This window comes from Helianthus annuus, chromosome 17 (genome assembly GCF_002127325.2).
Source record: "Helianthus annuus cultivar XRQ/B chromosome 17, HanXRQr2.0-SUNRISE, whole genome shotgun sequence".
Lineage (NCBI taxonomy): Eukaryota > Viridiplantae > Streptophyta > Magnoliopsida > Asterales > Asteraceae > Helianthus > Helianthus annuus.
Genome location: NC_035449.2, coordinates 26301977 through 26374065, shown reverse-complemented (window position 1 = coordinate 26374065; position 72089 = coordinate 26301977). Strand labels below are relative to the sequence as shown.

Here is a 72089-nt window from a genome sequence, read left to right as displayed (position 1 = left end):
TTGTTGTGGGTCGCGCCTAACTGCAGGCACTGAATAAATGAAATGAGTGGAGATCTTCCTTCCCCCTTGCTAATTACCAAGAACTTCGTTGCCACTAGTGGCGAAGAATAATGAAAAACAAAAACAAAAAAAAAAGAAAAAAAAAATAAAGAACTCGGAGCCTAAAGAGAAGTAAGTCTACAAGAGGCTGGCAGAGCTTTAGCCATTGGACCACATCGATCTATCCTACCTAAACAGTAAGCCTTTTCTTATTCGTTCTTCGAATGAGGCTAGTGGAGACTAATTCCTTCCGGCTAATGAAGAGACTACTCCAGTCTTCCCATTCATTCCCATCCTTCTTCTCCCTAAAAATTAAACGAACCAAGTTCACCTATTCGAGAGTGAGGAAGAAAAACAAACAAGAAACTTCCCACTTTTGATGTCATGCGATTCTGCTAGTTTAGAAACTAAGGAGAAGGACAGGGGGCGCTAGGTCAGAAAAGCGAGAACTCTAAATTCTCCCCAAGTAGGATTTGAACCTACGACTAGCCAGTTAACAACCGACCGCTCTACCACTGAGCTACTGAGGAACAACGGACTTAAGGAAGCCGACTCTCGTTCTTTGGTCCAACCTATGACCGGAGTTTGTCATCCTCATATACACTGGGAAAAAGGTTACGATAGTAAACCTCTCCCCGGCCGGAGAGCCTCCAGGACAAGGAGGCTGCGATCAACCATCCACTCTCGAGATTCGTATTGATCGTTTGATCTTCGTGTCCTGCTAGTTCACTAAGTAGACTCACTCTACCCAGGGGCAACAAAGGCTGAAACTCTTCCTGCCAAAAACAAGGGACCAACTTCTCATCCTAGGAGTTAGTAGGTATGAAATAGTTGCATCTCCGTCTCTCCGAGTTTCTGCTACTAAGTAGCACTTCTTCTATTCAATCAAAGAAAAAAAGTTTTTCAATACAGTTTTCTTCACATGTTTCTTAATCTTGCATCCAATTTGACCCAATGAAACTATCTAAACTTGAGCCTTCACCAACCACAAATATAACCGGGCAATCGGCTATCGTTCTTTCATCATATTTTAGCTTATGTTAATTATTTTATTTTTACAAAAATATACTTGAAGGACTATACACTGTACTCGCTATTATAAACGTTTGTATGTGTGCATATGCATGATGCATGATGCATGCGGGGGCGGCAATCCCTGGCATGACCTGAACACAACATTGAATAAAGAAGTTTTGGGTTGGCTGACATAAATCGTTTTCTTAAACAGGTAAATGACACGTATAAGAAATAGGTCAACCCAAACACGACCCATTAAAAAGTGAGTTGACCCAGTAATTCGCCTAAAAGTTTTTAAAGAAGTTAATATTTTGATTTTAGTGATGAAAGTTATTAAAATTTAAAGTTAGATATTTTGATTTTTAATTTTTCATATAATATTAACTTTTTAAAGTGAAAATAAAAATCATTTCGAACCTTTCACTCCAAACAATTTCACCGTTTTAGTTCCAACTGTCCATTCTCCGATTATTCCAATTCGTAGGAAATGCCTACAAAACAAAGTTTTACACAAAGTAACGTTACTGATAAACACATGGAATAATAAAAATAAAAGAAAATTATTTTAAAATGTCATCGTACAACACCCCACCATAATCATCATCATCATCATTATCATCCTTTTCTCTGGTTCTTGATTTATGATTTGAGGCTCCTTCATATATATTGTTATAAGATATGAAGCTATACCCATTGCAGTCAAATTCCATACATAACTTAAGAACCCTCTCCAGTTCGGCCAATAACTTAGTTATGCTCATGTGGTGTATACTGTGTATAGCAATGAACAGGTTTTAAAAAATCCAAAAAAACACCTTTCCATAAGAAAACAATTAGCATTAACTAAATACAGAAAAAAATGCATATTGGAATAAGCATTTGTTAACAGGTGTAGTTATGCTTCAGACACAACATGACTCTTTCAAAAGCATACCGGGTGAGAGTTTGACCAAGCACATAGCCGACTAAAACAAACGGTTGTAGCTATGTCAAATAGAGATCAAATTAAGAAACCACTTGACTTCTTACGTCAATAATGGAGTTTACAATGCATGATGATCAAGAAGCAGTACATGAATGAAGTTGCCACATTGTCATATTTGATCAACACTGTTTGAAATGGACTTGAAGAAACTTCTAGACGTTTGAAATGGAGCAAAAGAAGAATTTGAGAATGAAGTTAAGCTTACAAGGAAGGGTTAATTTATTCTACAAAGGCTCCTAAAAATAAGAAGTGTAAGAAGACATTATAGAGTGACAAGTGTCCAAGAATCTAAAACCTAACCATGGGGCGCCCCGTATTCCCTAACAAATATGTTGGTAATGAAGGTACAAAAAGAGGGGCTCTCAACTGGGACCAACACTAATAAAAAGCATTTGAGATACCTAGGGGTCTTGCTCATCTCCACAATGAATACCATATCAAAATCGTCCACGAAGATGTTAAATCTGCTAATATCCTCCTTAGTGATGATTTTAAACCCAAAATAGCAGATTTTGGGTTGGCAAGGTTTCAACCGCAGGACCAATCTAATGTTAGCACCAAGTTTGCTGGCACATTGTAAGATGCTAACCACAAAACCACGCTCATTAAATCCTCTTTTTTTGGTCACAAGTTCTTTTATGCTTACAATATATAATACTAGCTAGACCTGACAAACGGGTCGGGTCGAGTCGGGTTAGGTCATGGGTCAAAATGGGTTCGGGTCATGTAACGCCCCAAAAACTGAATTTGGATATAATAGAATGTTTTCTTGTTTTATGGCATGAAATAAAAATAACCAAGTTATTTAACTTATTTAAAACTACAAGTCTAATAGTAGAGAATGAGATTTGTGGTAAAATGGGATAAAATGGCAAACTAGAGGGACTAAAGGTGGAGATTTGGATTGAAGTTTACAACTAGCTAGAAGTTTAGGGATTTATATGTGTGTTGACACACATATGTGAGAAAGAGGGGGGGGGGGGTCTCAAACAAGGTTAAATCCAAGAAATTGACGGTGAAAATTTAAGACAAATCACGCAAGAATTAACATCATCCAACCTTAACAAACTCATGGTAAGTTGTAGAATTTTATTTGGTGATTTTGTATGAAATATGTTTATTATCAATTCATGAAATTGTATGAAATTAAGCACAAATATGTGTTAGAATAACCATATAGGACATGGATTATGCAAGACTTTAAGTAATTTGATGTTTTGTAATAAATCCCATTTGTAGTGGTAAGGATGGTGATATGAATGAATTTTCCATGTTCAATTCTTGTGTAATTTTGATGTATTATGTGTATGTGATGGATACTTGTTAGATATATTGAGTATGTTATGGAATTAAATCGATTTTAGTTGTATATGATGAATAAAAGTAAGGAGTAGGAAGATGAGCATAAGATACTTGTACAATGTGCTTAGAAAGTAGTACGCACACCAAGTGTTTGATGAAATGTCTAGGTGAAGTTAGAAGACGAATTTGTATGCAAGAGCTTGGTAAACAAGTACAGAATGTGATGATAATGTAATTGTTAGTAAATTTGCGTGAGAAAGGTGTGATTGATTGAACCCATATGGGTAACCTTGTTGATTTCATGATTATGTAGAATTGTGCATTAGTAGATTGTAGTATATGCTTTATAGGTGTGATGCACGCCATATGTGGGATTAGTTGCTTAATTATGATTATGATTATGAAATGACTATGTACTAAATATGAAGTGTATGGACCTACTAGTAATTAAGGATTGTAGAGTTATGTTTAATTGGCTAATTTTGAATGTGGTTGTCAAGTGTAAGATCATGAAAGCATTAGTATGTGTATAATTGACTATGTGTATATATGTGTATGTAACTAGGTGAGTTCTTAGTTGTATGTGTCTTACAACAAGGGTACGAATTGTATATGGTGTCATTAGCATGGTCTACTACATTAATATGGACATATGTTCTTAAGTTGGAAGCTTGTATGCTTGACCATTGACTTATGAAAAGTCAACGAATATGTGAATGGCATGGTTTGACTTACAAATGAGATTTGTAAGATTTAGGAATTGCCGCATGACAAGCATTAGACCATTGATGTGTTATGTATGATGAGGAATTGAATGCGCGGATGTGGAACAATGTGATTGTTAATTCGAGTCTTATGCATGATAATGAATGATTGACTAATGAAAGTCAATGTAACATAGAGTTGGAAATGAATGTTGATATGGATGAACATACATACTAACAATTTTATGGACATGATGGCATGAAAGGATAGGAATCACATTGGCATGGACTTAAGCATGAAAGGCTAACGGGTCAAAAAGATGCAAGGAAGCAAACACGAATAAGGACGTTTAAGGTAAGTGATTCCCGCACTTACTTCGTATTTAGTTACACGAAGATATATATATGTTTGAATAATCGAAGTCAAGGTGGAACGTACAAATAAATGAGAAATGATAAGGTAGGAGTTGTTTTAAAATGGACCTTCAAGTGTGCAAAGATGTTTAAAGTAATGGTAGGACTAAGGTGAGCAAGGTCGCTTTGGACTATAGGTAGTTGGGTCATAGTTGAATGTGTTTGGTAAAAACCAAACGGGTCAAAGGTTAGAAAGTAATGTGTCGAGGTGTGGAAATTGGATGTCGGACCATGGGTATTAGTGTTAAAATGATTTGGGGGTGTGGAAAAACGTTAATTTATGTTTTGGGATGTTCGGGGTGTGCTGGCGGGGGTCGAAACAGTAAAAATAAGCAAAAACAGGGTGCATACCTGCAGAGGGGCGTCGCCGATTCCGCTACCGTGTAGGTCCCTTTTCTCGGAGGATCGAGAACAAACCTAAACCTTGTTATACTAACCCACTAGCAAGTGCGGAATCCAAGCTAGTAGGCAAACCGGGATGAAGCAAGAACAAACACAAGAACACACAAAGTTCACCGATTAACACCACTGTATTAATACGTATGAAGGTTTACGGTTACAAGCACAATGTTTACAATCTGTTTGCAAACTCTCAAAAGTGTGTGTGTGTGTGTTTTTCAGCAGAGTTTCTCTAACTCTCTATGTGTGCATCTATCTAACACTAACACACTGCATGAGTATATATACCCATACACAGCAGGTCCTTTCCGAAGGATCCGATAGATGGTCCGAAGGATCATCTATCGATGACAACAAGCTCGAATGATCAACATGTACCTCGAAGGATCATCCTTCGAGGACTAATGGTCGAACCATATCTTTCGAGCACCTCGAAGGATCAACAGTATCCTTCGAGGCTATCCTTTGAGACAGACACTTATCTTTCTAACTGTTTGACCAAGTCAATCCGGAGGATGGTTGACTTAGTCAACTTACAGACTTAGGACATCGTTTACATACAGACCGAATACAGACAAAGTACAGACACAAGTGCACCAACAAACTCCCCCTTGGCTGTAGCTTTGTCTTTATCTTGTCTTGATCTTCTATAGATGTAGACCCGTCTTGAACATTGACGGTCTTTGGTCTTCGAGTTCCCAAAACTCTGATGTCCTTTCAAGTCTTCATGGTCGGAGGATCTTCAAAGTCTTCACGTCTTGCAAGCAGAGAGTGTATCAACAAACTACCCGTATCATGTAGGAAGTGTGTTGACAAACTCCCCCTTAACATAAGCTCCCCCTTGAGTTATGCTCGTGAATAACTTGATCTTTATGAAGTGAGATCCTTGTGGTGTTGATGATGGCCAACGGCAACTCGATCATTTTCATCACTTGAGCGCCTTCTCGTCGTGTCTTCATTCCAGAGCTTGTCATCGACTATGTTCTCCCAGCCTTTAGAATCTGCACATGCAAGAAATCTAAACGCGTAATGAGAACAACTGCTTGGAATATAGTATAAACAAATGACACACGAATGACCATGTCATAATCAGACACCGTCCGACAGTTTGAAAGTTTAATAAATTTATCAATTTTAAATTCTAACTTTCAAAACATGCAAATTTCGACCGTTTATGAAGATTTAGTCAGTTCGGTTTTCAGTCAGGTTTCAGGTAACGAAGACTCTAGCTCCAACATCGTACGATCGAAAATAAAGCAGAAATAAAATCTTTTTGGCTTTTATAAAGTTTATATTAAAACACAGATTTCAGGTGTGTTTTTGAAATTAAAAGACAACAATTTAAAATCCTTTGAGTGTTATCAAACGACATCACCGCTAATGTCGTGCTGATATGCACCAAACGACGAAACTGTTTAAAAGAAAAACAATAAAAGTTAAGCAGTAAATAAATATATACAGACATTCTTTTTGCGAGTTTCGAGGGTAAGAGAATCATATCAGTGTACGGTCATGTCAAAACACTCTTGTTGTTCAGTTAGTTAACATTAAGATAAGCATCCTATAACAATTATCGGTATTGTTGTCCACTTAAGCTCAACTTATCAGATGTAATCATGGCGAGGGGATACGTTAAGGTATGATTTATACTTACCGACCGGTGTTCATCCACATCACGACACATTCCCGTATCAAGGTATGCACGAGAGTTCATCTTACCTGTGAGTATACCGATTATCATCTGTTTGACCGTATAAAATGTGAGATACTCACTTATTTTGAATTGAAAACAAGCCCTATGTGATATAATCACTTATTGATGAGGAACTTGATTTTTGTATGCATGAGGGCACAGGTGCAAGTCCGTGAACAGGTCAGTACTTCCGTACAGCAGAGAGACGAACTTGGCACCCGGATAAATGTGATATTTTTATCACTTATTTGTTTTGGACATGTGATTGTTTATCACTTATTGAGGTCGAATGCAGTATGTAATATGTACACGTATGTATAGTATCATGGAAGATCTAGACTTGCGTCCCCGTTATTTTTCGGTAAAAGATATAACCATGATACCCAGATGATAAGCAGCATAAAGACCGAATATCTCAGAACCTCGGCAATCTATCAAACGAAATTTCGGTACTAAGACCATATGCCAATGAATGGTTCCCACCTGGTCTTCAGTCGATTAAGATTTATATCACCCTGCACACTTTAAAATGATTGTGAGCCTACCGATACATCTTATATAGAGCTGCTTATCGTTTTTCATTTAAGATTTAAAGAGGTTTGGATAGACCACTGATGTACTATCATTTTCTCTTTTGCTCGCCAGGAAACTCATTTTTGTTTGGATTTTCAGATTTTTGGATTTACTCCCCCTAAAATCAATAAACTAAGACAAATATAAAAACACACAAGGATATTTACAAAAATGATTTTCCGATGTTGGTTTACTCTTGCTTGACCTTAATGCCGTTTACCAAAATTAAGTTTTATCAGAAAAGATTTAACAAATTTTGGAAAAGTGAGTTGGCATGTCGGTAAGCGGTGCGGACCATGACAACATTGATGAGTTTCATATTGAAACAATCACGTGTGAGGTGATATCCGAGATCAACGTGTCAGGTCAAAGAGTGCTGTTCGAGATAATAATAATTCACAAAGTAGCTTAAATATCGACAAGTATAGGAGAGATTAGAAATTTAAAGACGTATCCTGCAACTGTTCCGTGCATTGCAAAGAATCTAAGCACTCTCCCAACTGGATATCCACCCGGTGTGGACTTCAAAGTCGATTTTGTAACTATTGAATAATCTCTTGACAGCAACAAGATCATAAACCTCCGGGTCCGGCTGGTCTTCCACATTGCACCAGCGAAGGTCTTTGTCTTTCTCTTTCAGAAATGGTGCGCGGATGTTCAATCCAAGCCAAACCATCTGCACACATTTCACTTCATCCTTTCCTGAGGACCCGATCAAAAACCATAATGACCAAATTTTGGCATGTTCTTCATTTGGTCGAATTATGCACCATCATTCAACCACATTTTCTTTTTCTATTCTTTCTCTCCATCAAAGGCAACAATTTCTTCTGTCGCCTATCTTGTGCAAGGACATTCCACTATCAATAATCCTATGACTATCGATAGTTCCTCCTGGAACTTCCTGCACACTCACTCAGAGATTAGTTGGAGAGGGGGACCCAAGCCTTCATAGACTTGGGTTGCCCCTGAGAATCAAGAAATGTAATTTCAACCTCTTGATAATTTTCAAGAACAACTGCTCCCCCTGAATTGTCACCCGACTTAGGTAACCAAGTTTGTCTGTGCCTACCGGTTTTTGAAGATTCTGGTTTTACAGGTTGTGACACACTTGGTTCCTTTTGCACTGTTTTAACTTCAGATTTTAAAGCTTTTTCCACAGTTTTTATGTTCTTACGTCGTTGTTTAGTTTCTTGTTCTTTTACAGTTCGTTTATCTTGTTTAGGTGAAACTGACCGACGTTGAGGGTGAACTATTTCAGGTGGAGCCTTTTCAACCAATTTCTTCTTTGGAGCATTTGGGCAGTTTCTAATAATGTGCCCAATTTCTCCACATTTGAAACAAGTTCTCCTTTCAACAGACTTAGGAGAACTTGATCGACTACCAGATGTTGAACTTGTAGAATCTGAGGTACTTGCTCTTTCATCACACCCGTTTGTGTGTTGGGTGTAATTGTTATCACTGTTTCGTTTTAAGATTGTGACTTGTTTTACAAAATCTGTATTAGATTTGTTTTCAAAAGTTTCAATCTTATCAGTACCCTTGGATGACACAAACTTGACATCCTTTTCTTTCTTTTGAACTCGAGCTCTTGTTGTTTCAGGCTTTTGAGCTCGATTGATTGGTTGTTTACCTTTAGAAGCACTAGGTTGTAGAGTGGTTGGAGATTTCTGATTCCTAAACTGTTTTCTAATTTCAGATTTAGGAATTGGATCACATTGTGTTACCACAATTCCTGGTAGAGTTTTTCCCAAAAATTTGTTTGTATTGTCTTCAAAGACTTTATCAATCAAAGATTTATTTACATTTTTAATTGGAAAAACGTGATCTGAATAGATTTTACTATCTCCAACCAAGGTATACAACACATTACTGCTTTTAACAGTAGACACACCTGTCTCATCAACCTTGACAGGATCAATCACTTCCTTCTTAACAGATGGAACCTCAGGAGTATCAGGATCACAAAGGATGTGATTCTCTCGTGGAATATCTACTCCTTTCATCTTGCTAAGTGATTTATCCTGATCACTTACAGCCACTTCTGATTCATCATCCGATGTCTCATAGTCCTCGATAATTGGAGGACTTTGTTTCATGGATGGTGAAGTTTCTTGTTCCTTAGGGGCTGTGTTTGAAGAACTGTCCGGTTTGAACCCTAGGCCAGTAGAAAATTCCTCAAAGTTCAAAGGCACACTGGGTTCATACCGAGGCATTTCTTCTTCATCAGGCATCTTGGTATAGTTGCTCATCAAAGGAGGTGGACATGCCTTATACCCAACTCCTTTCACGTTCCCTTTCAGTTGTTGAACGTCAATTATGTGATCAAGCACAAATTGGGAGTTAGAATAACTATCCAATTTCTGTTTGATCCCATCATGCTTGCATTGGGCAATGGCTAATTGCTTCTTAGTTTCTTCCACAAGGTTAATGTATTCGTTTATACTTACTTGTTTGTGGTAAACTACTTTGTTAACCTCGGACACATTTTTCTTTAATGTTTCTATTACAGATTTAAATTCTTTTTCATTCCGGGTTAAAGCCATGTTTGCCTCTTGGCATTTTGACAGTTCAATAACCAAATTCTGATTATGACTATGAAGCTTTTCTGATTCAAGCTTCATATCTGCACATGAGTTACAAATACTAGGGACAGGAGGTTCAGAATTTACCTGACTAGTAGAGGCTGAACCATTTGCCATAAAGGCAGTTTGAAAAGAAAAAGCTCCATCTTCAGAAAAAAACTTTTCCATTTCCGTTGATGTAGCAGCAGCCTTCCTAATCAGAATTGATTTCTGACATTTAAGCTCATCAGCTTCATTCAGAAGAACCTGAATATCTTCACCTTCTTCCTCCTCATCAGGCTCTGAGTGATTATCCCCAGAAACAGAGCCTTCTTCATCCGAACTTCCAGAATAACCAGAACTGTCATCGCTCCCAGAAGATTCTTCTTTATGAACCTGCTCGATGACCTTAGCATACAATGCAGTTCCACTTCCTTGATCACCTTCACCAAACTGCACTGACCAGTCACATCCTTCATCAGCTTGAACAGCCAAAGCCCGATTGTGATTGGTAGCTCCAGGCTGTCCCTGATTGTTATTCACTGCCACCATCCTCCGTTCACGGTTTTCTTGTTGGGCATTCACATTAGTCTGGTTTCTGAACGGGTTGTGATTGCCGTGTTTTGTTGGTCGAGTGCACTCACGTTTAAAGTGCCCTTTCTCGCCACAATTAAAGCACGTGACGGCATTAATATCAAACCCATACTTCGTGTTTTTCTTTCCTTCCAACGAAGTTCTTCCAGTTCGTGCCATGAAATCTTTTGCCCTTCTAACCGCACTAGCAAAAGCCCATTTAATATCCATCAACTCCATTTCTTCCTTGTCGATCTGATCATAATCTTCATTGGTCATGTTGATGTTTCCAAGCTGACCAGCTACCAAACCACAGTATGCACTGACCATGGTGTTGATAATCTCCATATGTTCTTTAGCAACTTCAATGCTAAGGTGTGAAAGATTTGAGTTGTCGACTCGGATTGTGTGATCACTTTGGGATTGGGATTGAGGTTGAGGATTGCTTGTATAGTGAGCTTGCTGTTGTTGTTGTTGAGGTTGTGGTTGTGGCTGTGTTGGAACAGGAATGTAAGACCTCGGATCGAATTGAGGTTGTGGTGGAGCAGCTGTTGATTGAGGAAATGGAAATGAACTTGAACTTGTATTGGACACAAATGCAGTCTGCAGCTTAGGTTGCTGTTGCTGAGCTGCAGCGGATCTTGCCAAAGCATCGAATCCTGGAAGATACATTTCTGTATTCTGAGGAGCTGGAGCACGCCTTGCTTTCCTAATTTCTTCATCATTTTTATGTTCCAGCTTCTGAATGAACTCGTAGATGTTGATTTCATCTAGAGCTTTAGTATGCTTCAACAACTCAATAAACGAACTCCATTTTGGGGGTAGGGCGTCAGCAAACCTATTCACCATGTCTTGTTGAGTAGCTGCCACCCCATAAGCACACATTTCACTAATCAAATGATAGAAACGTGTGGTCATATCATTCAGAGTCTCGTTTTCCAAAAACTGAAAGGATTCAAACTCTTTCTTCAACAAATCATGCCGAGATTTTCGAGCAGCTGCATTGCCTTCTCCCCTAGCAACTAAGGCATCCCACAATGCTTTCGTGGTCTTGCAATATGAAAACTGATGGTAGGTGTCTTTGTTGAGTGCTTGAGTAAGTGTGGCATAGGCCTTTTTCTCCAATTCATAAGCCTTCTTGTCATTTTCAAGCATGTTGGCGTAACCTTCTGAAGTGGATGCTCTACTTTCAAGGCTTTCATTGAATGCATTGACAAAACACATCCAAAGGTCGGTGCTTTGTCCTTGAACATATGTGTGAAAGCGGCCTTTCCATGACGGAAAGTCGTTCATGTGGTTCAGCTTTGGTGGACGATTGTTACTGCCTGTTTCACTCTCACTAATCAGAAGATTCTGAAGACTTTGACTTTGATTGGATACCAAAGCCCATTGACATGAACTTATTGACTGTTGTTGTTTAGGTATGGCACTCGTCATATATTCAGCCATCGACATCTGTTTCAGATCTGGTTGTGGATCCGTACTCCAATCCCAAGGACTTGTGCAACTCATTTTGATCAAAAATTAACAAATAACCTACACACCACAAACTGTTAACAACAAACAGACAACAATCTGAAAGATACAATCTGATCGAAAGATCAAGACTTGTTCGAAGGATCAACAGTGATCGAAAGATTACTGTTGAGTTTCGAGCAAAGTCTTCGAAAGATTCTTAATGAAAGATCCTTATCTTTCGACTGATTATCACGAAAGATTCACAGTTCGAAAGATCTATATCTTTCGAATACTGATCTCGAAAGATTCACAATGAAAGATCCTTATCTTTCGAGATGAATCCTTATCTTTCGGACAACCAACTTTCGAAAAGATTCCAACTACGAAGGATACTTCTCAGACTTCGAAAGACTACTCGAAGGATGCTAATCTTTCGAGCCGTCTCCAATCGAAAGATGATCTTTCGAAATCGAAAGATATCCTTCGAAAGCTTACTGACACACTGACACGAAAGGACAGGTTGGTGAGAAAGGTGATAGGTTGGTGAGGTACTTTCGGCTGAAAGGATGGTCTGCCAACTACATTTCACCAAACAATTTGACTTTCAAAAATTTTACCAAAATAGGCAACCTTATCCTCAAGTTCAGTCACCGGAGACAAACCGGAAGTATGGCCGGAAAGTTCAAAGTTTTACAAAAATGATTTTTATGTTACCCAAACCGACCCCGAACACTCCCGATAGGTTTAGTAGCCGTTTTTCAGTTTCAAAATGCAAGGAAACTACCAAAAACGAGTGCTAAACCAAGTGTCCAAACACACCAAAGAACTCGAACAAACCGGTTTTAAACAAGGTAAAGAGCGAGGCTCTGATACCACTTGTTGGTCCCTTTTCTCGGAGGATCGAGAACAAACCTAAACCTTGTTATACTAACCCACTATCAAGTGCGGAATCCAAGCTAGTAGGCAAACCGGGATGAAGCAAGAACAAACACAAGAACACACAAAGTTCACCGATTAACACCACTGTATTAATACGTATGAAGGTTTACGGTTACAAGCACAATGTTTACAATCTGTTTGCAAACTCTCAAAAGTGTGTGTGTGTGTGTTTTTCAGCAGAGTTTCTCTAACTCTCTATGTGTGCATCTATCTAACACTAACACACTGCATGAGTATATATACCCATACACAGCAGGTCCTTTCCGAAGGATCCGATAGATGGTCCGAAGGATCATCTATCGATGACAACAAGCTCGAATGATCAACATGTACCTCGAAGGATCATCCTTCGAGGACTAATGGTCGAACCATATCTTTCGAGCACCTCGAAGGATCAACAGTATCCTTCGAGGCTATCCTTCGAGACAGACACTTATCTTTCTAACTGTTTGACCAAGTCAATCCGGAGGATGGTTGACTTAGTCAACTTACAGACTTAGGACATCGTTTACATACAGACCGAATACAGACAAAGTACAGACACAAGTGCACCAACATACCGGCGTCGCCAACGCTGGTGGGTTTTGGCCGACGCCCTATGTTGCTGTCTACGCACCCGTCGACGCAGTTATGTCTGTTTCTTCGTTTTCTTCGATTCCCGAGCCCCGTAAACCCATTCCTAAGCCCCGTTAGACCCCCGATATGCACCCCAACCTTACCAAATAGTTGTGTGAGGTATGGGTGAGCATGGAACCTGTTTTTATGTTTCCGAAATGCAACCCAAACTTAACAAAGAGTTTCTATGAAATATGGGTAAGAAGCGAACTTGCTTGTGAGTATGCATAGGGATGAAATAAGTATTTATACATGTAGGTATGGATTTGATTATATGTAAGTGAATGGAACTCGTGGGTGAGCATGACAATGAATGCATAAGTATGGAGGTTTGTGTGTATGTGATGTACATGTATAGACGTGTGTGTTTAGGACTTGCATGTAATATTGTGTAAGATGTAAATTGTGAATAGGTGTGCGAATAAAAAAGTATGTATGCATGAACTGGAATTTAATTATATGTACGAATGAATGAAACTTGTACATACGTATACGTGGATTTAATTATACAAATGAATTCTAACGATGGTAACCATTTTGCTATTGAGAATGAAATGGAAGTGCAGGTATACTAATAATGGAATTTGAAGGTTTGACATTGAAAGCCAACAATGGGGTTCGAATGGAAAGATGGATGGATTAACATAGTGAAAGAAGGAGATGTTGACGCCTAATTATGCGTGTTTTAAACTTATGTATGATGTCACCGATTACTAATGATGTGATTGTATGTGGTATCTGTAGGTTGTATAGAATTACAGATCTTCATCATGGACTGCAAGCAGTTGAAGATTGAGTCAAAACATGGATTGTACGAGTGTGTATGTGGTCACGTAATTTAATATATGTATGTCAGGTTTTTTTAACTTATGGAAATGATGAATGTATTTATTGTAAAAGAGTGATTTAACGTATTTCCAAGCATGTTAGAATGATTATAATGAAAAGAAAAATTTTAAGGTACATTTTTCCGCTGCGTCATTTGGTTAAAACGTGTTAGGGTCTTACAGGTCAAAATGGGTGAGTTAAAAAATGGGTTTTTTTGGTTCGGGTCGGAACAGGTTCAGGTTAGAACGGGTCCGGGTCGGAACGGGTTCGGGTCGGGTCGGTTAAAAATGCTTTTAAAAAATAAAAATAGATTGTACATCAAGGGGCAATTTTGTCGGGTTGAAACGGTTCCGGGTCGGTTCGGGTTGAGTACCGGTCAATGCTTATTGTACATCAGACAGGAAGTAACACCCTCCGTAGTCAAAAGTTCAGAAGGTGCAGCCTGCGCAGACGAGTCTATGTGACTCTAGGGTTGCGCACATGCAAAAATGCTTGGATGTGTAAAGATCACTAAATCTAAACAAAGATTAGGATACAAAACCTTAACTGTAATCAAGATTGTTAAAAATAGATTGGGATACAAAACCTTAAAAAACATGATACAGAACTGAAAATTGTCATAGTAATGGATAAAAAGACGACCAAATCTAACTCTCGGTCTGCTCCCTCGGCCTACGGATCGTACTCCTGACGGTCACGGCACTAGCAGTACTGCAAAAAAAAAAAAAAAAAAAAAAAAAAAAAAACACATGGCAAGTGTTTTAGGGATCTATGAAATGCCAATATCATCCTTTGGTTTGAGATACATACGTTTTTGTTTTGGCAGTTTAACGTTGTGTAAGCCAAACCATCTATTTAACTTTTATTATTTATATAGTTCATGGAACATGTTTCGTTTTGGCAATTTAAATGGCTAGTTTAAAAACTAACAGGTTTGAAAACAAAGGTTGGTATAAACTGCCAAATGGGTTAAACTGACCGTTGCATCCGACCCACCAAACCCAACCAGTTTGGTTTATTGTTTCTAAAAACTATAGACAACAGTTCGGCCAAAAATTTTAACCAAAACTGGCCAAACATTTATCAAATTTTAATGGCCAAATTTCTCAACACTAGACTCACTTGAGAGTTCTCGATTGCTGAACTGGACCAAAGTGTCAAACATATGCGAAAACTGAAATGCATCGATCGTTAGCCGAATGATATCACACGTTGAAGAGTTCTACAAAATGTATCAATCTTTTATATATTTTTTTATTTATCAAGATACTAAACTTTTTTAATACAACAAAATTACAAAAAGAAGAACGACTCAGTTTATGACAAGGGATAAACTTATTAGTACGTAAAAAATCTAGAACATGTAAACCAGGATGTCCTAGACGATTGTGCCAAAATTCTGGATCGGTGGTGGAAACAAAAGCGGATGCATCAGGAGATGTGGAGGCTGTGAGCAGGTACAGGTTGCTGGAGCTATTGTTCCGACTCAAAATTGTCCAACTCGGAAAATCCTTCACAGAAAAACCAAATGGATCAAAATCGACAGACACCCAATTATTACTACGAGTAAATTTTCGAACGGGAATAAGATTTTTGATGATATTGGGTGTGTGTAAAAGACCCTTCCACTCATGGCCGGTTCTGAGAATTCAAGTATCCTACACCAGCTCGAAAAAAGACCCTTCCTTCTTACCTAACGAATTATATAAACTATTTTTTAAAAGAGAATTAAGGTTATAGCAATACAATTTCTATACTCAAAATTTTATTACCCAACAATTAATACAACTTCTATATAATTGGTTGGGGATTGGGCCATTTAAGGACAGATTCAAAGAACTTTTTAAGCTGGTTGATAACAAATTTGCAACAATCAGTGATTATTAAGAGATGGGTAATCAAGTTATTGGGTTAAGACTTATGACCATTAGGTCATGGGTTCGATTCCCACAAAGGGGGTTTTTCCCAGATTTATTGGGTTTCCTCCTGAATTGGTGTATAGGCATTATTGCCTAGTGGAGATGGATATGATCGGGTGGTTCTGCTGGTGGCACGATGATACTCCAGTGGTCCGTCAGTGATCCAAACCTTGGCCACCGCCATTATCTTCTCCCAACTTTTTGGAAGGCCCTCTGTTCCAGATAAGACCTTAACCATGTCGTCACATCTAACCGCGTACTTGAATTGCGCGCGGATTAGTTGCTCATGAACTCCGCCAATCTCCAACACCTCTTTATTGTATCTGGTGATAAAATCCTCCAAATTCTCGTCATCACGGCGCCAAATGTTCATGACGTCAGATGTATCGCGAATGGAACGCCGTTGCTGGCTAAAGTATGTCAAAAACTTTTCACGCAGGTCCTTCCAAGATTCGATCTGTCCGATTGGTAAGTTATCAAACCAAATTCGCACTGGATCGGTCAGGGTCTGAACGAACAGATGACACCATAGCGGGAGGGTCCAACCCCCAACCAGACCTGCGCTGGTAAATACTCTTAGGTGGTCATCGGGGTCTGTCAGCCCATTAAATTTACCCACGTTGGATGGTAATTTAGCTTTCTCTAGTGGAGCTAAAGCTATTTCCATGACGAACTTTGAATTTTCCGCTGCTTCCACAGGGCGGTAAATCAAATCATAGTTGTGTTCTGCCTCAGGGTTATAAACCGCACGAGGTCTGCATTTATTATAATTTGGCTGCAATCGACTGAACACACTAGTATTTGCACTTAAACGGTATGTTGTATCAGACTCGTCGGTGTGGGTGTCTCGTTGGGAACCCAACCTATCATGAACCGATTGTCTTCGGTGAGGATGTGGTCTACCATGATTTTCTCTCTGATGACTTCCTGTCTGAGTGTATTCACGTTGTGATGTGGATCTGGCATAAACTTCTGTATTCCCGTAAGTTGAATCCTCCCGTTGGGAAGCGTTTGCCTGAGATCCTGGTCTCCATGACTGAGTTAAGGGAGCAGTCTGAGCACACAGCTGTGTGTATACTGCGTTTAGTGCCCCTTGAGACCTGACGTACCAGGATATCGGAGTTTCTCCTGGTGGCAAAATTGATTGAGCAGGGTTTGTTGGTAACATTCCTGGAGGGTCGTTTGCTCGGTTGGATTGAACCTCGTTGTCATCCGAGGCATCCTCTGGGATTCCTTCTACTTGAACATTGTTTTCGACGTTCGGTCGAAGACCGGTTTGCCGATGAGATGATGAATTTTCTGCTATAACAGAGGATGAAAAGAACTGAATCAAAACGAGATGAAAACTGAAAAAACAGAGGAATCAGTGGGCGCCAATGAAGAAACACTAGATAAATGGTCGGAACCGAGATATCTAGGGGGTTTGAATCCGCATAAAAGGTTGGTTTCCACTCGATTGATTCAGGTCCGACTGGTCTTCTTCTCCGATAACTCTGCAAAAAAGAGCACCGTTAGCCTCGCCAAGGGGAGAAAAGGGTTCTCCCCTTGACCCGACTCCGGTGTGAGAATAAGTATTGGTAATGAAGAAGAAGATGTATTTTGTAAGTGTGTGTAACTTGAAATCATACCTGGGTTGCTTCTCATATTTATAGCCGGGAGTCGTTTTAGGCGGGAAAACCCGTTAGTGAAAAGTTGACGGAAGATGCTAACCCCGTAAGCGGTTACATTCCCTTCCGTCAAGCTTCTTGATCCGACGTGAGAGCACACGGATCGTGGCTTAGATCGAAGGCTGGGAATTTGCCACGTGTAAAGTGATCAAGTGGAGATTACCTTCCAATTGCATGCTTCCGTTGTGAATTCAGGGATGCTTGAGATGGTGACACGTGTCCAGACGGTTGTAACCGTCTTGGTGGTGCACGATTGTATTTCTTCTAGAAGATTACTGCTGTAATCTGGTGTGGCACCTTATCGTGTGGAGACAGGTGAATAAATAAATCCCAAGTCTGGGTAAATAATATCCAGGTATGGATATTTAGGCGGTAGTGTTTATTTCAGGATTTTCATCCTTTGTCTATGGAAGAAAGCGCAAAGGTTTATGATTTCCTTTGGGCGCGCAAGTGTTGACAGTTGTCTGTTCTTTAAGTCTTTATTTGTGAAATCATTGCGCGGCCGCGCAAGGTACAAGGCTGAAAGGTAAGGTTGTGGTGTGGTCCCAAGCACTTTTTATGGGGTTTTTGGGACCTTACCCCTTCACTATATTTTTAGAATGTAACCAAAGTATATGTTAAAAAAAATTTAAATTTATATATTATTAGTGTAAAATATATATAATTTTACATACAGACAATGGGGTGTTTGGATGTGCTAATCCACGTCTTCGCTAAGGCCTCCTTGATCCTTGTCCACGGTTTTGCATTCGCTTTCAAATGTTGATCTTTGTCAACACCACTTGCTTTCCTTTTTTACGTTTCGATGATTGCGGTTGAGTCTCCGGAACAATTTCAATGTCGTCTTCAATGGGTTGTGGTTGTTGAGAAGATTCAATGGGTTGTGGTTGTTGAGATTGAAGTTGCGTGTTGAACGGGTTTTGCATTATCATTTGTTGTAACGATTGCATTTGTTGCATTTGCAAGAAAGCGTTGAGAGAAAATTGTGAGGATGACCAACTTGGTTCCATTGAAGGATAGTAGCTGGACACCGTAAAAACGTTTTGGTTCGGGTTTAGGTTTGGGTTCGGATGGGGTTGCTCGGGTTGTATGGATCCATGGCGAAAGTAGAAGATTGTTTATAAAAAGTAGAAGAGTTTTATAAAAGGTTGAAGAAAAGTTGAGAGAGAGAGAGAGAGAGATTTGGTTGAAGTGGGTAAAAAATGGGGTGTTTGGGTTGTATTTATAAATAAAGTTAATAAATTTTTGGCTTTTTAAAATTTTTGCCCATTGGATGTTTTAAAAAAGGAATTTGAATTATTATTATTTTTTTACAACGGTCACATGCCCCCAAAAGATAACAATTTTTGTCCTTTTCTGTGCGTCTTCAGCGGCTAGCTAGGGACGTTTGAGACGACGACGGGCATGCGGAAATGGTGTGGAGGCTCGTCGCCACCCCAGGACAACCCGAGACGAGCCTCACATCGAGTGGTCTAATTACCCATTGATTTTATTGTCAGTACATGTTTGTCGGGGAAAGTGTTCCTTTTTAATGGTTTAGTCCATGTGTTGGTGGTAACCACCGACGACTTACCATTGCCTCCAACCCAACCCATCCACTCATGGCCGGTTCTGAGAATTCAAGTACCCTGCACCAGCTCGAAAAAAGACCCTTCCTTCTTACCTAACGAATTATATAAACTATTTTTTAAAAGAGAATTAAGGTTATAGCAATACAATTTCTATACTCAAAATTTTATTACCCAACAATTAATACAACTTCTATATAATTGGCTGGGGATTGGGCCATTTAAGGACAGATTCAAAGAACTTTTTAAGCTGGTTGATAACAAATTTGCAACAATCAGTGATTATTAAGAGATGGGTAATCAAGTTATTGGGTTAAGACTTATGACCATTAGGTCATGGGTTCGATTCCCACAAAGGGGGTTTTTCCCAGATTTATTGGGTTTCCTCCTGAATTGGTGTATAGGCATTATTGCCTAGTGGAGATGGATATGATCGGGTGGTTCTGCTGGTGGCACGGTGATACTCCAGTGGTCCGTCAGTGATCCAAATTTGCCGTTAAAAAAAAAATAAGTTATCTGGGATCGGAATTGGACCCGGGAACCGTCTGTTGGGCCTGAAATGCAGGAGTTGGAAGCCTTGATGCAAGTTTTATCTTCTGTTTTTTTTTTCGCAAAAAAAGGATGTGTGGGTTTGGAAAGGGTCGGAGTCGGATCCTCTTTCTGTTGCGGGGTTACAGGCAGTGGCCTTATGGAATTCTTGGGTTCCCCCAAAGATCAACATATTTTTCTGGAGGGCATCCATGAATCAGATACCATCTAAGACAGGTCTTTCGCGTAGAGGAGTTGTGGTGGACAATTTGCTATGTTCAAGATGCGACATTAGAGAAGAGACAACTAATCACATTATGTGGGATTGCATATTTGCAAAATCTGTTTGGTGGTCAATTTTCAATTGGATAAACCTTTTGCAGATTCAAGAGATTTTGGCGAATGCGGTCGAGGCGAATGGATTGAAAACGTGGAAAAAATTAATTGGGGTCGTCATTCAAGTTACTGTTACTGCTTGAGATACATGGAAAGCACGAAATGTAAAAACTTTTAATGATCGGCAAATGCACTTAATCGAACGGCGGGTTCTATCAAAAAAAAATGTTTTACTTTTTGTTACAAGTAGATCCAAATTTTGTTAAGCGGGAAAAGTGGATTGATTTTAACATTCGTGATGTAATTTTGTCATCATGGTCTCAGTTTCTTGCTGGCCCGTTTTCTATATTTTATATAGATTTTTTTGCAGTTCAATATATATATATATATAGGGTGAGGTTCTAGAGTGAACACTAATGTATTTGCGAACTGAGTGAACAAATCCTGGCCATTGATCTACATACGTGTATGGCCAGGATTTCATCATCAAATCGTAAAATACACTAGTGTATTTCAACATCAAATCCTGGCCATTAACCTACACACGTGTATGACCAGGATTAGTTCACTCAGTTCGCAAGCTACACTAGTGTTCACTCTTGAACCTAATCCTATATATATATAGGTAGAGGATCCTGTAAAAAGTGCTCAAAGTGTGAGAAGTGTATTATAACACTATATATAATACTATATAATACCATATAAACACCGTATAACAATATGTAACACCATATAATATTATATATAGTGTTATAATACACTTCTCACACTTTACGCCGTTTTTTACACTATCCTTACCCTCTATATATATATATATATCTTGTGTCTCTTTATTTTATTTTTTTAACATCAAATTATATTGATTCATTACCACTTTGGAACACATACTATCTAGCAACCTGCTGGTTACTGAATATCTCACCTAGCTTACAACCCAAAACCAGAAAACATACATAAACTATCTCCAAAACTAAACCTCACTCAATCACACCACTCCAAATCATTACATTTTGCCCTACGTTTGATCCAAAGAAAAGACATCGCCTGCAGCTCTCCAAAAATCATGTTAATGTTTGACTGAAGGCCAGAAAAAATAAGCTCATTCCGAGCCTTCCGTCTCGCCCAACACGCCACTAGAACAACTAATTGTATCACCTTCTTTTTGTGGTTCAACACGACCAAGCCCTTGTATAACTCGAGTAAATCTTTCAATGAGCATGGGTAAATCGGGGCAATATCGCACCAATTTTTTCTTGTGTCTCTGACTATTTCTTTCATTTTATTTTTTCTTTTTTTAAACTTTGATTTGTTCTAAAGTTTAATTTAACTTTTCTTCTTTCTAAATTGAGGACAAAAGTTTTTTTATTTAAACTAATAGCATTCTCTCTTTTTATACTTTGAAATTTATCCGCTATGTTTTTACTTTTAATTTTGATGAATCGAATAAGTCGATCAAATACAACCAACTATTTTGTTATTTATCATAATGATGGGTCCATGTATTCGTTTTTTAGTTTTTCTCGACATTCCGACAAATACTTCATTGGAAAAGGAGTTGTGTTTGCATAAGTATTAGTTTTTTTATCTTTCGTTTAATACATCGAGTGTTGGTATCGTACACTGAGTCGAACTGATACCAACCAAAATCCCGCCGCGAAGCACGGGAAACGCCACTAGTTATAATACAATAGTCCTGACAAGTTGATCTAGTGGTTAGTCATTTGGTTTCTCTCCTTGAGGTCCCAAGTTCAATTCCCACTAGCATCACTTTGAAGGACATTAGTGGTGGTAATGAAGTTTAGAACTAGGCCTCCTTGGAGGTCGCCAGTTCGAAACAGAGCCGAACCGGGTTTTACCGCAGTGAGCCTTTGAGCGGGCGGGTTTTCCCCGGAACTGTGGCTTGGTGGCTCGGGTATGCATCCAACTCTGACTGTTATAAAGGAGGGGATGCATTTGCTCTATTGAGGGCATCCCAGAATGCTTATCCGGTAATTTAATTGGCTGTTTAAAAAAAGTTATAATACAATACATTTGGAAATCACATTTTAAAATACCATTCTTTTAAGTTTAGTGCATAATCTTAGAATCCTAAAATAACGGTAAATTACTATTCAAACACTAAGGCTATAGGATGTGTTCATGACTCTTCTGATCACCATGACCCTCCACGTCAGTATCATGTAACCCACTTCTAATCCACCATTCAGAGGCAGCTTTGATGGTGTGCAGGGAGGACCTCCACACAAGGCCCGTGATTTCGAGGGGTAGATGATTTAAAAAAAATCCGATATGTATATGTTATTTTTTAAATAGTAAACACATACCAATTCCAATATAGGTCCATTTACAAATAACTTTTTATGGTTTAGAATTTAGCCTACTTAGCATTGGGTTTATTGAGCTTTATACTAATTTGATTATTATTTTTTAAATAATAAAAAAATATTACGGAAGGGCATATTTTTCAATCTCGAATACGGTACGAAAATTCTCAGAGACGCCTCTACACTAATTATACTTTAATCTGATTAACTTAATTACACTTTTAATCACTAATCTTTAACTAAATTCTAGTTAATTAATTAGTAGTTCACTTTATCTCCATTATAAAAAAACTAAATACCTCTTGATTTTAAATCATAACATTTTCGTACGTTAATATGTATATTTTAAATTACACGATCAGATCAAAATGAGCACATTATTTTATTTAGAGTAAACTACCAAAATGGTCCCTGAAGTTTGGTCACTTTTCCCACCTTAGTTCAAAACTTAAACCTTTCGAATCTGGGTCTCTGTGGTTTCAATTTTGTTATCATTTTCATCCAAAAGCAAAATCTTGTTAGATTTTTTAGTTAACATCCAGTGTTTTTTTTGTCTTTTTCTCCCTTTTAATGAATGACAAAATGGTCAGATTTTTTTAATTTGTTATAATAAAACGTTAAAAGACTATTTTGCTCTTAATTAAAAGGGAGGCAAAAGACAAAAATAGCTGGATGTTAACTGAAAAATCTGACCAGATTTTGCTTTTGGATGAAAATGACAACAAAATTGAAACCATAGGGACCCAAATTCAAAAGGTTTGGGTTTTAGACTAAAGTGGAAAAAGTGACCAAACCTCAGAGACCAATTTGACAGTTTACTCTTTTATTTAATTTGGGTATTGCATTGCTATAGTTTTTTAGTTAAAAAATATATGATTAACAGTATCTAGGGGCGAGCAATAACTAAATTGTTAGCTGAAATCGATTCGAAAACATACGAGAAACTGAACCAAAATCAACTAAAAACTAAATTAACCGAAAAGCCAATTAACCAATAACCGGGTATCGTTTTTTTTATACCCTCGTGGAACCAAAATTTAACCGAATCGAACCTTTCCTTTCATATTTTCATATATTTGTAGCTTTTATATCTCTAGTTCATGTATTTCATATTTTAAAGTTTTATGCCTTCATTTCATTTATATTTTATAGTTTTATGCCTTCATTTCATTTATTTATACATCCATGTCATATATTTATACCTCAAATTTATGTATTTTTAAACAAAAATTTAGTTTTAGCTATTAAACAAAACTAAACGAACCGAACTAAAAACATGTCAATCTAATTGAATAAACCAAACTAATACTAAAAACTGATTGGTTAATAAAATAGACTAATCGATGACTTCGGTTTCGACTTCGGTTGAGGATAATGACTGAACCGATCGAACCATGCACGCCTTGGTAGTGTCTGTGTTCCCCTTCCTTGGTTGAGGCCCCCTTTCGTAGCTTCTGGTGAAGCTGTGAGTTCATGAGCAAGTGAATGAATGAGCCATGTTCCTAAAAGGAGTGACCATCTTTCTTTTCTTCCCTTTCCCTATCCCTTCAAAGCCCGGTTGGGTGCTAGCGCTTGACTAATAGAATGTCAGGCTCTTTTGCTGAGCGAAGCTGCGAGCCTACCGTTCTCGAGCCTACAACAATAGCTTATGCTTACCAAACCTAAAAATAGGGCTACGGTAAGCCAAGCAAAGCAAGCTTTCCCCCTTCGCTTGTTGTGGGTCGCGCCTAACTGCAGGCACTGAATAAATGAAATGAGTGGAGATCTTCCTTCCCCCTTGCTAATTACCAAGAACTTCGTTGCCACTAGTGGCGAAGAATAATGAAAAACAAAAACAAAAAAAAAAGAAAAAAAAAAAATAAAGAACTCGGAGCCTAAAGAGAAGTAAGTCTACAAGAGGCTGGCAGAGCTTTAGCCATTGGACCACATCGATCTATCCTACCTAAACAGTAAGCCTTTTCTTATTCGTTCTTCGAATGAGGCTAGTGGAGACTAATTCCTTCCGGCTAATGAAGAGACTACTCCAGTCTTCCCATTCATTCCCATCCTTCTTCTCCCTAAAAATTAAACGAACCAAGTTCACCTATTCGAGAGTGAGGAAGAAAAACAAACAAGAAACTTCCCACTTTTGATGTCATGCGATTCTGCTAGTTTAGAAACTAAGGAGAAGGACAGGGGGCGCTAGGTCAGAAAAGCGAGAACTCTAAATTCTCCCCAAGTAGGATTTGAACCTACGACTAGCCAGTTAACAACCGACCGCTCTACCACTGAGCTACTGAGGAACAACGGACTTAAGGAAGCCGACTCTCGTTCTTTGGTCCAACCTATGACCGGAGTTTGTCATCCTCATATACACTGGGAAAAAGGTTACGATAGTAAACCTCTCCCCGGCCGGAGAGCCTCCAGGACAAGGAGGCTGCGATCAACCATCCACTCTCGAGATTCGTATTGATCGTTTGATCTTCGTGTCCTGCTAGTTCACTAAGTAGACTCACTCTACCCAGGGGCAACAAAGGCTGAAACTCTTCCTGCCAAAAACAAGGGACCAACTTCTCATCCTAGGAGTTAGTAGGTATGAAATAGTTGCATCTCCGTCTCTCCGAGTTTCTGCTACTAAGTAGCACTTCTTCTATTCAATCAAAGAAAAAAAGTTTTTCAATACAGTTTTCTTCACATGTTTCTTAATCTTGCATCCAATTTGACCCAATGAAACTATCTAAACTTGAGCCTTCACCAACCACAAATATAACCGGGCAATCGGCTATCGTTCTTTCATCATATTTTAGCTTATGTTAATTATTTTATTTTTACAAAAATATACTTGAAGGACTATACACTGTACTCGCTATTATAAACGTTTGTATGTGTGCATATGCATGATGCATGATGCATGCGGGGGCGGCAATCCCTGGCATGACCTGAACACAACATTGAATAAAGAAGTTTTGGGTTGGCTGACATAAATCGTTTTCTTAAACAGGTAAATGACACGTATAAGAAATAGGTCAACCCAAACACGACCCATTAAAAAGTGAGTTGACCCAGTAATTCGCCTAAAAGTTTTTAAAGAAGTTAATATTTTGATTTTAGTGATGAAAGTTATTAAAATTTAAAGTTAGATATTTTGATTTTTAATTTTTCATATAATATTAACTTTTTAAAGTGAAAATAAAAATCATTTCGAACCTTTCACTCCAAACAATTTCACCGTTTTAGTTCCAACTGTCCATTCTCCGATTATTCCAATTCGTAGGAAATGCCTACAAAACAAAGTTTTACACAAAGTAACGTTACTGATAAACACATGGAATAATAAAAATAAAAGAAAATTATTTTAAAATGTCATCGTACAACACCCCACCATAATCATCATCATCATCATTATCATCCTTTTCTCTGGTTCTTGATTTATGATTTGAGGCTCCTTCATATATATTGTTATAAGATATGAAGCTATACCCATTGCAGTCAAATTCCATACATAACTTAAGAACCCTCTCCAGTTCGGCCAATAACTTAGTTATGCTCATGTGGTGTATACTGTGTATAGCAATGAACAGGTTTTAAAAAATCCAAAAAAACACCTTTCCATAAGAAAACAATTAGCATTAACTAAATACAGAAAAAAATGCATATTGGAATAAGCATTTGTTAACAGGTGTAGTTATGCTTCAGACACAACATGACTCTTTCAAAAGCATACCGGGTGAGAGTTTGACCAAGCACATAGCCGACTAAAACAAACGGTTGTAGCTATGTCAAATAGAGATCAAATTAAGAAACCACTTGACTTCTTACGTCAATAATGGAGTTTACAATGCATGATGATCAAGAAGCAGTACATGAATGAAGTTGCCACATTGTCATATTTGATCAACACTGTTTGAAATGGACTTGAAGAAACTTCTAGACGTTTGAAATGGAGCAAAAGAAGAATTTGAGAATGAAGTTAAGCTTACAAGGAAGGGTTAATTTATTCTACAAAGGCTCCTAAAAATAAGAAGTGTAAGAAGACATTATAGAGTGACAAGTGTCCAAGAATCTAAAACCTAACCATGGGGCGCCCCGTATTCCCTAACAAATATGTTGGTAATGAAGGTACAAAAAGAGGGGCTCTCAACTGGGACCAACACTAATAAAAAGCATTTGAGATACCTAGGGGTCTTGCTCATCTCCACAATGAATACCATATCAAAATCGTCCACGAAGATGTTAAATCTGCTAATATCCTCCTTAGTGATGATTTTAAACCCAAAATAGCAGATTTTGGGTTGGCAAGGTTTCAACCGCAGGACCAATCTAATGTTAGCACCAAGTTTGCTGGCACATTGTAAGATGCTAACCACAAAACCACGCTCATTAAATCCTCTTTTTTTGGTCACAAGTTCTTTTATGCTTACAATATATAATACTAGCTAGACCTGACAAACGGGTCGGGTCGAGTCGGGTTAGGTCATGGGTCAAAATGGGTTCGGGTCATGTAACGCCCCAAAAACTGAATTTGGATATAATAGAATGTTTTCTTGTTTTATGGCATGAAATAAAAATAACCAAGTTATTTAACTTATTTAAAACTACAAGTCTAATAGTAGAGAATGAGATTTGTGGTAAAATGGGATAAAATGGCAAACTAGAGGGACTAAAGGTGGAGATTTGGATTGAAGTTTACAACTAGCTAGAAGTTTAGGGATTTATATGTGTGTTGACACACATATGTGAGAAAGAGGGGGGGGGGGGTCTCAAACAAGGTTAAATCCAAGAAATTGACGGTGAAAATTTAAGACAAATCACGCAAGAATTAACATCATCCAACCTTAACAAACTCATGGTAAGTTGTAGAATTTTATTTGGTGATTTTGTATGAAATATGTTTATTATCAATTCATGAAATTGTATGAAATTAAGCACAAATATGTGTTAGAATAACCATATAGGACATGGATTATGCAAGACTTTAAGTAATTTGATGTTTTGTAATAAATCCCATTTGTAGTGGTAAGGATGGTGATATGAATGAATTTTCCATGTTCAATTCTTGTGTAATTTTGATGTATTATGTGTATGTGATGGATACTTGTTAGATATATTGAGTATGTTATGGAATTAAATCGATTTTAGTTGTATATGATGAATAAAAGTAAGGAGTAGGAAGATGAGCATAAGATACTTGTACAATGTGCTTAGAAAGTAGTACGCACACCAAGTGTTTGATGAAATGTCTAGGTGAAGTTAGAAGGCGAATTTGTATGCAAGAGCTTGGTAAACAAGTACAGAATGTGATGATAATGTAATTGTTAGTAAATTTGCGTGAGAAAGGTGTGATTGATTGAACCCATATGGGTAACCTTGTTGATTTCATGATTATGTAGAATTGTGCATTAGTAGATTGTAGTATATGCTTTATAGGTGTGATGCACGCCATATGTGGGATTAGTTGCTTAATTATGATTATGATTATGAAATGACTATGTACTAAATATGAAGTGTATGGACCTACTAGTAATTAAGGATTGTGGAGTTATGTTTAATTGGCTAATTTTGAATGTGGTTGTCAAGTGTAAGATCATGAAAGCATTAGTATGTGTATAATTGACTATGTGTATATATGTGTATGTAACTAGGTGAGTTCTTAGTTGTATGTGTCTTACAACAAGGGTACGAATTGTATATGGTGTCATTAGCATGGTCTACTACATTAATATGGACATATGTTCTTAAGTTGGAAGCTTGTATGCTTGACCATTGACTTATGAAAAGTCAACGAATATGTGAATGGCATGGTTTGACTTACAAATGAGATTTGTAAGATTTAGGAATTGCCGCATGACAAGCATTAGACCATTGATGTGTTATGTATGATGAGGAATTGAATGCGCGGATGTGGAACAATGTGATTGTTAATTCGAGTCTTATGCATGATAATGAATGATTGACTAATGAAAGTCAATGTAACATAGAGTTGGAAATGAATGTTGATATGGATGAACATACATACTAACAATTTTATGGACATGATGTGTTGGTGCACTTGTGTCTGTACTTTGTCTGTATTCGGTCTGTATAAAAACGATGTCCTAAGTCAGTCTGTAAGTTGACCAAGTAAACTATCCTCCTAGTTAGACTTGGACAACATGATGTTGTCTGGATCGAAGGATAGCCTCGAAGGATACAACTGATCCTTCGAGGTGCTCGAAAGATATGGTTCGACCATGGTTCGACCATTAGGCATCGAAGGATGATCCTTCGATGTCCATGCTGATCTTTCGGACACATTGTCATCGACAGATGATCCTTCGGACCATCTGTCGAATCCTTCGGACAGATCTGCTTTGTGTGGGTATAAATACCCATGCAGTGTGTTAGTGTTAGAGAGATGCACATTTGGAGAGTTAGAAAAACTCTGCTGGAAAACACACACACACACACTTTAGAGAGTTTGCAAACAGATTGTAAACCTTGTGCTTGTAACCGTAAACCTTCATACGTATTAATACAGTGGTGTTAATCGGTGAACTTTGTGTGTTCTTGTGTTTGTTCTTGCTTCATCCCGGTTTGCCTACTAGCTTGGATTCCGCACTCGCTAGTGGGTTAGTATAACAAGGTTTAGGTTTGTTCTCGATCCTCCGAGAAAAGGGACCTACAAGTGGTATCAGAGCCTCGCTCTTTACCTTGTTTAAAACCGGTTTGTTCAAGTTCTTGGTGTGTTTGGACACTTGGTTTAGCACCCGTTTTTGGTAGTTTTCTGCATAAAAACGCGTACTAAACCTATCGGGAGTGTTCGGGGTCGGTTTGGGTAACATAAAAATCGTTTTTGTGAAACTTTGATTTTTCCGGCCATATCTCCGGTGTGTTTCCGGTGACCAGTTCTTGAAGATAAGGTTGCTTATTTTGGCAAAAATTTTTGAAAGTCAATTGTTTGGTGAAAAGTTGTTGCAGAACCATCCTTTCTGCCGAAAGTTGGTACATCAACACATCACCTTTTCCACCAACCTGTCCTTTCGTGTCAGGTGTGTCAGAGGATTCGAAAGATATCCTTCGACATCGAAAGATATCCTTCGACATCTTTCGATTGGAGACAGCTCGAAAGATTAGCATCCTTCGAGTAGTCTTTCGAAGTCTAAGGGTTATCCTTCGCAGTTGGAATCTTTTCGAAAGTTGGTTGTCCGAAAGATAAGGATACATCTCGAAAGATAAGGATCTTTCATTGTGAATCTTTCGAGATCAGTATTCGAAAGATATAGATCTTTCGAACATTGAATCTTTCGTGATAATCAGTCGAAAGATAAGGATCTTTCATTGAGAATCTTTCGAAGACTTCGTTCGAAACTCAACAGTAATCTTTCGATCACTGTTGATCCTTCGAACAAGTCTTGATCTTTCGATCAGATTGTATCTTTCAATTGTTGTCTGTTTGTTGTTAACAGTTTGTGGTGTGTAGGTTTGGTATATATATAATTGATCAAAATGAGCTGTACAAGTCCATGGGATTGGAGTTTGGACTCACGAACCAATCAAGAGCTAGTGACTGCTGCAGATTGGGCAAAGAGTATGATTCCACAGCCATCAATCAGTGCAAGTCAATGGGCTTTGGTGTCAAAGCAAGATCAAGACATGCAGAATTTTGTGGCGGAAAGAGGAGAAGGATATGCAGCTACTACTAAGATACGCCAGGATCAGTTGAAGAAGAAATTCGAATCATTTCGTTTCTTAGAGAATGAAACACTAAATGATATAACGAATCGTTATTATCATTTAATGTGTGAAATGCGTGCTTTTGGTGTTCCTACATCTCAACAGGAAATGGTGGCACGGTTTGCTGATGCTCTACCACCAAAGTGGGGTTCATTCCTTGAGCAGCTGAAGCATACGGGTACTCTGAATACAGTCAACATCTATGAATTTATTGAGAAGCTGGAACACAAGAATGACCAAGAAATCCGGAAAGCTCAGCGAGCTCTTGTTCCTCAAAACACAGAAATGTATCTGCCTGGTTTTGGTCCTTCAGCTAGTTCTAGTTCTGTTCAGCAACCGAAGCTTCAAACTGCTTTTGTGTCCAATACGAGTTCCTTTTCATTTCCTCAGTCAATAGCTGCTCCACAACCTCAATTCGATCCGAGGTCTTACATTCCTGTTCCAACACAGCCACAACCACAACCTCAAGTTTCCACAACAAAACCTCAATTTGAGCAAAACATCGATTGTGGTACGGACATACAGTTGGGAAACGGTGACCAAACAAGAACTGCATTTTACGCTGAGATTGTCAAGAATGTCAATGATGGTCAATCTTCGGAAGATGATAACAGTTCAGGATATAGTGGCAGTTCAGATGAAGTATCTAATCTAAATGAAAGAATTGATTCTGAAGCTGATAATTTGTCGAATGAGGCTGACAAGAAATCTGACTTGATCGAGAAAGCTGATGCTACATCGAAAGAAATGGAGAAGATTCTCACTGAAGATGGATCTTTCTCTTCTCAAACTGTCTCTACGACTAACGTCACAGCTTCTTCAAGTCAGGTAAAGGTTGAAACTCCTAGCATATGTAGTGAATGTGCTAAAATGAAGCATGAATGTGTCGAATTGAGACGTGAATCTGAAACGGTTCATAGTCACAATCAAAGTTTGGTAATTGAACTGGCCAAATGCAAAGAGGCAAACATGGCGTTAACTCAAAACGAAAAGGAGTTTAAAACTGTGATTGAAACTCTAAAGAAAAATGTTTCCGAATTGAACAAAGTTGTGTATCATAAACAAGTTTGTATTAACGACTATATCAACCTTGTTGAGGAAACCAAAAAGCAATTAGCCATTGCCCAATGCGAGCATGATGCGATCAAACAAAAATTGGATAGTTATTCTAACTCCCGATTTGTGCTTGATCACATCATCGATGTTCAACAACTAAAGGGAAATCAGAAAGGCATAGGGTATAACAAATGTCCACCCCCTTTGATGAACAACTATACCAAGATGCCCGATGAAGAGGAAATGCCTCGGTATGAACCCAGTGTGCCTCTTGATGTTGAGGAATTTGCTACTGGCCTAGGGTTCAAACCGGACAATTCATCGGAGGGCTCATCTGATAACAAAGAAAAGTCATCATGCGCTTCAAATCAAAGTCCTCCAACTATTGAGGAATGTGATTCTTCAGATGATGAATCAGATGTGAATGATCAGGATGAATCACTTGATGAGGCGAAAGGAGTAGAAATTCCAATTGAGAATCATATTCTTTGTGATCCTCCTACTCCCGTCGCGCAACCTGCTGTCAAGCAAGTGATAGATCCTGTCAAAGATGTCAAGAATGACAAGGAAAGTATGTCTGCTGTTAAAAGCAATGACTTGTTGTATATTTTAATCGGTGATAGTAAAATTTATTCAGACAAAGATTTTCCAATCAAAAACGTCAATCAATCCTTGATTGACAAAGTGTTTGAAGATACTACAAACCAGTTTTTGGGAAAGACGATCCCTGGAGTTGCTGTAACTCAATGTGATCCAATTCCAAAGGCTGAAATCAGAAAACAATTTGGAAAACAGAAATCACCGACAAAGCAACAACCAATTGCTTTTAAGGGTAAACAACAACAACGAGCTCCAAAGCCAAAGGCTAAAGTTGAATCAAAAGGAGCTCGTTACATGAAGAAAGGAAAAGATGTTAAGTTTGTAGCATCAAAAGGTACAGATAAAATTGAGACTTTTGAAAACAAATCAAACACTGATTTTGTTCAAAAAGTCAAGATTTTGAAGCGTAACAGCGATAACAATTACACCCAACACACAAACGGGTGTGATGAACGAGCAAGTACCTCAGGTTCTACAGGTTCAACATCTGCCAGCCGAACAAATTCTCCTAAGTTTGGTGAAAGGAGAACTTGTTTCAAATGTGGGAAGTCTGGGCACATCATTAGAGATTGCACAAACTTGCCCAAACCAAATTTTGTTGAAAGATCCCCCACTGAACGAGGTCACTCACAACGTCGTCCTGTTTCTCCAAAACATGATAAACGCACTATTAAAGAACAAGAAACAAAACAACGACGTAAAAATGTAAAGGTGATCGAAAAGGCCTTAAAACCGGAAACTGTTAAAAGGAAACCTAGTTTGTCACAACCATTAAAACCAGAAAATGTACATAATACACACTCTGGTAAACAAAAACAAACTTGGAAACCTAAAACAGGTAAAGGTTCAAGGGGAGGTGTTGTGCTTGAAAATTATCAACAGGTTGAAATTACATTTCTTGATTCTCAGGGGCAACCCAAGTCTATGAAGGCTTGGGTCCCCCTCTCCAACTAATCTCTGAGTGAGTGTGCAGGAAGTTCCAGGAGGAACTATCGATAGTCATAGGATTATTGATAGTGGAATGTCCTTGCACAAGATAGGCGACAGAAGAAATTGTTGCCTTTGATGGAGAGATAGAAAAGAAGAAGAAAATGTGATTGAATGATGGTGCAAAATTCGACCAAATGAAGAACATGCGAAAATTTGGTCATTCTGGTTTTTGATCGGGTCCACAGGAACGAATGAAGTGAAATGTGTGTCGATGCCTTGGAGTGCATTGAACATCCGCACACCATTTCTGAAAGAGAAAGTCAAAGACCTTCGCTGGTACAATGTGGAAGACCAGCCGGACCCGGAGGTTTATGAGCTTGTTGCTGTCAAGAGATTTTTTCAGTAGTTGCAGATTCGACTCTCAAGTCCACACCGGGTGGATATCCAGTTGGGAGAGTGCTTAGATTCCTTGCAATGCACGGAACAGTTGCAGGATACGCCTTTAAATTATTAATCTCTCCTATACTTGTCGATATTTAAGCTACTTTGTGAATTATTATTATCTCGAACAGCACTCTTTGACCTGACACGTTGATCTCGGATATCACCTCACACGTGATTGTTTCAATATGAAACTCATCAATGTTGTCATGGTCCGCACCGCTTACCGACATGCCAACTCACTTTTCCAAAATCTGTTAAATCCTTTCTGATAAAACTTATTATTGGTAAATGGCATTAAGGTCAAGCAAGAGTAAACCAACATCGGAAAATCATTTTTGTAAATATCTTTGTGTATTTTTAAATTTATCTTAGTTTGTTGATTTTAGGGGGAGTAAATCCAAAAATCGGAAAATACAAAAACATCGAAAAATTTCAAAAACACAAAAACAATAGAAAATCAAAAATGAGTTTCCTGGAGAGCAAAAGAGAAAATGATAGTACATCAGTGGTCTATCCTAACCTCTTTAAACCTTAAATGAAAAACGATAAGCAGCTCTATATAAGATGTATCGGTAGGCTCTCAATCATTTTAAAGTGTGCAGGGTGATATAAATCTTAATCGACTGAAGACCAGGTGGGAACCATTCATTGGCATATGGTCTTAGTACCGAAATTTCGTTTGATAGATTGCCGAGGTTCTGAGATATTCGGTCTTTATGCTGCTTATCATCTGGGTATCATGGTTGTATCTTTTACCGAAAAATAACGGGGACGCAAGTCTAGATCTTCCATGATACTATACATACGTGTACATATTGCATACTGCATTCGACCTCAATAAGTGATAAACAATCACATGTCCAAATCAAATAAGTGATAAAATATCACATTTATCCGGGTGTCAAGTTCGTCTCTCTGCTGTACGGAAGTACTGACCTGTTCACGGACTTGCACCTGTGCCCTCATGCATACGAAAATCAAGTTCCTCATCAATAAGTGATTATATCACATAGGACTTGTTTTCAAATCAAAATAAGTGAGTATCTCACAATTTATACGGTCAAACAGATGATAATCGGTATACTCACCGGTAAGATGAACTCTCGTGCATACCTTGATACGGGAATGTGTCGTGATGTGGATGAACACCGGTCGGTAAGTATAAATCATACATTAACGTATCCTCTAAACATGATTACATCTGATAAGTTGAGCTTAAGTGGACAACAATACCGATAATTGTTATAGGATGCTTATCTTAATGTTAACTAACTGAACAACAAGAGTGTTTTGGCATGACCGTACACTGATATGATTCTCTTACCCTCGAAACTCGCAAAAAGAATGTTTGTATATATTTATTTATTTACTGCTTAACTTTTATTGTTTCTTTTAAACAGTTTCGTCGTTTGGTGCATATCAGCACGACATTAGCGGTGATGTCGTTTGATAACACTCAAAGGATTTTAAATTGTTGTCTTTTACTTTCAAAAATACCAAAAAGATTTTAGGTGTGTTTTAATATAAACTTTATAAAAGCCAAAAAGATTTTATTTCTGCTTTATTTTCGATCGTACGATGTTGGAGCTCGAGTCTTCGTTACCTGAAACCTGAACGAAAACCGAATTGACTAATTCTTCATAAACGGTCGAAATTTGCATGTTTTGAAAGTTAAAGGCTAAAATTGAAAAATTTATTAAACTTTCAAACTGTCGGACGGTGTTTGATTGTGATATGGTCATTCGTGTGTCATTTGTTTATCCTATGTTCCAAGCAGTTGTTCTCATTACGCGTTTAGATTTCTTGCATGTGCAGATTCTAAAGGCTAGGAGAACATGGTCGATGACAAGCTTTGGAATGAAGACACGACGAGAAGGCGCTCAAAAGATGAAGATGATCGAGTTGCCGCTGGCCGTCATCAACACCACAAGGATCTCACTTCATAAAGTTAAAGTATTTCACGAGCATAACTCAAGGGGGAGCTTATATTAAGGGGGAGTTTGTTAACACACTTCCTACATGATACGGGTAGTTTGTTGATACACTCTCTGCTTTCAAGACGTGAAGACTTTGAAGATCCACCGACATTGAAGATTTGAAAGGACATCAGAGTTTTGGTAACTCGAAGACCAAAGACCGTCGAAGTTCAAGACGAGTCTGCAACTATAGAAGATAAAGACAAAGCTACAGCCAAGGGGGAGTTTGTTGGTGCACTTGTGTCTGTACTTTGTCTGTATTCGGTCTGTATAAAAACGATGTCCTAAGTCAGTCTGTAAGTTGACCAAGTAAACTATCCTCCTAGTTAGACTTGGACAACATGATGTTGTCTGGATCGAAGGATAGCCTCGAAGGATACAACTGATCCTTCGAGGTGCTCGAAAGATATGGTTCGACCATGGTTCGACCATTAGGCATCGAAGGATGATCCTTCGATGTCCATGCTGATCTTTCGGACACATTGTCATCGACAGATGATCCTTCGGACCATCTGTCGAATCCTTCGGACAGATCTGCTTTGTGTGGGTATAAATACCCATGCAGTGTGTTAGTGTTAGAGAGATGCACATTTGGAGAGTTAGAAAAACTCTGCTGGAAAACACACACACACACACTTTAGAGAGTTTGCAAACAGATTGTAAACCTTGTGCTTGTAACCGTAAACCTTCATACGTATTAATACAGTGGTGTTAATCGGTGAACTTTGTGTGTTCTTGTGTTTGTTCTTGCTTCATCCCGGTTTGCCTACTAGCTTGGATTCCGCACTCGCTAGTGGGTTAGTATAACAAGGTTTAGGTTTGTTCTCGATCCTCCGAGAAAAGGGACCTACATGATGGCATGAAAGGATAGGAATCACATTGGCATGGACTTAAGCATGAAAGGCTAACGGGTCAAAAAGATGCAAGGAAGCAAACACGAATAAGGATGTTTAAGGTAAGTGATTCCCGCACTTACTTCGTATTTAGTTACACGAAGATATATATATGTTTGAATAATCGAAGTCAAGGTGGAACGTACAAATAAATGAGAAATGATAAGGTAGGAGTTGTTTTAAAATGGACCTTCAAGTGTGCAAAGATGTTTAAAGTAATGGTAGGACTAAGGTGAGCAAGGTCGCTTTGGACTATAGGTAGTTGGGTCATAGTTGAATGTGTTTGGTAAAAACCAAACGGGTCAAAGGTTAGAAAGTAATGTGTCGAGGTGTGGAAATTGGATGTCGGACCATGGGTATTAGTGTTAAAATGATTTGGGGGTGTGGAAAAACGTTAATTTATGTTTTGGGATGTTCGGGGTGTGCTGGCGGGGGTCGAAACAGTAAAAATAAGCAAAAACAGGGTGCATACCTGCAGAGGGGCGTCGCCGATTCCGCTACCGGCGTCGCCAACGCTGGTGGGTTTTGGCCGACGCCCTATGTTGCTGTCTACGCACCCGTCGACGCAGTTATGTCTGTTTCTTCGTTTTCTTCGATTCCCGAGCCCCGTAAACCCATTCCTAAGCCCCGTTAGACCCCCGATATGCACCCCAACCTTACCAAATAGTTGTGTGAGGTATGGGTGAGCATGGAACCTGTTTTTATGTTTCCGAAATGCAACCCAAACTTAACAAAGAGTTTCTATGAAATATGGGTAAGAAGCGAACTTGCTTGTGAGTATGCATAGGGATGAAATAAGTATTTATACATGTAGGTATGGATTTGATTATATGTAAGTGAATGGAACTCGTGGGTGAGCATGACAATGAATGCATAAGTATGGAGGTTTGTGTGTATGTGATGTACATGTATAGACGTGTGTGTTTAGGACTTGCATGTAATATTGTGTAAGATGTAAATTGTGAATAGGTGTGCGAATAAAAAAGTATGTATGCATGAACTGGAATTTAATTATATGTACGAATGAATGAAACTTGTACATACGTATACGTGGATTTAATTATACAAATGAATTCTAACGATGGTAACCATTTTGCTATTGAGAATGAAATGGAAGTGCAGGTATACTAATAATGGAATTTGAAGGTTTGACATTGAAAGCCAACAATGGGGTTCGAATGGAAAGATGGATGGATTAACATAGTGAAAGAAGGAGATGTTGACGCCTAATTATGCGTGTTTTAAACTTATGTATGATGTCACCGATTACTAATGATGTGATTGTATGTGGTATCTGTAGGTTGTATAGAATTACAGATCTTCATCATGGACTGCAAGCAGTTGAAGATTGAGTCAAAACATGGATTGTACGAGTGTGTATGTGGTCACGTAATTTAATATATGTATGTCAGGTTTTTTTAACTTATGGAAATGATGAATGTATTTATTGTAAAAGAGTGATTTAACGTATTTCCAAGCATGTTAGAATGATTATAATGAAAAGAAAAATTTTAAGGTACATTTTTCCGCTGCGTCATTTGGTTAAAACGTGTTAGGGTCTTACAGGTCAAAATGGGTGAGTTAAAAAATGGGTTTTTTTGGTTCGGGTCGGAACAGGTTCAGGTTAGAACGGGTCCGGGTCGGAACGGGTTCGGGTCGGGTCGGTTAAAAATGCTTTTAAAAAATAAAAATAGATTGTACATCAAGGGGCAATTTTGTCGGGTTGAAACGGTTCCGGGTCGGTTCGGGTTGAGTACCGGTCAATGCTTATTGTACATCAGACAGGAAGTAACACCCTCCGTAGTCAAAAGTTCAGAAGGTGCAGCCTGCGCAGACGAGTCTATGTGACTCTAGGGTTGCGCACATGCAAAAATGCTTGGATGTGTAAAGATCACTAAATCTAAACAAAGATTAGGATACAAAACCTTAACTGTAATCAAGATTGTTAAAAATAGATTGGGATACAAAACCTTAAAAAACATGATACAGAACTGAAAATTGTCATAGTAATGGATAAAAAGACGACCAAATCTAACTCTCGGTCTGCTCCCTCGGCCTACGGATCGTACTCCTGACGGTCACGGCACTAGCAGTACTGCAAAAAAAAAAAAAAAAAAAAACAAAAAAAAACACATGGCAAGTGTTTTAGGGATCTATGAAATGCCAATATCATCCTTTGGTTTGAGATACATACGTTTTTGTTTTGGCAGTTTAACGTTGTGTAAGCCAAACCATCTATTTAACTTTTATTATTTATATAGTTCATGGAACATGTTTCGTTTTGGCAATTTAAATGGCTAGTTTAAAAACTAACAGGTTTGAAAACAAAGGTTGGTATAAACTGCCAAATGGGTTAAACTGACAGTTGCATCCGACCCACCAAACCCAACCAGTTTGGTTTATTGTTTCTAAAAACTATAGACAACAGTTCCGCCAAAAATTTTAACCAAAACTGGCCAAACATTTATCAAATTTTAATGGCCAAATTTCTCAACACTAGACTCACTTGAGAGTTCTCGATTGCTGAACTGGACCAAAGTGTCAAACATATGCGAAAACTGAAATGCATCGATCGTTAGCCGAATGATATCACACGTTGAAGAGTTCTACAAAATGTATCAATCTTTTATATATTTTTTTATTTATCAAGATACTAAACTTTTTTAATACAACAAAATTACAAAAAGAAGAACGACTCAGTTTATGACAAGGGATAAACTTATTAGTACGTAAAAAATCTAGAACATGTAAACCAGGATGTCCTAGACGATTGTGCCAAAATTCTGGATCGGTGGTGGAAACAAAAGCGGATGCATCAGGAGATGTGGAGGCTGTGAGCAGGTACAGGTTGCTGGAGCTATTGTTCCGACTCAAAATTGTCCAACTCGGAAAATCCTTCACAGAAAAACCAAATGGATCAAAATCGACAGACACCCAATTATTACTACGAGTAAATTTTCGAACGGGAATAAGATTTTTGATGATATTGGGTGTGTGTAAAATGTCTTTAAGTTGGATAGGTTTCGAGGAAGAGAAAGGGTATAATGACCCGATCCAACGACTGGTACTCGATGACCATTGCCAACTAAAACACGTTTAATAGAATTTTTACGCGGAAAGGAAACCATACATGCGTCCAAAGTGAGATGGTTTGAGGCTCCAGTATCCATGACACATTCATGAGTTTCCGGGTTCAATGCCATGGCTTGAAATGCTTCCCCGAGTTCACTAGGTTCAAGCGGGTTAACGTCAGGAAGATGCGCCTGAGCAGAAGCGAGATTAGGCTGTGAACTCGACTGCGGTTGATTGGGCTGCCAAGGAGAAGTCCACCCAGGTTGGGTGGGGAAAGGACACGGTGGGGGCAGGGCCCAATAAGGGCTGGCCCAGTACGACTGCATGTTGAAGGGCTGTTGGGCTGTCGGATCCATGAGTGGGCTGGGAGGGCTGGTTGGTCTGTTGTTGGGCCTGTGAAGTCTGGTGTTGGGCCTGGTACTAACCTGGGCCACAGTTAGAATTGTTTGGCCTGCCTCGCCCCGAAGGGTTGTGTCTGTTTCTAGGCGCCCGGTTTTGGCCGTCACGGCGGGTGTTGTCTCGGCGAGGTGGCGGCGGTGTGGAGGACACGGCGGTCAGAGCCTCAGAAGGAGTGACATGGTTACCTTCCCGAGCAGCGTGTCGTCCGAGTTCCGATTGGAGCATGTTGCTGGCTTCTTCCCAAGATGGCAAAGACTAATTTATAATGGAGCCAATAGTGTCATATTCCATGGACCAGTTGCAAAACCAGAATTTGTTCGTTGATGGGACTACCGATATCATTCAATTGGGCTTCCAGATCCCGGAGTGTTTGGCAGTAGACGTCTAGAGATGGAGGAGCACTGAGTATGAGATTGATAAACTTCTGTTGGAGTGCAGCACATCTAGGGCCTTTGTTGTTGAGGAAGATGGCCTTAACACGATCCCAGGCTTCAAGAGCAGTTGATTCGGCCTCGAGGACACGAAGGAGATAATCTTCTGACAAGGTATTGTAGTTCCACTGGAGTACAATACCATCAATCTTCATCCATTGTTCGTATGCAAGGCCATCTTTAGCAGGTGGTTGTGCAGTGATGTGATATAAAACTTCGTACCCACGTGCATGAAGTTGAAAAAGCTTCACCCACGCAGAATACGTGACCTTAATCCCATCAAGAACACACACTTTTTTCTGAATGTCGGTGACCGAGTAAACAATGTGGAGAGATGTTTGAGCAGGTTGCTTGGTGGATGATTCCGGTTTGTCACCCATAGGAACGAGACGTACAGGATAGGATCAAAGAATAAATGGTTCGAAATCCTAAACATCAGATCGAAACCTGACAGAAAAAGAATTCTGCTGGCTTAAAGGGGTATAGAGCGGATGCGCTCTAATACAATGAAGGTTTAAATAATCCGATGATCTTATTAACAAACATAATGAAGTATATATACAGAATACAGGACAAGTAAATAGGAAACAAGATCTCCTAAATATATGTGGAGATATATACCAATAATACAAATATCTCTTTGAGATATTATGTTCCGCTAATAATAACTTCTGTTGTCAAGGTCACCTAGGCGCGCGCCTAGGCACACTTGTCAGGCCTAGCACAGCTTTCTCGCTCCGCTTCAAAAGCCCCAAATTCAGGCACAAAGGGCCATTTTTTCGAGCAAAAAATGTATAGGTCTGAGGCAATTATACCAGCCCTCAACAAACCTAAACGTATCTAAAACTCCTCACTTATAATAGACTGCCTTGCTAATTCTAATGTAACCAACTCCTCACACAAATAACAACAATGCATGCAAACATTTGGAATCGGTAATAGCATAGAACAACCACGAATCAAAAGATACAATCATCTAAAAAGTTAAAAATCTAATCCAGTTGATGAATGATATCAACTGTTAGTTTTCAAGTTTTGAAACCTTTGTTAATTCTAGTGTGACCAACTGTCTAACTCTATCACACAAATAACAACAATGCATGCATCTTGTGCAAAACTAAACGATTATCTGAAACGGTTATAGCAGCCTAAAACTTTTGCAAAACTCCTAATAATTGTAATTTTAAACTGTGCGCCTCACTTATAATAACAAGAATGTATTGAAACATTTGGAATCCGTAATAGTATTGAACGACCATGCAATCTAAAAAGTTTAAACATGTAATCCAGTTGATAAATGATGTCAAAAATTAGTTTCAAGTTTTAAACCTCTCATAACACAATGTATTCAAACCATAGTTATCAAAGGCGGCAGGCGCACTCAAGGCGCATAGGCCTCGCCTGGGGCCTAGGCGCAAAAAAACGAAGGCCCGAGAAAATAAAAGCACCCTTAAATGAAAAAAGAAACTAAAATATATTACGTATCAGAAAAAAATACCTTCATCAAATATGTTTATAAAACTAATATACTTAGCAGTTAAAGTCGTCTAACCAATACAAAAAATCTTAAAACCTTTTAAGAATAACTTAAAACTTAAGAACACTTTGAAAGTAGAAAAAAGAGTGAATTTCAAGAATTGTCATTTATCTTTATACCCAATTTCAGTCGGTGTCATTTACCTTTAAAATTGATGAGTTTTGTATTTTATGTTTCTAAATGCTACACGGTTTGTCTTTTTGGCCTAACCCAGTTAGTTTTTTTTTTTTTTTTTTTTGTTAAATCTTGTCATGTGCAAGGGCAATTTTGTAATTTTACCATTGCAGAGACTAATTGTGCAAATGACTTAAAAAGGTTTAGAAAAAATAAAATATATATATATACACACAAAAAAACCCTACTCTTTAATTCTCTCCCTCTTTCTCACCTCTCCTTCTCTCGCACCACCTCCTACCACCCTATCACCACCGTCACTTGCATCTGCCACCTCCATAACCATCACCACCTTCACCTGCGACCCCCATAACCACCGCCGCCTGAAACCTGCCACACCCATTACCACCACCGCTTCCATAACCAGCGACCCTGCACCTGCCGCCTCCCATTGTAAATTTGTGATTTTGGTGAAACTATTGGTAAATTTGGAAGAGAAACCACATGGATTTCTTAAAATTGAACAAGAATAGATTGGATCTGTGAGATAATTAAAATAGAAGACACATGGGTTTCTTGAAATTGAATAAGAAAAGATTGATGAAACAGAGTCATTGTTGGTGGTGGCACATATGGATAACAGGGGGGGTTGGTGGTGGGCTGGTAGCGGCCGGTGATGGTTGGTGGTGGTCTGGTAGCGGCATAGTGTAAGGGGAATCGATTGAACTTATTGTATATTCTACATAATCTTAAAGGACAAAGTCGGTGGATTTCCCACCGGCTTTGCCTCCTTGCCCCTCCTATTTTTATGATATTCCAATTTTAGCCCCTTAACTTTATAACTTTTAAAAATTCATAAAAAGGCAAATTTAGTCCCTAAATCTTCTAATTTGAATTTTCAAAACCACAACCTTATCTTTCAAATTTTGTCAGCACCAACCCTCTACTTTGGTTTTCCATCATCGCCCCCTTAGCTCTTACATAGTTACGCACCAACCATCTTCTTTTACATTTCCAACAACACCACCTCATCTTTTACACATTTCTGCCACCACCCGTATACTTTTACACTTTGTCTTTTTTAGACTTTACCTTTTTACCCCTTGCACTATTACTTCATTTTTACACCCGCCCAACTTTAAAAAAATTGCAATTGTAACCCCTAGGCTACAACTCCTACTTTAGCAAACGCCAATGCATTGTGTTTTACGAAATGTCTTAGGCATTGTGTTTTACACTTTTTTGTAATTGTCTTTTACGTACTGCGTTATAGTTATACGAATCGTGTTTTTGTCTTACTATATGTTTCCACCCGTCAAAAGACAAAGTCGGTGGAAACTCCACCGGCTTTGCCTCCCCATCCCCATACTTTCACGATGTTGCAATTACTTTGGTACCTTCAGAGTTTCATAAAATGGCAAATTTAGTGTGACAACTCGAGTTTCCAATATTTCCATCTTCGCATTAATTGCACGTAAATTGTTTAAGTTGTTTGGTTACACGACTTATTTGTTTCACAACTGTACACGTTTGTAATACGTTAAATCGTGTTGTGATTAATATGTTATATTTGATGTGCAACATAAGTGTATTTGATGATATATGTTTGCATGGTTGTTAATATGTTTGTTAATATATGAGTGTATGAGCAAAATATAAGTTTGTGTATTGTTGTCAATGTGAAACAACCTAGCCGAAAACCCACCCCACCTTGTGAAATCACCCATCACGAAAACACAAAAGTGTTTTCGTCAACCGGTGGGCCGGCGAAATCAACACAAGGGCCTAGGGCCCAGTAGCAATGTTTTAATATCTTGTCCCCCACTATTACGAAAAGTTTAATCGCCGAACCCTAGAGTGCGACGGCAACTACAAGTTTTCAAGCCTCTCCTCTCGATCGATCTAGTGACATTCCATCTCGGTTAGTTACAATATTGTTTGAATCATGCATGACTCCTTAGTAAATCACTACATGTCCGCATGTATATGGTATGTTAATGAAAGATGATTCTGGTTGTGTTGATGATTGAGTGGGTAGGTGATGAATCATTGTTTTGTTACTAAACAATTAATATGAGTAGTCTGTAGGTGGCATGTTCGATATATAATAGATATGTTCAAAGTCAACATGAAACTAATAATCACACGGGTTGAATCAAGTAGTGCATGACAATAGTTAAATGATATTTCAATAGAATGATGGCCGACATATTAGTTGTAATCACACATGATCCTGACAATTTAATCACTACACAAACATGCAGACATTATTATTTATTCAGGTGTATATGGCCGACAACAATCAGTTGATTGGAATGCATCTTATCTCTTTTAAACACTTTGACTTTATGTGACCTTTTTGACTTTAAGGAATTGAATCGATATGATAGTTTCATGATGTTCATCGGGTTACTTCGGTTGAATACTGCCATAAGGTGCGACTGATGTAGCTGGGCCGATCGATATTAACGTTGGGCCGAACCGTGTTATGCCGGCACCATTAAAACCACTCGCACACCTTAGTATTGGGCCATTGGATGGGGCCGAGCACATTATAGGATAAGCGTATTACTTGTGTGTGATTATGTGTTAGGTTTAACTGATCAAATGTGATGTAATGGTATGACTATGAACCTGAAAGCATTAGGATGTTAAATGATGAAATTATGTTGTATGATGATATTCGATGAACTGTTATGTTGACTTAGAAACTTTTATGCTATTTGATCTAAATGGAGTTTGATTAAATGGAGATGTTGTTTACATAAACTAAAGGATGGGTTCCCAAATTGTGTAATTGATGGATTTTATTTCTATAACCAAATCCATGTTTCTAGAATAGATTACATTGATCGCACACTAAGTATGGGCCACTAAATTAGTTGGATTGCACAATCTGATTTGGGCCGAGCACTGACCCACGAACATTACGTCAGTCGCACAATTTTATAAGGAGGGGTGAACTGTTAAGTGTTTAATTGAACAAACTGATCCGTGATGTTTTGTCGATTATGGTCTGATTAGGTGTCATGCGTATGTGATGACGAGCTATGTGATAATGTATGTAGTGTACAATGTGTGCTATGTGAAATGGGGTGTACGTAAAACTAATTGATTATGGTAATCATACTAGGCTACGACTGACGGCTTAGTTGTGAACAATAAACTTATCAAATCGAGCAAACCAAGGTGAGTTCACACTCTTTACCAAGGCATAGGATTCCCGGGGATTGGGAATGGGTTGAATGATGGAATTGAACGATTTCTCATACTTACACTTACACGGTTACTAGACTATCTACCATGGTCCTCGGGTTAAGCAGGACACTTACGTAAAACCTACGTAAACAAGTACATACTACTGTCTTCCGGAGTCAGGAAGGACACTTACGTAAAACCTACGTAAACTCACACATGCTACTGTCTTCCGGAGTCAGGAAGGACACTTACGTAAAACCTACGTAAACCCCACGCGTACCACTGTCCTCGGGTAAAGAAGGACACTTACGTAAAACCTACGTAAAGCTCGTACGTACTACTGTTCTCGGGTTAAGAAGAACACTTATGGTTACGAATAGTCTAGTGTATATGCAAACATGGGAAGCCCCCACCAATAGAACATACTATCGGCCCAGTAGAGCCACACGTTACAAATGAACTTAATATTACGGACTTACTTTCTGTGAACTCGCTCAACTAGTTGTTGACTCTCTGTTACATGCCTTGCAGGTCGTTAGGTATACATGGAGCTTGCACAGGGTGGCGCGTTCGTTGTGGACAAGGATCGTGCATGCTTTGATAAACCTTATGACATTACATACTTTATTTATGTTGGGCTTTTACTCATATGCTTCCGCTGAACTTTGTTATTACACTTATGTTTGAACACCTTTCATATGGATTGGTTTGGTTAAATGCCAATTACTTTTACTATTTACGTTGTTCTATATGATTGGTGGCTTGATCCTGGTCAGTCACGCTCCCAAGCGGTGATACTCCGCGGGTGGATTTTGGGGGTGTGACAGATTGGTATTAGAGCCATTGGTTATAGAGAACTTTGTTTTAATATGGGGAAAACGTTTTATTAAAACCAGACTATAACCAGTACAGTGCTCAACGATCCACAACGACGCCTCGCTCCATGTGCAAGACTCAACATCCTAGGTAATATGGTTTATGTTTATTGCCTACATGCTAGAATTATATAGAACTTTGCTCGTGGTATGCTTAGATTACGTTGCCTACTATTCGTTATTGCTTGAGAACACTTGTGTGCTTACTCTTTTCTGTCATCGCACTATTCGCGAACCTCTCTCACTTATGTTACATTTGCTATGAAGATCATGGCTAGACGTATTAACTTGACTCAAGCCCAGTTGACGGCTCTCATCAACGAACAAGTTGCTGCGACACTTGCAGCTGCACAAGCAAGTAGTATACCCTGCAGTTGTGACTCACACTAGGATCTTTAGATCCTACATTCCTAAACCAACCCTTGTGTTTAACCTTGTCCTATTCTTACACACTAGGTCGACACGCTCAGCAACCTGTTTGCATTTTCAAGAACTTCATGGACTGTCGTCCTAGCACGTTCAGTGGCACGGAGGGAGCAGTGGGACTCCTCCATTGGTTTGAAAAGCTCGAGTCTGTGTTCGAGATGTGTGAATGCCCTGAGGCTCGCAGGGTGAAGTACGCCACCGGCACACTGGAAGGAATCGCGCTGACTTGGTGGAATGCGCAAGTTCAACTTTTAGGATTGGCAGCTGCTAACGCCCCCCTTGGAATGATTTTAAGGAACTCATCAAACGAGAATACTGCACGCGTGATGACATCCACAAGTTGGAAGTGGAGCTCTATCATCTGAAAATGTCAGGGTCGGAAATTGAAGCTTATACTAAATGGTCAAACGAGCTGGCCATCTTGTGCCCAACTATGGTGGACCATCCAGTCAAGCGCATTGAGTTGTACCTCAAGGGGCTAGCACCAGAAATTCAGAGCCATGTGACATCGGCTAACCTCAATAATATCCAGGATATTCAGCGTCTTGCTCATCGCCTCACGGACCAGGCAGTGGAACAAAACAGGCTGCCTAAGCGCATCAGCGCTACCACCACCGTCACCACTTCTGCTACTCCTACTACTCCCAGTGACAACAAGAGGAAATGGGAGGGGGATTCCAGCAAGGGATCAGCTTCAGTTCAGTCTCAGGTTCAGCGGCGAAAGACTGACAACTACCAGAGTCCCAGTCAGCAGTCTTCTGGTAGTCACGGGCAGAGAAGATATCAAGGAAAGTACCCAAGGTGCAACAATTGTAACAGACATCACAGTGGCCAGTGTAACAAGGGACGCTGTCAGAGGTGTCTCAAGATGGGTCATGAGGCCAAGGATTGTAGGAGTCCACGGCCTGTAACTCAGAACCAGCAGCATCAGTAGATACCGCAGAATCAGCAACAGGGCAACAAGGGATGTTTTCATTGTGGCGCTGAAGGTCACTTCAAAAGACACTGCCCTCAGTTAAACCGAAACCAGAACAACAATAATAATAACCAAGGCAACGAAAATAACGACGGGGGAAACAACAATGATGGGAACAACGACGCTAGGGGCCGTGCATTTGTGCTGGGGCAGGGTGATGCCAGGAATGATCCCAACGTAGTTATGGGTAAGTTTCTTCTCGACGACCTTTATGTTACTGTATTATTTGATTCGGGTGTGGATACCAGTTATGTGTCTCTAGAAGTTAGTCAAATGTTAAAACGTACACCAACTCCCTTAAACGCCAAGCATGTTGTAGAATTAGCTAATGGTAAGATTCTAGAGGCCACACACATAGTTCAGGGTTGTAATCTTATCCTCGCTGGTCAGACTTTCTCCATCGATCTCATTCCCATAGTCTTGGGTAGTTTCGACATCGTCATTGGTATGGATTGGTTGTCCCAACATCACGCAGAAATCCTATGTAAGGAGAAGATCATTCGTATTCCCCGTTCTGGTAAAGAACCTCTCAAAGTTCAAGGCGACAAGAGTGGTGCCGTGGTTGGCATCATCTCCTTCCTGAAGGCCCATAAGTGTTTACGAAAGGGGCACACTGCCATTCTGGCACTTGTTACTGATGCGTCAGCAAAAGAAAAGAAATTTGAGGACATTCCAGTAGTACGCAACTTTCCTCAGGTGTTTCCTGAAGACTTACCTGGGCTACCGCCTCATCGCCAGGTCGAATTCCAGATCGAGCTAGCACCAGGAGCAGCACCGATAGCACGTGCACCGTATCGCTTAGCTCCATCAGAACTGGAAGAACTGTCCAAATAATTGCAAGAACTCTTGGAAAAGGGTTTTATTCGTCCTAGCTCTTCGCCTTGGGGAGCTCCAGTGCTGTTTGTGAAGAAGAAAGATGGAACTTTCAGGATGTGCATAGATTACCGCGAACTCAACAAGGTGACAGTGAAGAACCGCTATCCTCTACCACGTATTGATGACTTATTCGACTTGTTGCGACTTCTGGCTTCGTGAAATCCATTTTCTAGGCCATGTGGTGAACACGGATGGGATTCATGTTGATCCATCCAAGGTAGATTCGATCAGAAACTGGCCTGCACCGCGTACACCAACGGAAATACGCCAATTCTTGGGTTTGGCGGGTTATTACAGACGATTCATTAAAGATTTCTCAAAGATCGCACAGCCGCTTACATTGTTGACACAGAAAGGTGTTACTTATCATTGGGGCAGTACACAGGAAACGGATTTTCAACACTTAAAGGACAAGCTCTGCAGTGCACCTATTCTCTCATTGCCAGAGGGCACGGACGATTTTGTGGTCTATTGTGATGTATCCATTCAGGGTCTTGGATGTGTGTCGATGCAGCAAAACAAAGTCATTGCCTACGCTTCGCGCCAACTTAAGGTTCACGAACGGAACTACACGACGCACGATTTAGAGTTGGGAGCTGTTGTTTTCACGCTTAAGATATGGCGACACAACCTGTACGGTACCAAGTGCACCATCTACACCGATCACAGGAGTCTCGAGCATATCTTCAAGCAGAAGGAATTGAACATGCGTCAACATCGGTTGGTTGAACTACTGAATGATTACGAATGTGCCATCAAGTACCATCCAGGCAAAGCCAATGTTGTGGCTGACGCTCTCAGTCGAAAGGATACTGTACCAAGGCGTGTACGAGCCTTGCAGCTCACTATCCAGTCCAGTCTTCCTGCTCAGATACGAGATGCTCAGGTAGAAGCATTGAAACCAGAAAATGTCAAGGCTTAAGCCTTACGCGGTTCAAGGCAGTGATTAAAACAAAAGGAAGACGGCGCCTACTATGTAACGGGGCGTATTTGGGTCCCACTATATGGCGGTTTACGAGAACTTGTGATGGATGAAGCACACAAATCTCGCTACTCGGTACGTCCTGGTTCGGATAAGATGTACCACGCTCTTAAAACTACGTATTGGTGGCCAAGCATGAAAGCCCTCATCGCAACCCACGTCAGCAAATGTTTGACCTGTGCAAGGGTCAAAGTTGAATATCAGAAACCATCAGGCCTACTTCAGCAACCCAAGATACCGCAGTGGAAATGGGAGGAAATTTCCATGGATTTCGTTACTGGCCTACCTAGATCCCAGCGTGGATCGACTCACAAAGTCTGCACACTTCCTGGCTATTAAGGAAACGGATAAGTTCTCCACTCTCGCAGACGTATATCTTAAGGAAGTTGTTTCAAGGCACGGAGTACCAACTTCTATTATTTCGGATCGGGATGCACGATTCACGTCAGAATTATGGCAAGCAATGCACAAAGCTTTTGGCTCTCGGCTAGACATGAGCACAGCATATCACCCTCAGATGGATGGGCAGTCTGAGCGCACGATTCAAACCCTAGAAGACATGCTTCGGGCATGTGTTATTGATTTCGGCAACAGCTGGGAAAAGCATCTCCCTTTAGTGGAGTTTTCATACAATAACAGTTACCACACCAGCATTCAAGCTGCTCCATTCGAGGCATTGTACGGACGTAAATGCCGGTCACCTCTCTGTTGGGCAGAGGTGGGGGATAGTCAAATCACAGGTCCAGAGCTTGTAGTTGATGCTACTGAGCGAATTGCACAGATACGACAACGCATGGCGGCGGCTCGTGACCGTCAGAAAAGCTACGCTGATAGGCGCAGGAAACCACTCGAGTTCCAAGTTGGGGATCGAGTGCTACTCAAAGTCTCACCCTGGAAGGGTGTAGTTCGTTTTGGCAAACGAGGTAAACTTAATCCACGGTATGTCGGACCGTTCGAAATCATAGAAAGAATAGGCAAAGTGGCCTACAGACTAAACCTACCAGCTGAACTCGGTGCAGTTCACAACGTTTTCCACGTGTCGAATCTGAAGAAGTGTCTGTCAGATGAGACCCTCATAGTTCCTTTGAAGGAGCTCACTATCGACGAGCAGTTGCGATTCGTCGAGGAACCAGTAGAAATCACGGACCGGGATGTTAAGGTCCTCAAGCACACTAGAATACCTCTTGTACGAGTTCGTTGGAACTCCCGTCGTGGCCCAGAGTTCACCTGGGAACGAGAAGACCAAATGAAACTCAAGTATCCCCAGTTATTCGAAAACCATGCAACCACTACTGAGGCTGAAGCTACAAGAGAATTTCGGGACGAAATTCCAACTCAACGGGGGGATGATGTGACACCCTAGGAAAACCAGTAAACGATACAACTTACCTAGCTTCCTCAGTAACCGCATGCTAAATTTCGGGACGAAATTTCTTTCAAGTTGGGGATAATGTGACAACTCGAGTTTCTAAGATTTCCATCTTCGCATTAATTGCACGTAAATTGTTTAAGTTGTTTGGTTACACGACTTGTTTGTTTCACAACTGTACACGTTTGTAATACGTTAAATCGTGTTGTGATTAATATGTTATATTTGATGTGCAACATAAGTGTATTTGTCAATATATGAGTGTATGAGCAAAATATATGAGTGTATGAGCAAAATATAAGTTTGTGTATTGTTGTCAATGTGAAACAACCTAGCCGAAAACCCACCCCCCCTTGTGAAATCACCCATCACGAAAACACAAAAGCGTTTTCGTCAACCTGTGGGCCGGCGAAATCAACACAAGGGCCTAGAGCCCAGTAGCAATGTTTTAATATCTTGTCCCCCACTATTACGAAAAGTTTAATCGCCGAACCCTAGAGTGCAACGGCAACTACAAGTTTTCAAGCCTCTCCTCTCGATCGATCTAGTGACATTCCATCTCTGTTAGTTACAATATTGTTTGAATCATGCATGACTCCTTAGTAAATCACTACATGTCCGCATGTATATGGTATGTTAATGAAAGATGATTCTGGTTGTGTTGATGATTGAGTGGGTAGGTGATGAATCATTGTTTTGTTACTAAACAATTAATATGAGTAGTCTGTAGGTGGCATGTTCGATATATAGTAGATATGTTCAAAGTCAACATGAAACTAATAATCACATGGGTTGAATCAAGTAGTGCATGACAATAGTTAAATGATATTTCAATAGAATGATGGCCGACATATTAGTTGTAATCACACATGATCCTGACAATTTAATCACTACACAAACATGCAGACATTATTAATTATTCAGGTGTATATGGCCGACAACAATCAGTTGATTGGAATGCATCTTATCTCTTTTAAACACTTTAACTTTATGTGACCTTTTTGACTTTAAGGAATTGAATCGATATGATAGTTTCATGATGTTCATCGGGTTACTTCGGTTGAATACTGCCATAAGGTGCGACTGATGTAGCTGGGCCGATCGATATTAACGTTGGGCCAAACCGTGTTATGCCCACACCACTAAAACCACTCGCACACCTTAGTATTGGGCCATTGGATGGGGCCGAGCACATTATAGGATAAGCGTATTACTTGTGTGTGATTATGTGTTAGGTTTAACTGATCAAATGTGATGTAATGGTATGACTATGAACCTGAAAGCATTAGGATGTTAAATGATGAAATTATGTTGTATGATGATATTCGATGAACTGTTATGTTGACTTAGAAACTTTTATGCTATTTGATCTAAATGGAGTTTGATTAAATGGAGATGTTGTTTACATAAACTAAAGGATGGGTTCCCAAATTGTGTAATTGATGGATTTTATTTCTATAACCAAATCCATGTTTCTAGAATAGATTACATTGATCGCACACTAAGTATGGGCCACGAAATTAGTTGGATTGCACAATCTGATTTGGGCCGAGCACTGACCCACGAACATTACGTCAGTCGCACAATTTTATAAGGAGGGGTGAACTGTTAAGTGTTTAATTGAACAAACTGATCCGTGATGTTTTGTCGATTATGGTCTGATTAGGTGTCATGCGTATGTGATGACGAGCTATGTGATAATGTATGTAGTGTACAATGTGTGCTATGTGAAATGGGGTGTACATAAAACTAATTGATTATGGTAATCATACTAGGCTACGACTGACGGCTTAGTTGTGAACAATAAACTTATCAAACCGAGCAAACCAAGGTGAGTTCACACTCTTTACCAAGGCATGGGATTCCCGGGGATTGGGAATGGGTTGAATGATGGAATTGAACGATTTCTCGTACTTACACGGTTACTAGACTATCTACCATGGTCCTCGGGTTAAGCAGGACACTTACGTAAAACCTACGTAAACAAGTACATACTACTGTCTTCCGGAGTCAGGAAGGACACTTACGTAAAACCTACGTAAACTCACACATGCTACTGTCTTCCGGAGTCAGGAAGGACACTTACGTAAAACCTACGTAAACCCCACGCGTACCACTGTCCTCGGGTAAAGAAGGACACTTACGTAAAACCTACGTAAAGCTCGTACGTACTACTGTTCTCGGGTTAAGAAGAACACTTATGGTTACGAATAGTCTAGTGTATATGCAAACATGGGAAGCCCCCACCAATAGAACATACTATCAGCCCAGTAGAGCCACACGTTACAAACGAACTTAATATTACGAACTTACTTTCTGTGAACTCGCTCAACTAGTTGTTGACTCTCTGTTACATGCCTTGCAGGTCGTTAGGTATACATGGAGCTTGCACAGGGAGGCGCGGTCGTTGTGGACAAGGATCGTGAATGCTTTGATTAAACCTTATGACATTACATACTTTATTTATGTTGGGCTTTTACTCATATGCTTCCGTTGAACTTTGTTATTACACTTATGTTTGAACACCTTTCATATGGATTGGTTTGGTTAAATGACAATTACTTTTACTATTTACGTTGTTCTATATGATTGGTGGCTTGATCCTGGTCAGTCACGCTCCCAAGCGGTGATACTCCGCGGGTGGATTTTGGGGGTGTGACATTTAGTCCCGAAACTATTACTCCATTTTACAAATAGTTTGCTTTTGACACCCCAACTTTGTGGTAGTTTCCTTTTCAGCTCCAACTTTGTATAGTTTCCTTCTTATCTCAAAAATTTATCAAATTTTATCTTTATCCTTTCTTAGCCCTAAAGTTTAGGAAATGCAATACTTAACCACTTAACTTTTTATGAACTTTGTAAATGGCACTTTGACCCCTCGAGAGTTTTTGGCTTGACGATATAAATTCGAGTTAGTCAGGTCGCGTATAATACATTGTGATTGTACGATATAAATTCGATTTACGTTATCCTTTAATACAATCGCAATGCAACTATAGGATACATTGACTTCAATCGGATACGTCAAAACGTGCTTTTTCATATGGTTAACACATCACATAACGCTTGGACTAATCCGTTCGATATTTGCAAAGTACCCGCGCCGCAACGCGCGCAAGTCTTATTACTAGTATAATCTTAAAGTTCAATGTCGGTGCATATTATATTTATGTCCCCTTCTTATTTCCGCCTTTTACATTTATGGCTCCCTACCATTCAACAGACGACTTCTCAAATCCTTGACTCTTGCCACATTCTTCTACCTGCAACAAAACGTGGCTTCCAGTTCATCCTTTAGTCTTCCTACTCAAAGTCTTCCTTCCGACGTCTCTCAAAACCATACGTCTCAGATATGTTAAGCGGATGCTACATCGGTAAGCGTCGCCGGAGACAGATCCGACGACGAAGTAGGCGAGCAACGGTCTAGGGTTTTCATCTGCGGTCTCAATGATGACCACAGACTACCGCGGATGATCATTCCGAGCAGATTGGTGGCAGTGAATGATGATTTTCTTCCATCACATGAGATTTTGGATTAGATTTATTGGTTAGTTGTCTCTCTTGGTGATTTCCATTGTTCTGGTTAGGGTTATTGTATACATCTAACAAAAAATTTATACCTAAGTGGAAATCATAGATTTGGGTGTTTTGATGTGTCATATAAATGTCAAATTGTTTGCATCATATAAATATCAAATGTTAGAGGAGACATGTAAGTTATTGAGAGATAACGATATTATATAAGCATTTGTAACAAAAGTAGTTAATCTATTATATATCTTTCTTTTTTTTTTTTGGCTGTGTTAGATATTGGTTAGATGTGGTTAGAATCTGAAATCCATGGTAATGTATTTCTGCCGTTGTTCTTTGATATGCTTTGTTAGTGTGTCTATGACAGATCTGGTGCCAAACAAGGACGTATTTATTTTTTAGTTTCATTGTTTTAGATGTTGTGTGTACTTTGTTTATTGTAAATGATGCACATTTAGTAGGTTTACCGTTGTCTTATGTTATTCGTTCATTCAAGGGGGCATGATCTGGACCGGGTGATTTGGAAAAATAAAATAGATTGCCAAGCATAGGCCTTTACCTTTTGGGTAATGCATAGATTATGCGCGTGTCAACGAGAGCGTTATTCACTTCGGCTTACACGTTTTTTCTCTACTGTAGGTGCTGAATTATCCAATGCAACGCCATCAGACCAAAAGTTGTTATGTGCGCCTACCTTTGGACCAGACTTCGCTAGCGAACATACAGTGCCTTCCTTAGACTTAGGACCATTAGAATGACCATACGCTAAGCAGCATGTTCTTGATTGATAATATGATGTCAATGATAGTTTGTTTGTTGCATTTAGCACACTAAAAACTTTATTAAAATTTATTGAGTTGGGACATTTATTCGAGTTACACACGTTCTTTTTTTTAACGGTTAAAGAAAATAAGTAAAAATACATTATATAGATTTCAAGCTGATGAACGCTCATGAACATGAGATAAACGTTGTTTCTGACTCTTTTGAATACACAGAAGGATTGGAGTGTTGTTTACTCAATTGAATATGTGGCTTATATGGGTTTTGTTGCTATTCAAGTACTTTCATGGAAAACTGTTTGGAATCCATCCATCAACTCGATGATTACAGGTACTTACGTCTTCTTCAATGCTTAAGATCTCATAATTTGAACATATTGTATAATTCAAATATTTACTTTCCTAACTTTGACCCAATAGTTGGCGCAGATTGGAAGAAACTTTTTCCGGCTACTATGATTCAAGCTCGCCTAAAGGAATCGTCTCCAAGAGGAACCAGAGGAAATAATTGAACGATAGGCTCTTTCACTTTAAGCAATGGTCCCCAATATTAGTAAGGTGCTAATGTTTTGTAGTTACTAATTTGTTTTAATCAAAATCGTATATAGTATAAGGTTAAGAGTGTTACAATTGACTTGTCCAACCAGTAAGCATGTAGAATCCTCGGTTTGTTAACCGGTCAGGCTTTCAAAAAATTATCCTTTACTGATTTTATTCAGTTGAATTACAACTTTTCTTTCTTTGAAGATGGACAAGGCAACAATAGTCAAAGATACGATTGATTACATTCAACTATTGCGTGATCAAGAGAGAACAATACAAGCCGAGTTGATTGAACTTGAATCTTGGAAATTAGAGATCCAGAATTTGGATTTATCACCAACGAAGAAACGAGTTGATATGAGGGGATCAAGTATTTTAATTATGGAAGTGAGTAATGAGTTTTGTTATGAAAATAATACTGATTTGAAGATGCAAAGTTTACTAAAAAAATTGGCAGTTGCAGGTGCATTTGTGGGAGACAAAATAATGGTGGTGAACCTAAAATGTAGCAAGAGAAGAGACACAATTGTGAGGCTTTGTGAGGTGTTAGTATCTGAAGCCCAATACGATTGTTTATTCCTGGATTTTAAAACCTGGTGTGGTTTACAAATCAATCTTACCGAAAAGTGAAACAGGTTAGATTACACTTTTTGTTTGCTTATATGTTAGTCGTGCCTATTTTTATATACGTTTTCATATGGATACTCTTGGACTAATCTGTTCGATGTTTGCAATGTATTCACGCGCATTCGATTTTGCAATGTCCCACGCCACAACGCGCGCGGGCCTGATGACTAGTTTTTCCCAAAAATAAAACCTCCAACCACCAACAAGCAAAAATCATAGAATTTGAACACAGGAGGAAATTGATTCTAAGTTCATGAAACAAATGAACCGATTCACAAGGGAAGTTGTTGAAAGTTGACTTTGGTTTTATTGTGGTGATCATTGATGTGTGAAAGTTGACTTTGGTTTTACTGTGGTTTTAAGCAGTATGTCGGAGAAGAAGCAGCTTATATTGGTAGTTGAAGGTACCGGTGATTTGGGTTCTCATTGGCGGACCATTGTCTCTGATTATCTCGAAAAAATTATTAGGTACTTTATATACCCAATCAAGGGTTTCAAATATGGATCTTACTATATTACTTCCACTTAGATTTCTTGAGTCAAATTAGGTAGAATATTGATGATTATGGTCCATGGAGTTACATATTATCTTGAACAATTAAATGCTTATTATGTATTGGATCAACCTCATAATTTGTGGGTCTAATTCTTGTTTATCTGTATGTTTATAGGAAGTTTTATAGGAATGAACTGATGGTAAGCACTTTTTTGAGTTTTTCTCTTTTGCATTCCTTGTTAAATCATCCCTGCAAATATAAATAATGCTCATATTGTTGTAGAAACTCCTTCAATGCTTTTAGTTCTTAAAACGTTTTTATATAAATGGGTAAAAAGACTAACATATCCTTGGGTGATCAGATCTAACAGAAAAAAATTAACTGGATTTGACCAAAAGGACATAACATGCAGGATGTTAAAACATATAGTACAAAACTCATCAACTTTAAACATATAGGACACCGCCTGAAAAAAGGGTATAAAAATAAAGGACAATTTTTGAAATTCACTCTAGAAAAATTTTTGATCATGTGTAGTCACTGTTATGTAACAGTGTGTACAATGTCTGTGAATAGTATAAAAGCACTTTGTTTTTGACCTTCATTATATACAAGATATATTTCTTCATTTTCTCATCTGCTTTCTCATCTTCTTCTTTCTTTCTTCTTCAAGTTCTAGGCTAAATTTTTCAATATTAAAAAGAATGTAACTTAAAGGCTGTCTGAAAGGTATTCCAGTAACTTTTAGACTGTTTAGAGCTAAATCTGCCCGGAATATTACTAGGATCCGGCCGGAAACTCGCCGGAATTTAAAAATGTCACCGGAATTGCGCGTGAACTGCTATGATGCGGTTTTTCGGCGCCTCTGTAGGTCCCTTTTCTCGGAGGATAACGAACCTAAACCTTGTTATACTAACCCACTAGCAAGTGCGGAATCCAAGCTAGCAGGCAAACCGGGATGAAGCAAGTAGAGAAACAAACACACAAGATTCACCGATTAACACCACTGTATTAATACGTATGAAGGTTCCGGTTACAAGCACAATGTTTACAAATCTAACTTGCAAACTCTCACAATGTGTGTGTGTGTTTTGGACAGAATGCTCTCTGCTCTCTATCTCTTGTCTGTGTGCATCTAAATGAAACACAACACACTGCACGGGTATTTATACCCAGCCCAAGATGTCTGGTCCGAAGGATCCGATAGATGGTCCGAAGGATCATCTATCGAGTACACTTCATTCGAAAGATAAGCATTGACCTCGAAGGATGATCCTTCGAGATCTAACATTCGAAGCATATCTTTCGAGCACCTCGAAGGATCAACAGTATCCTTCGAGGCTATCCTTCGATACAGACAAACATCTTTCAATATTTACCAACTGTTTGGCCAAGTCAAACTAGGAGGATAGATGACTTGGTCAAACTTACAAGTCTAACTTGGACATCGTTTACATATAGACCGAATACAGACAAAGTACAAACACAAGTGCACCAACAAACTCCCCCTTGGCTGTAGCTTTGTCTTTATCTTCTATAGTTGTAGACTCGTCTCGAACTTCGACGGTCTTTGGTCTTCGAGTTACCAAAACTCTGATGTCCTTTCAAGTCTTCATTGTCGGAGGATCTTCAAAGTCTTCACGTCTTGAAAGCAGAGAGTGTATCAACAAACTACCCGTATCATGTAGGAAGTGTGTTGACAAACTCCCCCTTAACATAAGCTCCCCCTTGAGTTATGCTCGTGAAAAGACTTTATCTTTATGAAGTGAGATCCTTGTGGTGTCGATGATGGCCAGCGGCAACTCGATCATCTTCATCTTTTGAGCGCCTTCTCGTCGTGTCTTCATCCCGAAGCTTGTCATCGACCATGTTCTCCTATCCTTTAGAATCTGCACATGCAAGAAATCTAAACGCATAATGAGAACAACTGCTTGGAATATAGTATAAACAAATGACACACGAATGACCATGTCACAATCAAACACCGTCCGACAGTTTGAAAGTTTAATAAATTTGTCAATTTTAGCCTTTTACTTTCAAAACATGCAAATTTCGACCGTTTATGAAGATTTAGTCAATTCGGTTTTCGTTCAGGTTTCAGGTAACGAAGACTCGAGCTCCAACATCGTACGATCGAAAATAAAGCAGAAATAAAATCTTTTTGGTTTTTATAAAGTTTATATTAAAACACAGATTTTAGGCGTGTTTTTGAAATTAAAAGACAACAATTTTAGAATCCTTTGAGTGTTATCAAACGACATCACCGCTAATGTCGTGCTGATATGCACCAAACGACGAAACTGTTTAAAAGAAAAACAATAAAAGTTAAGCAGTAAATAAATATATACAGACATTCTTTTTGCGAGTTTCGAGGGTAAGAGAATCATATCAGTGTACGATCATGCCAAAACACTCTTGTTGTTCAGTTAGTTAACATTAAGATAAGCATCCTATAACAATTATCGGTATTGTTGTCCACTTAAGCTCAACTTATCAGATGTAATCATGGCGAGGGGATACGTTAAGGTATGATTTATACTTACCGACCGGTGTTCATCCACATCACGACACATTCCCGTATCAAGGTATGCATGAGAGTTCATCTTACCGGTGAGTATACTGATTATCATCTGTTTGACCGTATAAATTGTGAGATACTCACTTATTTTGATTTGAAAACAAGCCCTATGTGATATAATCACTTATTGATGAGGAACTTGATTTTCGTATGCATGAGGGCACAGGTGCAAGTCCGTGAACAGGTCAGTACTTCCGTACAGCAGAGAGACGAACTTGACACCCGGATAAATGTGATATTTTTATCACTTATTTGTTTTGGACATGTGATTGTTTATCACTTATTGAGGTCGAATGCAGTATGTAATATGTACACGTATGTATAGTATCATGGAAGATCTAGACTTGCGTCCCCGTTATTTTTCGGTAAAAGATACAACCATGATACCCAGATGATAAGCAGCATAAAGACCGAATATCTCAGAACCTCGGCAATCTATCAAACGAAATTTCGGTACTAAGACCATATGCCAATGAATGGTTCCCACCTGGTCTTCAGTCGATTAAGATTTATATCACCCTGCACACTTTAAAATGATTGTGAGCCTACCGATACATCTTATATAGAGCTGCTTATCGTTTTGCATTTAAGGTTTAAAGAGGTTTGGATAGACCACTGATGTACTATCATTTTCTCTTTTGCTCGCCAGGAAACTCATTTTTGATTTTCTATTGTTTTTGTGTTTTTGAAATTTTTCGATGTTTTTGGATTTTCAGATTTTTGGATTTACTCCCCCTAAAATCAATAAACTAAGATAAATTTAAAAACACACAAAGATATTTACAAAAATGATTTTCCGATGTTGGTTTACTCTTGCTTGACCTTAATGCCATTTACCAATAATAAGAAGTCAAATCTAGATTTGTCAAAAGCTTTGGTAAATAAGTCGGCACGTTGGTCATCGGTGTGGACCTTAACAACATCGATTAGCCTTTTCTCAAAGCAATCACGTATGAAGTGATATTTGATTTCGATGTGTTTGGTCTTTGAATGCTGCACAGGATTTTTAGTGATATCTAAAGCAGCAGAATTATCAACGTATATAGGAGTAGTTAGGAATTCAAAACCGTAGTCCCGCAATTGTTGTTGAATCCAAAGAACTTGGGAGCAACAACTTGAGGCAGCAATGTATTCAGCTTCGCATGTTGAAGTAGCGACGCATGTCTGCTTCTTGCACTGCCATGTGACTAGGCGATTTCCTAAGAACTGACATCCAGCCGTTGTGGATTTGCCGTCGATTTTACATCCGCCAAAATCAGAATCACTGAATGCGACCAAGTCAAAGTTATTATCCCTAGGATACCACAGACCGGTGTCGGGGTAAGCCTTCAAATAACGAAAAATCCTTTTGACAGCTGCAAGATGTGAGGCCTTCGGATTAACTTGATATCTGGCAAGTAGACACGTCGGGTACATTATATCTGGCCTTGATGCTGTGAGGTACATAAGGGATCCGATCATCGCGCGATAGTATGAAGGGCTAACAGGTTCACCCTTCAAGTCTGGAGTAATTCCGTGATTAGTTGGCAATGGGGTACCAATGGGCGTTGCATCGGACATCTGGAACCGGCTCAAGATGTCTCCAACATATTTAGTCTGATGGATGAATATCCCAGACTCCGTTTGTTGCACTTGTAGGCCCAAGGAGAAATTCATTTCCCCCATAGCACTCATCTCGAATTTATCCTGCATGATGCGCTCGAAATTCCTACACAAAACATCATTAGTAGAACCAAAAATAATATCATCAACATATACCTGTACCAGAAGAAGATCTCCATCTTGTTCTTTGACGAAGAGAGTACAGTCGATTAGACCTCTTCGAAAACCGTTCTCCAGCAGATATGTAGATAAGGTTGCATACCAAGCTCGTGGCGCTTGATGAAGACCATATAGAGCTTTGTTGAGCAACCAAACCCGATCGGGATGAACAGGATCTTCAAAACCTGGAGGCTGTTCGACATATACCTCTTCTTCAACCACACCATGTAGAAATGCACTTTTGACGTCCATCTGGTAAACCTTGAATCCTTTGAATGAGGCATAAGCCAGAAAGATCCGAATAGCTTCCAGACGTGCAACAGGTGCATAGACTTCGTTGTAGTCAATCCCCTCTATCTGACGAAAACCTTGAACGACTAAACGAGCTTTGTTCCGAATAACCACTCCACGGTCGTCTTTCTTGCATTTGAAGACCCATCGAGTGCCAATCTTCTTGTAGTTCTCAGGCTTTTCAACAAGCTTCCAAACACCAAGCTTGTGAAATTGCTGCAATTCTTCCTGCATGGCTTCAACCCAAGCACTATCTTTCAATGCTTCTTTCCACGACTTTGGTTCTTCTTGTGACACGTAACACGCGAAGGACCAGTCATTTTGTTGGCCAGATTCTCTTATAGCTGAATACAAACCAGCATTCCGGTTGTTTCTCAGCTGATTACGCGTCTGCACACCGCGATGGACATCTCCTATGATATTCTGCTGGGGATGGGTATCGTGAATCCTCATTTCAGGATTATCTGGCACACGTGCATTGATACCCAAATTATTCAGATTAAGATCAACAACCAACTCCACACCAGGAATGTGGTTAGAGGTGGATGCATTCCCTTCAGCAGTGTCTACATTCTGCGTATGAGGTGTATCACCAGAGGCACCTTGAACAGGAGCAGCTGGAGCTGAAGATCCTTCGGCTGCATCATGATATTCATCATCTTCAGAAGAGTCATTATAATCAGCAGCATCTTCATAAACCTCATTTTGAACCATATTGTTGACTGACGAAGAAGCTTGAGGGTCAACCACAATAGGTCTAACCAAAGGCGAGACAGCAGCGTTGTCACTTTCCAACAACATCCGAGCCGCTGCTGATTCTTCGTCAAAGGTTGGCAGATTGAAGGAGTCAAATAGCCCATCATAATCGAACATCCACGGATCACCCGGAGCCCTAACAGGACTCATGTACCTTTGAACCCTAACTTCGCTCCATAGCTCAATCTTTTTGGTAGCTAGATTCCAAACACGAAAATTCGGAGTAGCATATCCAAGGAAGAAACCCTCGATAGCTCGTGCACCAAACTTTCCATCCGGCTCAATCATAGTACAAGGAGGTTCAAGGTAAGAAAGATCCGGTTTCCTTTTCTGAAGGAGTTCGAAGCAAGTCTTGCCATGTCTCTTTACTGTAAGAACTCTGTTCAACGTGTAGCAAGCAGCCGATACAGCCTCTCCCCAGAATTGAATAGGGAGTTCCGACTCTACTAACATTGTTCTTGCAGTTTCTATAATCGTCCGATTCTTCCTCTCAGCGACACCATTTTGTTGTGGAGTATAACGAGAACTGTACTCATGAAGAATGCCTTTAGAAGTACAAAACTCATCCATAACTTGATTCTTGAATTCAGTTCCATTGTCGCTTCGGATCCTTTTCACTTTCAACGTATAGAGATTCTCCAACATTGTAAGAAGATCCTTGAGGATGCCAGGAGTTTCACTCTTGTGTGCCATAAAAGATACCCAAGAAAATCTAGAGTAGTCATCAGTAACTACTAAACAATAAGCATCACCAAACGTTGTCTTGTGCTTCATAGGTCCAAAAAGGTCCATATGAAGACGTTCGAGAGGCATGCTGACAGTGTTGATTTTCTTCAAAGGATGAGACTTCTTTGTTTGTTTCCCCTTTTGGCACGAGACACAGATATCTTGTAGATGAAAACTTCTCACAGGCACACCATTCACAAGATTATTTTTCACCAAATGGTTCATTTTTCTCAAATGAATGTGTCCCATTCTTCTGTGCCAAGATATAGACTCCTTTTCCGTGGCTTTTGAGACAAAACAAGTGACTTGTGCAGATGTTGTAATCGCCTGGCTCATATCGAGAATATAAAGATCATTAACTCTCGGAGCCGATAAGAGAATCCATTCTTGTGGAATTTTGAAACCAGGTTTCAGCACATAGCAGCCAGCGTCATCAAAAATCACTGAGAACTTTTTATCGCAGATTTGCGACACACTCAGAAGATTGTGATCAATTTGCTTCACATAATTGATCTTATCAAAGCACACGATACCATTGGAGATACTTCCTTCTCCAGTGATGTACCCACCTTTATCACCCGCAAAGGCAACATACCCTCCTCTAATATTTCTCACGTCATACAGGAGCCGTAAGTCGCCAGTCATGTGCCTGGATGCTCCACTATCAACAATCCAATGACTATTAATAGTTCCTCCTAGAACATCCTGCACATGTCAATTAAACACATAAGTTGAGAATGGGGACCCAAGCCTTAGTGGTCTTGGGTCGTCCCTTGGCATCACGAAACGTGAGCTCGATCTCTTGATGATTTTTAAGAACAACTGCTCCCCCTGAATTGTCACCCGACTTAGGTAACCATGTTTGTCTGTGCCTACCAGTTTTTGAAGATTCTGGTTTTACAGGTTGTGACACACTTGGTTCCTTTTGCTCTGTTTTAACTTCAGATTTTAAAGCTTTTTCAACAGTTTTCATGTTCTTACGTCGTTGTTTAGTTTCTTGTTCTTTTACAGTTCGTTTATCTTGTTTAGGTGAAACTGAACGACGTTGAGGGTGAACTGTTCCAGGTGGAGCTTTTTCAACCAATTTCTTCTTTGGAGCATTTGGGCAGTTTCTGATAATGTGCCCAATTTCTCCACATTTGAAACAAGTTCTCCTTTCAACAGACTTAGGAGAACTTGATCGACTACCAGATGTTGAACTTGTAGAACCTGAGGTACTTGCTCTTTCATCACACCCGTTTGTGTGTTGGGTGTAATTGTTATCACTGTTACGTTTTAAAATCTTGACTTGTTGTACAAAATCAGTGTTTGATTTGTTTTCAAAAGTCTCAATTTTATCTGTACCTCTTGATGCTACAAATTTAACATCTTTTCCTTTCTTCATGTAACGAGCTCCTTTTGATTCAACCTTAGCCTTTGGCTTTGGAGCTCGTTGTTGTTGTTTACCCTTAGAAGCAGTCGGTTGTTGAGTGGTTGGAGATTTTTGATTACCAAACTGTTTCCTAATCTCAGCCTTAGGAATTGGATCACATTGTGTTACCACAATTCCCGGAAGTGTTTTTCCCAAAAATTTGTTTGTATTGTCTTCAAAGACTTTGTCAATCAAGGATTTATTTACATTTTTAATTGGAAAAACATGATCTGAGTAGATTTTATTATCTCCAACCAAAGTGTACAACACATTACTGCTTTTAACAGTAGACACACCTGTCTTATCAACCTTGACAGGATCAATCACTTGCTTCTTAACAGATGGAACCTCAGGAGTATCAGGATCACAAAGAATGTGATTCTCTCGTGGAATATCTACTCCTTTCATCTTGCTAAGTGATTTATCCTGATCACTTACAGCCACTTCTGATTCATCATCCGATGTCTCATAGTCCTCGATAATTGGAGGACTTTGCTTCATGGATGGTGAAGTTTCTTGTTCCTTAGAGGCTGTGTTTGAAGAATTGTCCGGTTTGAACCCAAGTCCAGTAGTAAACTCTTCAACATCAAGAGGCACACTGGGTTCATACCGAGGCATTTCTTCCTCATCAGGCATCTTGGTATAGTTGTTCATCAAGGGGGGCGGACATTTATTATACCCTATGCCTTTCTGATTTCCCTTTAGTTGTTGAACATCGATGATGTGATCAAGCACAAATTGGGAGTTAGAATAACTATCCAATTTCTGTTTGATCGCATCATGTTCGCATTGGGCAATGGCTAATTGCTTTTTAGTTTCTTCCACAATGTTAATATATTCATTTATACTCACTTGCTTGTGGTAAACTACTTTGTTAACCTCGGACACATTTTTCTTTAAAGTTTCTATTATAGATTTAAATTCTTTTTCATTCCGGGTTAAAGCCATGTTTGCCTCTTTGCATTTCGACAGTTCAACAACCAAATTCTGGTTATGACTATGAAGCTTTTCTGATTCAAGCTTCATCTCTGCACATGATTTACAAATACTAGGAGCAGGTGGTTCAGAAGTTACCTGACTAGTAGAGGCTGAGCCGTTTGCCATAAAGGCAGTTTGAAAAGAAAAAGCTCCATCTTCAGAAAATAGCTTTTCCATTTCCGTTGATGTAGCAGCAGCCTTCCTAATCAGAATTGATTTCTGACATTTAAGCTCATCAGCTTCATTCAGAAGATCCTGAATATCTTCACCTTCTTCCTCCTCATCAGGCTCTGAGTGATTATCCCCAGAAACAGAGCCTTCTTCATCCGAACTTCCAGAATAACCAGAACTGTCATCGCTTCCAGAAGATTCTTCTTTATGAACATGCTCGATGACCTTAGCATACAAAGCAGTTCCACTTCCCTGATCTCCTTCACCAAACTGCACTGACCAGTCACATCCTTCATCAGCTTGAACAGCTAAAGCACGATTGTGATTGGTAGTTCCAGGCTGTCCCTGATTGTTATTCACTGCCACCATCCTCCGTTCACGGTTTTCTTGTTGGGCATTCACATTAGTCTGGTTTCTGAAAGGGTTGTGATTGCCGTGTTTTGTTGGTCGAGTGCACTCACGTTTAAAGTGCCCTTTCTCGCCACAGTTAAAGCACGTGACGGCATTAATATCAAACCCATACTTCGTGTTTTTCTTTCCTTCCAACGAAGTTCTTCCAGTTCGTGCCATGAAATCTTTTGCCCTTCTAACCGCACTAGCAAAAGCCCATTTAATATCCATCAACTCCATTTCTTCCTTGTCGATCTGATCATAATCTTCATTGGTCATGTTGATGTTTCCAAGCTGACCTGCTACCAAACCACAGTATGCACTGACCATGGTGTTGATAATCTCCATATGTTCCTTAGCAACTTCAATGCTAAGGTGTGAAAGATTTGAGTTGTCGACTCGGATTGTGTGATGACTTTGGGGTTGAGGTTGAGGATTGCTTGTATAGTGAGCTTGCTGTTGTTGTTGTTGAGGTTGTGGTTGTGGCTGTGTTGGAACAGGAATGTAAGACCTCGGATCGAATTGAGGTTGTGGTGGAGCAGCCGTTGACTGAGGAAACGGAAAGGAACTTGAACTTGTATTGGACACAAATGCAGTCTGCAGCTTAGGTTGCTGTTGCTGAGCTGCAGCGGATCTTGCCAAAGCATCGAATCCTGGAAGATACATTTCTGTATTCTGAGGAGCTGGAGCACGCCTTGCTTTCCTAATTTCTTCATCATTTTTATGTTCCAGCTTTTGAATGAACTCATAGATGTTGACTTGATCTAGAGTTCCGGTATGCTTTAACAGTTCAATGAAAGAACTCCACTTTGGAGGTAAGGCGTCAGCAAATCTACTCACCATGTCTTGTTGAGTAGAGACAACTCCATAAGCACACATTTCACTAATCAAATGATAGAAACGTGTGATCATATCATTCAGAGTCTCGTTATCCAAAAACTGAAAGGATTCAAACTCTTTCTTCAACAAATCATGCCGAGATTTTCGAGCAGCTGCATTGCCTTCTCCTCTAGCAACCAAGGCATCCCACAATGCTTTCGTGCTCTTGCAATATGAGAACTGATGGTAGATGTCTTTGTTGAGTGCTTGAGTAAGTGTGGCAAAGGCCTTTTTCTCCAATTCATAAGCCTTCTTGTCATTTTCAAGCATATTGGCATAACCCTCTGAAGTTGACGCAGCAGTTTCAAGATTAGTATTGAACGCATTGATGAAACACGTCCAAAGATCAGTGCTTTGCCCTTGAACGTATGTGTGAAAACGGTTTTTCCATGATGGAAAATCGTTCATATGGTTCAACTTAGGTGGACGATTGTTGCTGCCAGTTTCACTCTCACTAATCAGAAGGTTCTGAAGACTTTGACTTTGATTGGATACCAAAGCCCATTGACTTGGACTGATTGATGGTTGTGGAATCATACTCTTTGCCCAATCTGCAGCAGTGACTAACTCTTGATTGGTTCGTGAGTCCAAACTCCAATCCCAAGGACTTGTACAGCTCATTTTGATCAAATAATAATTGAGAACCTTCACAAACACAAACTGTTAAGAGTAAAACAGATATGAATCGAAAGATGCAACCTGTTCGAAAGATCAATACTTGTTCGAATGATCAACAAGGTTCGAAAGATCCTTGTTGAGTTTCGAACAAAGACTTCGAAGGATTGACTTCGAAAGATTAACTATACGAAGGATCCTTATCTTTCGAAAGATGATTTCGAAAGATTCTCCTTATGTTTCGAACACAGGTCTCGAAAGATGACACTTGTTCGAAGAATCAACAGTGTTCGAAGGATCACTGTTGATGGCTCGAACAATAACCTCGAAAGATAACCTTGAAAGATTCACCCAACACGAAGGATCCTTATCTTTCGAAATAAACAGTGACTCGAAGGATGATCTTTCGAAAAGATTCCTTGACTCGAAGGATAACACACTGACTTCGAAGGATGTTCGAAGGATGGCTATCTTTCGAATCTCCTTGATCGAAGGATGATCTATCGAGCTCGAAAGGTATCTTTCGACGGTCTGACACACTGACAAAAGTACGACAGGTTGGTGAAAAGTTGATGTGGTTGGTGAGCCAACTTTCGGCAAAAAGGAATGGTCAGACTGTACCTTCCTTACCAACTCCGATTTTGAAATAAAATATGCCAAAAATGGAAATCTTATCCAGAACCTGTTCACCGGAATACTGACCGGAGATATGGCCGGAATTTTCCAAGACACTCAAAAACAAGTTTTCAAGTTACCCAACCCAACCTTGAACACTCCCGAAGGTTTAGAAACCGTTTTTCAGTTAAAACAAGCAAGAAAACCACCAAAAACGGGTGCTAAACCAAGTGTTCAAACACACCAAGAACTCGAACAAACCGGTTTTAAACAAGGTAAAGAGCCAAGCTCTGATACCACTTGTAGGTCCCTTTTCTCGGAGGATAACGAACCTAAACCTTGTTATACTAACCCACTAGCAAGTGCGGAATCCAAGCTAGCAGGCAAACCGGGATGAAGCAAGTAGAGAAACAAACACACAAGATTCACCGATTAACACCACTGTATTAATACGTATGAAGGTTCCGGTTACAAGCACAATGTTTACAAATCTAACTTGCAAACTCTCACAATGTGTGTGTGTGTTTTGGACAGAATGCTCTCTGCTCTCTATCTCTTGTCTGTGTGCATCTAAATGAAACACAACACACTGCACGGGTATTTATACCCAGCCCAAGATGTCTGGTCCGAAGGATCCGATAGATGGTCCGAAGGATCATCTATCGAGTACACTTCATTCGAAAGATAAGCATTGACCTCGAAGGATGATCCTTCGAGATCTAACATTCGAAGCATATCTTTCGAGCACCTCGAAGGATCAACAGTATCCTTCGAGGCTATCCTTCGATACAGACAAACATCTTTCAATATTTACCAACTGTTTGGCCAAGTCAAACTAGGAGGATAGATGACTTGGTCAAACTTACAAGTCTAACTTGGACATCGTTTACATATAGACCGAATACAGACAAAGTACAGACACAAGTGCACCAACAGCCTCGCCTCGCCTGAGCGCCTAGGCGCAAGAAGCGAGCGCTTTTAATAACTATGATTCAAACATTTGGAAATAGTATAATGGTAACAAAGCAGAAAGTACCTTTCATCTCAAATAAAATGCCTCAGCAAAGCAAATGCCTGGCCTCATGTACATCGTGATCATAGCAAACCTCCTCTCCACCACTACTGCTCCAGCTTTATTAAACTCTTTAATCAGCTCAGAGAGGCTCCATTCCCTTCCCTGAGTTCAGGTTCCCCTGAGAAGAGCAGAGAAAATCCAGTACACCGGAATTGCGCGTGAACTGCTATGATGCGGTTTTTCGGCGCCTCGCCTCACCTGAGCGCCTATGCGCAAGAAGCGAGCGCTTTTAATAACTATGATTCAAACATTTGGAAATAGTATAATGGTAACAAAGCAGAAAGTACCTTTCATCTCAAATAAAATGCATCAGCAAATGCCTGGCCTCATGTACATCATGATCATAGCAAACCTCCTCTCCACCACTACTGCTCCAACTTTATTAAACTCTTTAATCAGCTCAGAGAGACTCCATTCCCTTCCCTGAGTTCAGGTTCCCCTGAGAAGAGCAGAGAAAATCCAGTACCTCTTCATCTGCACGAAAACAAGCAGCTAAGGTCCAATATTGTTTTAGATCCAGTCTATCAGGTGATACTAATAACAGATTTTGGATCAGATGACAGCTCTAATAGAAGAAATTAACAACCAAACGTCGGTCAGTAGAAACACAATTCGTGGATCAGATCATATTAATAATAGATCTAATAGCCATTAAACTAACCTAATAGAAGAAACTAAAAACCGCATGCCAGTCGAACTAGATGATATTAATTACAGATCTAATAATAGCGAATGAATTTGGATGTGATGATATCAATAACATTTCTAAAAACCTAATTGATGCTAGTAGAATAGAAACACACCTAATAGCTATGCAAACACGAAATCGATGTTAACTTACCGGACAATTCTCTTCTCCTTGAGATGTTGAGGTTCAAGAGAATTATAGTATAAGCACGATTCTGGCAGTTCTTTGCCAGCCTTTTCGAACTCGCTCAACCTCTTCATGACACAGTTGTTCAGGTGAGTTGCTACCACATTTCCTCCACCTTGGAGGTGGAGGCCACACCATTGGCACGTGTGTCTGTTCATGACATGCGCTTCCCGAATCACTACGGTCCCGAAGGGTGTTTTTTGACGACATCTCGAGAATTGAATTTTGAAATGTGACCCACAATCAACTTTATATACGTACGAAGCGGGATGATGAAACATTATTATATTTTTACCCTACTGTTGTTTGCTCCAGATTGCTTGCAATATGATACCCTATCTTTTAGTTTTTGTCTAATGACATCCCGTCATTAGTCAATGGTTAGATAACGATGGTTAATACAAATACGCAGCAGGGTTGGACGAATCTCTCCAGGAAGAGAGATTTTGATCACATTTGGCGGATTTAGGGCCACAAGAGCTTGAAACTATTGACGGTATTCTGTGTCAATAAAAAGTTAATCCCTGACCAAATTAAGTAAATCTTTCATCTTTTTAGTGCTATGAATATGATCTTTTAAATTCCTATTTTTATTTGTCATTCTTTCTTTTTTTCATCCTCAAGCACACTTTGTAGTTGAAGCAAGCTGTATTGCACTTACCAAACCAAGGGTGGCAAATTGCACTTTACTTTTTTTATTTATACAAAAAATAAATAAAATCTTTTATTTTTTGTTTATTGAAATACAACCTACTTTTCTAAAAGAAAATCTTTTAAATTTTGATAGTCCTTTTTTTATTGCAATTTTGACGAAACCCGAGTCAAATGATAAACTCGCTACTACAGTAAGATTGTATGCCAGGAACGATGGTGATGCACCAAATAACTTAGGTTCTCAAAATTAGAAATTCAAAAGATGTCTAATAGCAACAATAATAAAAAGGGAAATTGCCCGGTAATAATCCCACCTAGATCTTATTGGCCATTAATAATCACACCTCAGAATATTCCCCCACCAGTCCCACCTTTCACATATTTTTCCTACAATGGTCCCCGTTAAAAAAACTTAACAGAGTTAAGCTTTTTTCCAAATTACAAACAGATTTTTTAGGGCTTTTGATTTGAACGACGATACGAGTCTATTGATGTAAAACTTGCCTCGAATCGGTGCTCCAAACGATGAAAACGACGCTTCAATTCGGTTGTTTAAATTTCCAATTAACCAAAATCAAGTCACTTGGAGCACCATTTCGAAGTACATTTTACATCAGTGGACTCGTATCATCGTTCTGATCAAAAGCCCCAAAAAATCTGTTTGTAATTTGGAAGAAAGCTTAACTCCGTTAAGTTTTTTTAACGGGGGACCATTGTAGGAAAAATAGGTGAAAGGTGGGACTGGTGTGGGGAATATTCTGAGGTGGGATTATTAATGGTCAATAAGGTCTAGGTGAGATTATTACAGGCCATTCCCCAATAAAAAGGGCAAGGAAGAGGCCAAGAATCATCTAGCACTAATCGCGGCCGAGATAGAGGAAGAAATAACTTCTACCATGAAACTACTTTGCAACAGAGTAATCAAACAGGAGACAAAAGTATCGTTCGGTGTTGCAGTTGTAACACACTTGGGTGTTTTGCAAGGGAGATGCACCAATGAGCCGACTAATTAAGCAAATCTAAACCAAACCACACTTGATGGTGTTTTACTTTTATATATACAAGAGTCATGCTTCTAAACATAACATTAAATTTTATAGATCGTTTATCTAAAAACAGATTTGTTATGGCCCTACTCCTAACCATATCATTATACTTAACAGATTGTTTCTATCAATATCATTAGATTCCGTTTGCAATTTCTCAACAAAATATTTATATATAGTAGTCATTATATTTCATACTCCTTACCATATGTTGTATGTATGTGAACCTGTTTATTAACAATATTCATACTCCTAACCATATCATCAAATTTCATATGGTATTTCTAATTTCTATTATAAATCATGAGGTTTTTTTTTTCTTTTTTAGTAGATCATACCATAGGTGTTGACGGACCCAACACATTCACACCTAAACCAATCAATACACATACATGTAACACCTTTAATTCTTTTACTAAATTCACTCATATTTCACCTTTTCTTTTAAAATATAATACTCCAAATACCATTTAATAAACAAGCTCTTTAAGATGATTGACATTTAACAATTAACTCTCTTTTAACAACCTTGGGTGGAAGAGACGAACATTGTTGATTAGATCAACCACGATCATCTGTAATGCATCCTTATGACCCTAAGTCTTAACAAGGTGTTTCGGGCACAAGGTGCATAACTTCATTTATTATTTTATAACCATAAGACCCCCGTTATATAAAAACTTTACAGTCCTAAGTAAAGTGGCTCGTTAGGCTTGATTTGTTAGCTTAAAAAGTCTTGACCAGTCCTAAGTAAGGTGTTTTGTGCATGCCTAACTGTTCGACCAAACTACTAACCGTATATCATGGGTTTGACATGTTGTAACGCTTCGCATTCTTGTACTTTCCTTATTTAGAAAGTGTAGTCGTATTTATATTTTTGGAAACTTGTAATTGTCTCGTATCCGTATTTCTTTTCCAACATTGTAATCCGAGAATTTGATCACAATGAAACTCAATTATTTTATACATACTTATGTTACACATTGCAAACCTGATTA

General features: G+C 39.2%; 2 protein-coding genes and 2 non-coding genes across 4 annotated transcripts; 1 reads left to right on the top strand and 3 right to left on the bottom strand.

Annotated features, from left to right (window-relative positions):
* Positions 1 to 497: 497 nt before the first annotated feature.
* On the bottom strand, positions 498 to 569 carry TRNAN-GUU. Its single transcript has one exon. It is a non-coding gene; the product is annotated as a tRNA-Asn (tRNA).
* A 24086-nt stretch (positions 570 to 24655) lies between these two features.
* TRNAN-GUU lies at positions 24656 to 24727 on the bottom strand. Its single transcript has one exon. It is a non-coding gene; the product is annotated as a tRNA-Asn (tRNA).
* A 15060-nt stretch (positions 24728 to 39787) lies between these two features.
* LOC110870263 lies at positions 39788 to 40318 on the bottom strand. Its single transcript, XM_022119454.1, has one exon. The coding sequence runs from the start codon at positions 40316 to 40318 to the stop codon at positions 39788 to 39790; it is 531 nt and encodes a 176-aa protein (XP_021975146.1).
* Positions 40319 to 55351: 15033 nt separating this feature from the next.
* LOC110871258 (transcription factor bHLH27-like) lies at positions 55352 to 55777 on the top strand. The gene has a single exon (XM_035986179.1). It carries the CDS (start codon positions 55352 to 55354, stop codon positions 55775 to 55777), a length of 426 nt encoding a protein of 141 aa, XP_035842072.1.
* Positions 55778 to 72089: the final 16312 nt, after the last annotated feature.

Excerpts from the sequence above, each read along its gene's own strand:
- LOC110870263 (XM_022119454.1), bottom strand. The coding sequence starts at position 40,318 with ATGGGTGACAAACCGGAATCATCCACCAAGCAACCTGCTCAAACATCT.
- LOC110871258 (XM_035986179.1), top strand. The coding sequence starts at position 55,352 with ATGGACAAGGCAACAATAGTCAAAGATACGATTGATTACATTCAACTA.